At 40.9% G+C, this 72089-nt stretch overlaps 2 protein-coding genes across 2 annotated transcripts in view; one reads left to right on the top strand and one right to left on the bottom strand.

Moving 5' to 3' along the window:
• Galphao (G protein alpha o subunit) overlaps nucleotides 1-7989 on the top strand; it is a 705635-nt gene extending 697646 nt beyond the window's left edge. Inside the window, exon 8 of the mRNA XM_070085139.1 lies at nucleotides 1-7989. This exon is cut by the window's left edge and continues 4670 nt beyond it. The gene's annotated coding sequence lies outside the window, so the exon portion shown is untranslated.
• Nucleotides 7990-52369: 44380 nt separating this feature from the next.
• On the bottom strand, nucleotides 52370-56514 carry LOC128692107 (uncharacterized). The gene is made up of 2 exons (XM_070085133.1): nucleotides 56324-56514; nucleotides 52370-53462 (listed from the first exon to the last, which is right to left on the bottom strand). Exons 1-2 carry the CDS (start codon nucleotides 56366-56368, stop codon nucleotides 52512-52514), a joined length of 996 nt encoding a protein of 331 aa, XP_069941234.1. The 5' UTR covers nucleotides 56369-56514; the 3' UTR covers nucleotides 52370-52511.
• Between the last annotated feature and the right edge of the window lie 15575 nt (nucleotides 56515-72089).

The following is a 72089-nucleotide window of genomic DNA, read 5'->3' as shown; positions in this document are numbered from 1 at the left end:
TTGATCTATCTTTATTAAAACTGATAAAATACAGAAATCCTCAAATATGAAACACTTGTTTACTGCTAGATATAGCTGGTAGTGATCCCTACATGTTGAATTAACTGGGAATTTGAGATGATCAAGAAAATTTGTGAAATAGTGAACAATCTTCAGTGAATCATTGCTGTATTTAAAATTATAATGTACATTTTAATATCATAAAAGACTATATTATTATTACACTGCTATGGAAATGCAAACCCATAGGTAATATGGTGCCTAGGGAATATGTAATCAGGTTTGATTCAAGGAAAGAGTTTCAGTTCCTTGGATCAAACATCAGCATCAAGGCATTTCTGTAAGAGGTAACAGATTGTAGAACACCTACAAGGAAATAAGAATGTTTTAGTTTTGTTATATATACACCTGAATGTAAAGTTTGCCTTTATAAGTGTAAATACTGTCACAGGTTTATGAAAACATCAACAACAGCAGCAGTAGTATAATCAGTGGCAGGTGTATAGTATAATCATTGGCAGGTGTATAGTATAATCATTGGCAGGTGCTGAACCTATAGGTCCCCAAAAGTAACACTAGGAAATACTCATTGTCTTGCCCTGCAAACAATGGGGTTCCAAGGGCCATAAACAAGCCAGCAGCAACATTTCTTGAGGATATTGGAAGAAAAGAAGCATTTTATTAAGATCAGAGAAGAATCAATTGTCATACTTCCACATGAGGTACTGGCTATACACTTAACTTAGACTAAATTAGTTATCTGGCCATTACAGCACTATATTTAAAGCTTTGCTTATATGCCATGATGTTTAACATGCATAAAATAGTCCAAAATAACTTAAGCTAGACATGGTGAAAAATATGTTACAGTACATGGTGGTACAGTACAAATGTGGTCCAGTACAGGTGTCAGTTGTATATTTTGTAAGAAATCTATTAGAGGATTAATAAGTTCTTTTCCCATACCCCCTCCCCCAAGGAGGTTCCTTGATGCCAGTTACTTCTTGATCCAACTAACTGGACTATCTTTTATTTTCTTGGATCATACCTGATTGCCTTCCATTCCCGATATTAGTGCTGTCCCCTGATTTAAACAAAATATTTTGTTCATATGACCTCATGGGTGTTTTCATATATCGATGAGAAAACTACACAAGTATGCCACTTACATGAGCACATAGGAATTTTTCAAAACTGTGGATGGTCAGGAAATATTACATGATATAACTAGTCTTCATGTATCTTAACATTATTATTCTTTAATTATACTACCAATGGTTCTGTGACTACAGGTCTAGGAATACCACTTTTCTCTTGATATAATTCCCTTATCTGGTTTCCTTCTTTTTGGTCTGTGAGTCTGTGTTTGACACACCTGGGTTGACAAAACATTTGCAATTTTTAATGTTATACAATTATATGTAATCTAATATGAACATCTGTATGGAAATTTAAATTGTTTAGTCTCATTTTTGGTATATAAAGCTACTTAAACCAGAATTTTAAAATCACTTGAGTATTTAGTCATATAGATGCATACTTTATTTTAAACACTGGCCATCTCCCACCAAGGCAAGATAAACCAATAAAGAAAACACTTTCACTGTCTTGCCAGAAGGGCACAGTTCAGATGATCTTCCAAACTGCAACATCCCTTACCCCTCCTTCCCACATCCAGGACTCAGGTTGACTAACCGGTTTCCCCGACTCCCTTCATAAATGTTACATTCCTCACACCCAATAGTATGTCATCGAAAAAACCCACTTGCCTCCACTCCTGACACACTCACACAAGCCTGCAACCTTACCTAGGATGGCCCCCACTCCACCCTCCACTCCAGATCTATACTCCCTCCTGGTCATCCTTTTTTTTCCTTCATCCTCTCCAAATGCCCAGACCACCTCAACAACCCCTCCTCAGTCCTCTGACTAATACATTTGGTAACTCCACACCTCCTAAATTCAGAGTTTACACACATACACTACAAAAGGTTTAAGGGGCACATCACAAGAACACAGCTGTGCTTGTCAAAAATTTAATTTGAAATACAAAGATACCTCAGTGTAACAAATTAATGAGGAAAGGGGGGGTGTCTGTTTAAATAAAAAAAACCACTTCATTGAAGTGCCCATTGCAGCAGCCATCGTCTGCTGTATCAATAGATTACCAAGCATACAATGTATTTAGTCAGCTCCATTGATGACTATCAGACATAAGAATAAATTAATACATTACAGTCAATTACAATGCTCAAAACAAGAGTTACAAGTACAGTACAATGTTTTTTTTTTCTTATTTGGTGGATAGATGAGGTTATAGCAGGCACATTACATATCACCTAGTGGTGACAGAATATATAATTTATTCTAAGTTAGAAGCCCTGTTAAACTAAAGCAGCAACATTGTAGATGGTGTGGAAGATGCAGGCAGATTGTGTGGGAGACTTAGATGGTTCACCAGATGTAGATAGTCAAGGCCTATTTCTAGATGGTTTAAGAGACTTGAAAAGAGGAACAGGTTTAAAGAATGTATCCAGCTTCACTTGTTTGGCATGCTGATGCTTCTCCCTTATGACATTCTTTTGTCTTCTTTGAGAGGCCAGTGTATGTGAAGAGAATATCCCTTACATTTATGCATCACTTCTTCAGCTCTTGTATCTTGAGTTATTTTCATCCCCTTTTTAGGACCAACTTTAGAACATTTCTGGGGTAGTCTCTATACTCCTTTCATAGCATATGCTAAAAGTTTATCTTTGCTTTATGAATGTCTGATACTGTCTTAACATAATACTCCTCACACTCATCCCACTGAAATGCCCAACTCCACCTACCTTATTATTTTAAAGTATACTGCTTCTTAACATTATCACCATCACATGCTTTAGAGGCCATTGTTAATAACAGAGCACTTTCTATTACAGTAACAAACATTGTAAATCCAGGGGAAAATTGGAGACTGAAAAATAATATGCAAGAGCATGCTTGGAAAATGACAAACAGATGCTGGCTGAGGCAGTGGCAATAAGAGAAAAGTTGTGGATGTAGCCTGTACTGAACCAGCCTGCAATGAAATGGACTGCTGTGCGATGCAGCAGACTCACTGAGCCTTTATCCATCCAAATATTTTGTTAGTTTCATCTAAAATCTGTAGCACAGGGGGGTCTATTATACAGCAGTTTTACTGTGCTGTACTTGAACCAGCTTTTCAGAAGTGGGAAGCATACCCCTCTGAATTGTAATACGTATTCAAAATATAGGACACTAGCTGCTTTAGGATCCTTGTTACCCTGAGTACAGTATTTCGCTCAACTCCTTCAGGAATTCTAATGTTTTTTTCCTATGAGCAGAGGGTCTCTGACCCTATGAGAATGAATATATAATTATGAGCAAGTTCACTTCTTTCTAGATTTTTGGGACTCTCTGAAGCTCGCAGCTGCACCCTCATTTATTCCCGCTGTATTGGGGAAGGTGTCAGTCAGTGCAGATGTGCATGGGTAGGCCTATACCACCAACTGCTTTCCATCTGTCCAGGATTACAAAGTAATTCCACCTGGATGCTTTTTGACTGCCATCAGATCTGCATAGCTGTGCTGCTTTTTTTTTGGTTAAGCACCTGGTTGTTGCAAGGTTTCTCTCAATGTTACTCCTCTTCATGCCTTGCAATGTTTACCTTAAATCTATGGTAAACTAAACCATAGTGCCTGAATTAATTTGACAATGCACTGCCATGCATACACCTATGTTCAGTGAGGATAAAGGCAGCAAGCAGGGTGAAGAGGAAGATCAATATGAACTGGACAGCCAACAGTGCATCTCCACATAAGGAGCTCTCACTGCTAGGAAGTGAGTTTCATCCTTCCCCAGAACAACTGGAATTGTTTAGACTATGTTCTCCACTATTGGATCATCCCAGTGCAACAGTTTATAAATGTAAGGGGGCAATGGTCTAGCTGAGGAGCCTGCTAGAGCCTAGTATTTCAGTGCATAGCTCTGTTAATGAAATTTAGGTTATGAACCTCAACAGTGTCATTAAGGCAAGGAGTTCAAGAAAAATTGCTGCTATAAGTTCACTGGATGCCACTCATGACAACAGAAGCACAGGGAGCATTGTCTTGTAGACTGCCTGGCAGGGTAGTGTGATCCCACCACCCATCTTCTAGAGTAAAATAAAGTATTTTTGTGAATGTTGACTGTCAGGAGACTGTCATATATATTCATTTAGTTTTGGGATGACATTCAAGGGTACACATCCATATGGTACAGTTTTCTTTATCAGGTCCACAATAAAAAATTGTAATTACACTGTATGAAATTTATAAATTTAAAAAAAACATTAAACAGATACTAAACTTACAAAATACCCATGGGATGTCACAAAAAAATAAATGCTTGGGAAAGCAAATGACACTTAAAAGATTTTTGATAAAACTGAAGCAACCCTCATTATGTTTTAATGTATGTATTTCAGATTTATTCCAAACAAAATGAACTAGTTTGCATCAGTAGTTATTGCAACCAATGACTGTGTGGTATGGTGGTTCCAGCAGTGATCTTTATGGGGTATGAGTGGGACAACCGAGTACTGTATACAGCAGTTTTCTTGCCCAAATCTCGAGCAAAGGAACTCTGCTCATTGATGGCAAATTTTACTGATGGGAAAACAGACCATCAGAATGTTTTTCACAGCATACTAGATTCATCTGAATCCTATTTAATTGGATTTGGAGAAAATTAGATTAACACAGTAATGTAAATTATTAAATAAAGTTTTCATCTTGCATCTGGTAATGTCATAATAACTTAGAATGCAAAGTGGCAGGAGAGAGAGTACTGCACATGCAATGTTGCGTATTCAAGGGAATCGAGTCAAGTTGTAAACATTCTCATCTTTGTTTTCAAATACTAACTGGACTTACATGACACCAGGTTTAAATTCAATGAAACAAACAAAAATGACAAAGATATTTTAATTTTCAAGGGAAGAATTTTTGTAGGGTAAATAATGCTTACCTTTCTGCTTAGGAATACACTCCATATCAAAATACAAAATTACTATATACATGTAATTAAAAACACAGAAAATGAAAGTGAAGTTTATTAAAAAAAAATCTTACAATTGATACAAATAAGTGGCATGGACTACAAGCTTATTAGAAGATACGATAAGATATAAGATTTTCTTCAGATTTTTAGCCCTGGAGGGTTAGCCACCTAGGATAACCCAAGAAAGTCAGTGTGTCATCAAGGACTGTCTGTCTTGTTTCCATTGGGGTCCTCAATCTTGTCCCCCAGAATGTGACCCACACCAGTCGACTAACACCCAGGTACCTACTTGCTGCTAGGTGAACAGGACAACAGGTGTAAGGAAACACGTCGAAATGCTTCCAACACGCCGGGAATCAAACCCGGGCCTTCCGTTTGTGAAGTGAGAGCTTTAGCCACCAGACCACCGGAGCATCTAAAATGATTATGATTATGCAAACTACTTTGGGCATTCTAATACTATACCTTATCACTAGGACAAAAAAATAAAAAAAAAATGCATAGGTAAGGTTTAGATTACTTGAATGTTAAGGTTGATTTATGTTAATATGTAGAGAGAGTGATCTAAATTGGACTGTGTCAATACTTAACTTCTGAGATGCCACCTTAGCTCCATAAGTAAAAGGCAACTGGTCAGGATCTTTAATGCAGTGACACTCATTGGCCTTTCTTGTGCATGTGCATGTTCTTGAAAGGCAGAAAGTGATGGTTTATTTGGGATAATTGTACAATGGGAAAATAAATAGGAAAACCACTGTTTAACAAAGCCAAGGAACCAGTATCATTACTCCATATCACATAGCCTCTTCAGCTGGAATGAAGCTGAAGATGCCATCTGATCTGGCATAATGATAAAGGCTCCTTGTCTGTATCATTGCAGTATATGTATTTCTTATGATGAGGTTTTTACACTCAAGAGGGGTAATGCTAAGCATATAAGGGCCATACCTGGAGAAATGGGAGGTATCAGGATCAATCCAAAGACCTTGCAGATTAGGTCCACCTCTTTGGATCATGAGCCCCTCACGGGTGTCAAGGAATCTCCCTTAAGGGTCTATGGCGAAGTGTCTATATGAATTATGCATTTGACAAAACTTTTTTACGGCTATACTTCTGGGGTTGCCATATACAGTACTGTACTCTAAATAGCATCACAAATATTTCTAATGTTTTTGCCAAATTTCTCCTCTGAACAGTGTTTTATTCAGCTATTTTATCAGCGGATACGGAAGTGATTACTTTTTAATGACCCCTTTAATTTTCTAGGATTAATCTTACACAAAATTCTGTTAAGCACATCATGTAATAGAACATCAATGGCCAAATTTTATTATGCATATGAAGTAGTAAATACCAGAATTTACCAGTTAATACTGTACTTGGAGCAACCTGTGTAAAGTGGGCACCAGTAGAATAATCCACCTAGACAACTGGTCAACCTCCTCATAGGGGGTTGATGTTATTAATTCTAGTCACCTCTTAAACTGGGACCAGTAACTGTGTATTATAGATATGGAAGTCCATATTTTCATCCTTCATCTAATGTTAATGCTTTGAACATTATTACAGCAAACAAGATGTATCTTGAAGAAAAATAAGCTTATTTAAAATATCTTACAACAGCAAACGTCCATTTGTGCAATGCCTTTAGAAGCTATTAGGGCAATATGAAAGTGAGAAGCCTATAAAAATTATAGCAAATTTCTTGAATGTACACATTTTTGTAATTGCAAGTAAAGGTTATTTAATCAAAACTCAGATTCATGAAGTTGGTTATGATCAATTAGCTATTTTCCAAGTTTTATTGCTTAAGTTTAAGTTATTTGCTACAATTTTTAATGTGGCTGAATGGTTTGTTGTTTATGTTTGGTAATGGAAAACACAGCCACGCAAAGGATTTATATACTAGGTGAAAAGTTGTAGCAATAGTTTATACCAGTCAAGTTGATTAGGCTGGTTTAAAGTTGTTGCTCACATTGTTATTTGATGTCCAAACTGTGAAATGTGGACACAAAGTTACTTAATTTTTATAAACTGAAAATGCCAGCAATTTATAAATGGCTGTTAATCATACAATATTTATCTTGTAAAGACAGATGTAGATAAAAGAAAAAAAAATTATCTGTGCTGTCTGAGATATAAGAATTGATACCAATTGAATTTTGTACATTTTTGCTGCCTCTTATTACATTCCAGCTTTTAAGAACACTATATTGGCAATTCACATTGGCTTCATTTAAAATTAGTGTTTGAATGAAAACATTACGAGTTTTCAACCATCATTTAAAAAAGTACTGTAGTTTATATCACATTATTATTATTGGGGGCGAGCTTCCGATAGAAACTCGCCCAGCATCAAGTCCGACTCCTGTTCTGCAGTATCTTGGCAATGATTGTCATATTAGACTTTCACAATGCTTGTGTAAAATATATTGGTAACTGATAAAAATGGCTTGTATAGTTTTATTTAGATGTAATTTTCTTTGTCTAAACTCACTGTCTATATGCATAGCTTGTAAGGGTCTTTAATAATCCCAGGAAGTATAACCGGAGAGTGAATGAATGGTAAATAAGGTTGAAAAATCCCTTATTCATTTACATAGTCATGGTAGAGATGGTTCCATCATTTTTTGTGTAGCTTTAAGCCTAAAAGCCCTTGAGTATTTAATGTTAAATGACCCATCCTCTCATCATAATGTAAGTTAACTGCTCAGTTTTGTACAGTGTTCTGCTCGAGTAGGTTGTCTCGCACTCATGTTAATTAGGATTCAACACCATTTTCTGTTCAAAGAATTGCAGTAGAATATCTAAAAGGTACCAATAACCTCCTTAGGCCATAATATAGAAACTCCTGTGGTGAATATTGTACCTAAAAAGAATCATGTGTAGGTAAGACTCAGTTTGTATCAGACTGGACATGAGTGAATTGAATGTCAAATTCCATAAGACTTTTATTTCCCCATTATTATTATTTATTATTAGGGGGGAAAGTGGTAAACCCATTGGGGTCATGCAAAGCATGGGAAAAGGTAAACAATCACCTTTGATCAAAGGGGATATGTCCACTTAGATCAAGAGGCCCTCACTGGTATCAAAGCACCTCCCTTGAGGAGTGTGGAGCACGTGAAGACCAATAAAGGCAACATCAGAACTGTTTATTACTGTACTGTAGTATCTGAAGAAGTTTGCTACACCAGTTATCTACAAGACCCCCAAGATGAAGCCCAAAGGAAGATAAGCTGCCATAAACAATGACCCTGACACTCTTCAGATGTCATGTGTTCAGGCATTGGACTAACCCTGTGTTAGCAGATACATGTACAGTTGACCCTTTAATGTGAGGGATAGGGGCACTGACCCCCTGTGCAGTCAAAAATCTGCGTATAACTTTTGATTCCCCAAAAACTTAACTACTAATAGCCCACTCTTGATTGGAAGACTTACCAATAAAAGTCAATTAACACATATTTTCTATATTATATGTATAATACACTGCATTAGTACAATAAAGTAAGCTAGAGAAAATAATGTTATTAAGACAAACAAAGAAAAAATATATTTACAGTAGTGTACTGTTTTTATCAATACCCAAAGTTTATGTGTCTGTTTAGTCTGTGTCAGTACCTACGTCAATATCGTCTTATACGACACATAACATTGTTGATATGTACATATTACTAACACTGAACATCAAATTATTACAATGGTACAGTATGTACTACAGTTAATTTTATGCAATTATGGTTTATTATTTGCATCTTCACAATTGTTTACATTTCTCTTGACTGCCAATGGTGCCATGTACGATCTGTGTGTGCATAAATTTTAATAAATTTGAACTTTTTATAACACTTATGTGTAAATTTTATGGTAGTGAATGATAAAATAGACTTGTATCTAGTACATATATTTTATGCATTCATGACATGTCTAACTTTCTTATTTGTTTTTTTATATTTCTAGGCTACGTAATTCATCTGCGAGTTTTTTCAAATTGTTGCAAATCTTCAAAAAATTTTCCAACATATTTATTGAAAAAATTCTGCCTATAAGTGGACCCGCACACTTCAAACCCTGTTCAAGGGTTTGAAGTGTGCGGGTGGAGGAATCTAGAGGTGGAGGAATCTAGAAGTGGCAGTGAAATCTGAATCCAGAAAATTAATATGTTTGCAGAGGAGCACTAAACTTGTATGAATCATACTGCCTGGGGAATGGGAGGTAGTCAAGTTTGACTGAAGGAAGGGCAAGGTGGTTCCACTTCTTTGAATCATGAGCCCTTCACCAGTATCGAGGCAGAGAGGTACTTGGTCAATTGCAACCAAAGAGGGAGAGTCCCACAAGTCTAGTAGTGGGAATAGCAAAGTACTACATGTACTAGGCAAACCTATGAATAAAATAGGCTCTAGAATATGTTAGCTGCAGAAACTTGTGGCCTTGGAGAAAGTTCAACCCTGAGGTGAGGGTGATGCAGAGTTTATTGGAATGAATAGACAGCAGGTCTGATTCAAGTGCTTTACACCAGGTGGGTGCCATTAGCGAGCATCAGAAGGAACACAATTGACAGTATCACTTAGGAATCCAATTCCAAGGCATGGAATAAATCGCTTTGATTTTTGGGTAGTTATCCTAGGTAATTTACACATACGTATATTACTTATGATAATTTGTGTAACTGTATATATGTGTACCTGTACCAAAATAAACTTACTTATTGGAAGACAAGTTCAACAATATAGCCAACTCCATCAAAAAACAATCCCAGAATCTGGCTGATGGATCAGAGTTAGTAAGTTAGATAATTCAGTTATACACAAATACAGTTACATAGATTATCATACATAGCATATGTGTAGAAAACCTAGGATAACCCAAAAAAGTCACACAAAGTGAAGATTATCATATATAGCATGTGTAGAAAACCTAGGATAACCCAAAAAAAGTCACACAAAGTGACTTATTTCTATTGGGGAGTTTAGGAATTACCATCAGTATGGTGGTCCTGGGGCACGGGTGGTAGCATTTGCCAACTTGATCAAGAGGGCCATTGCTGACTAAGTCTAGGATATTAAACTGATAGAAGATAGAGGTATGGGTGTGTGTTGGAAACAGTCAGGCTGCAACACTAGGGTTGAAAACAGTAATGTTTAATCATCATTAAGTTACATATAACGACAATGGATCAGGTCAGCAAACAAAGGGAGACAGCAGAGGGCAGCAAGAGATTAGCTCCCTTAAGGTTTACTATACTAATAGCAGGAGTTTAAGAAATAAGATAGATGAGCTAAGATTAATTGCAAGTGCAGGAAGCACTGATATTATTGTTATAACAGAGACCTGGCTCACATACAAGGATATAAATTATTCCACATTGATAGGATCAACAGGAAGAGTGGTGGAGTAGCGATCTCAGAGACAAATTAAATTGTTGTGTTAGACAAGATATAAAATTAGAAGCGTCAGCCACTGAATCTGTTTGGTTACAGCTTCTCGAGGGCTGTGAAAAACTAATATTGGGTGTGATTTACAGGCTCCCAAAACCTTGATAGGGAGTGCAGTAAACTTCTATGGGACGAAATTCGTAAGGCATCTAAATACGAAAATGTTGGGAGATTTTAACTTTAGATAAATTGACTGGAGCAATTTGACAGGAAATTTGGAGTCAAGTGACTTTCTTGATATGATTCAGGATTGTTTTTTAAAAGTTTGTGAGAGAACCAACTAGAGGAAATAACCTGCTTGACTTGGTTCTTGCCAGCAGGGAATCCCTAATTAAAAATCTTGAGGTTAATGATGAGCTTGGGGAAAGTGATCACAAATCACTCAGTTTTAATATGTCATAGAAGTATCCTAATAATGGCAATCAAGCCTCTGTCCTCGACTTCCGCTTGGCTGATTTCATAGGACTGAGAAATTACCTGGGTGGGCTGAACTGGAATGACCTGACAATGGGTCAGGTAGGTGGGATGGTTGCCAATACAACATTTTGCAGAGCATAGTTCTAGCTGCTCAAACAACTTATGTTCCAAATAGGGAACTTAGATCAAACAAAAGTGATCCTAAATGGATGAACAATAGATTAAAACATTTCACTGGTCAAAAGAGAGGCATATACATGTATAGGTGAATCCAACAAGGAGGGGAGTGGTTAAGAAATCAATATATTAAGTTACAGAGAAATAAAAAAGGGAATAAGAAAAGCAAAAAGATATTATGATGTTAAAGTTGCAAGAGAATCAAAGACTAACCCAAAAGGATTCTTTCAGGTATACAGATGTAAGATTAGGGACAAGATAGGCCCACTCAAAAGTTACTCGGGTCAGCTCATGGACAGTGATAAGGAAATGTGTAGGTTTTAAACATTTACTTCCTTTCAGTTTTTACGCAGGAAGATACAAGCGATATTCCAGAAATAATAAATTATGTAGAGCAGGATGATAATAAACTATGCACGATTATGGTCACTAGTGACATGGTCCTTAAAAAAAATATATAAATTAAAACCAAACATATCCCAGGCCCTGATGAACTGTATCCAAGGGTTCTAAAGGAATGTAAAGAGAAGCTTAGAGAACCTTTAGATAATCTTTTCAACATATCAGTACAAACTGACATAGTGCCAGATAAGTAGAAAATGGCAAATGTGATACCTATTTTCAAAGCAGGTGACAGGTTCTTAGCTTCGAACTATAGACCAATAAGCCTAACCTCCACAATTTACCTGGAGTTTACCTGGAGAGAGTTCTGGGGGTCAACGCCCCCGCGGCCCGGTCTGTGACCAGCCCTCCTGGTGGATCAGAGCCTGATCAACCAGGCTGTTACTGCTGGCTGCACTCAAACCAACGTACGAACCACAGCCCGGCTGGTCAGGAGCCGACTTTAGGTGCTTGTCCAGTGCCAGCTTGAAGACTGCCAGGGGTCTGTTGGTAATCCCCCTTATGTATGCTGGGAGGCAGTTGAACAGTCTCGGGCCCCTGACACTTATTGTATGGTCTCTTAACGTGCTAGTGACACCCCTGCTTTTCATTGGGGGGATGTTGCATCGTCTGCCAAGACTTTTGCTTTCGTAGTGAGTGATTTTCGTGTGCAAGTTCGGTACTAGTCCCTCTAGGATTTTCCAGGTGTATACAGTGGACCCCCGGTTAACGATATTTTTTCACTCCAGAAGTATGTTCAGGTGCCAGTACTGACTGAATTTGTTCCCAATATTGTGAAGTAGATTAGTCCATTTCAGACCCCCAAACATACACGTACAAACGCACTTACATAAATACACTTACATAATTGGTCGCATTCGGAGGTGATCATTATGCCGGGGTCCACTGTATAATCATGTATCTCTCCCGCCTGCATTCCAGGGAATACAGGTTCAGGAACTTCAAGCACTCCCAGTAATTGAGGTGTTTTATCTCCGTTATGCGCGCCGTGAAGGTTCTCTGTACATTTTCTAGGTCAGCAATTTCACCTGCCTTGAAAGGTGCTGTTAGTGTGCAGCAATATTCCAGCCTAGATAGAACAAGTGACTTGAAGAGTGTCATCATGGGCTTGGCATCCCTAGTTTTGAAGGTTCTCATTATCCATCCTGTCATTTTTCTAGCAGATGCGATTGATACAATGTTATGGTCCTTGAAGGTGAGATCCTCCGACATGATCACTCCCAGGTCTTTGACATTGGTGTTTCGCTCTATTTTGTGGCCAGAATTTGTTTTGGGAAAATTTATGGAATCAATGACTGCCGAGGCAATTCTTGGGAATCTTGAAAAGCATAAACTGATCAACGAATCTCAGCACGGTTTTACAAAATGGCATTCCTGCCTTACGAATTTATTAACTTTTTTCGCTAAAGTATTTGATGAGGTAGATCATGGTAACAAATGTGATATTGTGTATATGGACTTCATTAAGGCTTTTGACAGAGTCCCAGATCAGAGATAACTGAGGAAAATTAAGGCACACGGATTAGGAGGAGAAATTTTTTCCTGGATAGAGGCATGGTTGACAAATAGGCAGCAGAGAGTTTGCATAAACGGGGAGAAATCAGAGTGGGGGAGCATCACGAGCAGTGTTCCACAGGGGTCGGTGTTGGGCCCCTTGCTGTCCACAATCTACATAAACAACATAGATGAGGGAATAGATAGCGACATCAGCAAGTTTGCCGATGACACCAAAATAGGCTGTCCAATTCATTCTGACAAGGACATTAGAGCACTCCAGGAAAATTTGAATAGACTGATGCAGTGGTCGGAGAAGTGGCAGATGCAGTTTAATACAGACAAATGCAAAGTTCTAAACATCGGACAGGAAAATAACTATACCACATATAAGCTAAATAATGTAGATCTTAATATTACTGACTGCAAAAAGGATTTGGGAGTTCTGGTTAGCAGCAATCTAAAACCAAGACAATAGTGCACAAGTGTATGCAATAAAGCGAACAAGATTCTTGGCTTCATATCAAGCATAAATAACAGGAGTCCTCAGGTTGTTCTTCAACTCTATACATCCTTGGTTAGGCCTCATCTAGATTATGCTGCACAATTTTGGTCACCGTATTACAGAATGGATATAAATGCTCTGGAAAACGTACAAAGGAGGATGACAAAGTTGATCCTATGTATCAAAATCCTTTCCTATGAGGACAGACTGAGGGCCCTGAATCTGCACTCAAGTGAAAGGCGTAGAATTAGGGGAGGATATGATTGAGGTGTATAAATGGAAAACGGGAATAAATAAAGGGGATGTAAATAGCGTACTAAAAATATCTAGCCTAGACAGGACTCGCAGCAATTGCTTTAAGTTGGAAAATTGATTCAGGAAGGATATAGGAAAGCACTGGTTTGGTAATAGAGTTGTGGATGAGTGGAACAAACTCCTTAGTACAGTTATTGAGGCTAAAACGTTGTGTAGTTTTAAAAATTGGTTAGATAAATACACGAGTGGGCGTGAGCTGGACCTGACTAGATTGTGCTACTTGGTCAGATGTCATGCTCCTTCCTTAAGTGAATGTAACCTGACCTGACTAGGTTAGGGCATTGGCTTAAGCCGGTAGGAGACTTGGACTTGCCTCGCATGGACCAGCAGGCCTGTTGCAGTGTTCCTTCTTTCTTATGTTAAGAGGGTAGCTCAAATTAAAACCCAAAGGTGACCCCCCAGGGTGCACTAATGAAAAGCACGGGCTCCACGAGTACATTGAGAGACAACACAGTAAGTGTCCGGGGCCCAAGACTGTTCAATTGCCTCCCAAGGATTCTCAACTTTTCCTCCATCATTAACCCCTCGGTTTGATGTATTTCGCCATTTACCCCTCACTTCCATGCAAAAAAAAATTTATCGCCATTATAAAGGGAAAGAAAAACAGGAATCAGAAAAAAAATAAATTATTCAGGTTTTGCACAAAAATGACAATATACATTCGTATCGCCAAAAATAAAAAAAAAATAAAACATTCTTTTCTAAAGAAATAATTATACATTATCAGGTACATCAAAAATTTACCCCTTTCCATGTAATATTTTTTACCCCCAAGGGCTAAATTTACCCCTGGTTGAGAATCACTGACCTAGACTCATTGTTTGCATACCAGCCAAATAAATATTCTATTATTTTATATGCTAGTTCCAAAATACTTTTCTTTCTCATAAAATATGCATCCACATTACATACTAGTGTATAACAGGTAGTTAAGACATTTTATCCCTGGTCTGGCAGCATTAGGTACAGAATATTGTAGGAGTCTAAGCTTGCTACCATCTGCAGCTCATAAGACTGCCATCCCCACGAGCCCATTTGAGGCGGGGTAGATGGCAGACCAGAGGCCTAGCTTCTCCCTACGAGCCCCGTGAGGGCGGGGAATGTGGCTAGGCCTGGGGACACTTGGTCCCAAAGATGAGGAGGCACTGTACCTCCTCCCATGGGAGACTTAAGTCTCGAGACACTCCCCAGATAGGGAGCCAAGGCCGGGTCACCACTACTTGGAAAAGACCCGGGCCGGGAGAATACCGGTGAATAAAAAAAAAAAAAGAATATTGTAGCATGAGTAGCAGCTAATAGAGGAAGTTGGATACTAATGACTTGTAACTTTTTCAAACTCTTGATCTTATCTTTTTGTTAGCTCATTAAGAATCACCATGACAAAAAGGCATACCTAGTGTGGTTTTCTGAAAATTTCCTTCCTCCAAGTTGTTTATGTAATAACTCGAGAATGCATCCTCTGATTTGAGGAAAAAGTTCGTTATTACTGGGCTGTGTAGGTGTCGATTCACTAATTTTTTTAATTATTTTTTTAACCCTGCTAAAGCTTTATACATTGAAACATCTAACACAAACGAAGTGCCAGTAAATTTAGATGAAAAGTAAAATATAATCAATATTTATGCTGAAGGTGATGCTTGGTTTATAGGTAACATGACCTCACGGAGGTTCTTAATCACAAAGTACTGAACCCCATCACCATGTTAAGGAGAACCAGCATCAAGTGGTGGTGATGGTTACTGGTGTTTTTAAGTGCTACCAAAGCTTATTCTTTATTGAGCTCTACTTCTTGGAGACTACGAAAAATATCTTGCCCAAATATAGGCAAGAATTATAAAGGAAAAAGTTTCCTTCTGAAAGAGAATCAAGAACTAAGTTCCCAACAGTGCATAAGTGTTCGCAATAAAGCTAACAGAATCCTTGGCTTCATATCGAGAAGCATAAATAATAGAAGTCCTCAGGTTGTTCTTCAACTCTATATATCCTTGGTTAGGCCTCATTTAGATTATGCTGCTCAGTTTTGGTCACCGTATTACAGAATGGATATAAATGCTCTGGAAAACATACAAAGGAGGATGACAAAGTTGATCCCATGTATCAGAAATCTTCCCTATGAGGATAGACTGAGGGCCCTGAATCTGCACTCTCTAGAAAGGCGTAGAATTAGGGGGGATATGATTGAGGTGTATAAATGGAAGACAGGAATAAATAAAGGGGATGTAAATAACGTGCTGAAAATATCTAGCCTACACAGGACTCACAGCAATGGTTTTAGGTTGGAAAAATTCAGATTCAGGAAGGGTATAGGAAAGCATTGGTTTGGTAATAGAGTTGTGGATGAGTGGAACAAACTCCCGAGTACAGTTAAAGAGGCTAAAACGTGTAGTTTTCAAAATAGGTTAGATAAATACATGATTGGGTGTGGGTGGGTGTGAGTTGGACCTGATTAGCTTGTGCTACTAGGTCAGTTGCCGTGTTCCTTCCTTAAGTGAATGTGACCTGGCCTGACTAGGTTGGGGCATTGGCTTAAGCCGGTAGGAGACTTGGACCTCCCTCGCATGGGCCAGTAGGCCTGTTGCAGTGTTCCTTCTTTCTTATGTTCTTAATTAAGTCTGGTGGAACTCCTTGACTGAACGTCAGCAGAGTTAGACGGCCACCCAGGAAGTAATAAAAAAAAAGCCCTTGGGTCAACCCAAGATACAGAGACGAAAAAGAAAGGAATATAAAAGTGTGGAAGAACTACAAAAAGTAAAGGATAGATTAGAACAGAGTTAAGCAAATATGTAAGGGTGAAGAGAGGCTGAGCAGTAATCTGAGGAAGATAACATTACCAAAGTAACTTGTATAGCTATCAAAACTTTGGAGCTCAGTCCCTAGACCCATTATGTGCCTCTGATCTAATGACTAGTGCATAATAAGTATGTGGGTGCAGAATAAAATTAAGCTATCATAACAGCTAATGATGGCAAATAACTGCTTTCCGGTCAGGTAGACAGAGCCAAATGATTTACTCAGTCAGTATGTTTGCATTCCAACCCTGGATTTTTTTTTTTATTTAATAAATCGATAATAAATCACTGAGACCCACATAAAGGATCACTTGGACAACGAAATATGGATCCCAGGTTACAACCTATACAGATGTGACAGAGTGAACAGGCAAAAAGGGGGGGGGGGGGTTGGCCTGTACATTGCAGAGTCACTTGTTTGCACAGAACTGCTTAATGCCTCAAATGATGTAGTGGAAGTTTTAGCAGTAAAGGTCGAGAACCAAAACCTAGTCATTGTGGTAGTCTACAAGCCTCCGGATGCAACATCCCAGCAATTCCAGGAACAGCTGTTAAAAATTGACCACTGTCTGGAAAATCTTCCAGCTCCTGCACCCAACATCTTGCTCCTGGGGGATTTCAACTTAAGGCACCTAAAATGGAGGAATATAGCAAATAATGTTGTTGCAGTAATAACACCAGGAGGCAGCTCTGATGAAAACTCACACTCACACGAGCTTTTAAATCTCTGCACAAAATTCAATTTAAACCAGCAAATAATAGAGCCTACTAGACTGGAGAATACACTAGACCTCATCTTCACTAACAATGATGATCTGATAAGAAATGTCACCATATCAAAAACAATATACTCAGATCACAACATAATTGAGGTTCAGACATGTATGCGTGGAGCCCCAGACCGACATAATGAGACTAGTCACGAGGGAGCATTCACCAAATTCAACTTCAATAACAAAAACAAAGTGGAACCAAGTCCTAACCGATATAAGCTGGGAAGATATACTAAGCAGCACAGACCCCAACTTATGCCTAGAACAGATTAACTTGGTGGCACTCGATGTATGCACAAGGCTTATTCCTCTAAGAAAAAGGAGGAGTAGATGTAAAATAGAAAGAGACAGGCGCTCCCTTTACAGGCGACGGAAAAGAATAACAGAGCGGCTAAAAGAGGTCAATATATCTGAAATGCGTAGGGAGACACTGGTCAGAGAAATAGCAAGCATCGAACTTAAGCTAAAAGAATCCTTTAGGAGTCAGGAATCGCGGGAAGAACTAAAAGCCATAAATGAAATCGAAAGAAACCCAAAGTATTTCTTCTCCTATGCCAAATCAAAATCGAGAACAACGTCCAGTATTGGGCCCCTACTTAAACAAGATGGGTCCTACACAGATGACAGCAAGGAAATGAGTGAGCTACTCAAGTCCCAATATGACTCAGTTTTTAGCAAGCCGCTAACCAGACTGAGAGTCGAAGATCAAAATGAATTTTTTATGAGAGAGCCACAAAATTTGATTAACACAAGCCTATCCGATGTTATCCTGACGCCAAATGACTTCGAACAGGCGATAAATGACATGCCCATGCACTCTGCCCCAGGGCCAGACTCATGGAACTCTGTGTTCATCAAGAACTGCAAGAAGCCCCTATCACGAGCCTTTTCCATCCTATGGAGAGGTTACGGTGGGGGATGACATAAGTCGTTTCGTCAGCGAAGAGAATAGGTTTAACTTGTGATGCGTTAGGAAGATCACTGATATTTAAGATAAAGAGCAGGGGGCCAAGGACACTTCTATGTGGTACTCCAGTATCCAGTGGTCTTGTTGACGAGGTTGTGTCCTTAATAGAGACGTACTGACGTCTGTTAGTAAGCTAGGATTTGAAATATGTAAGTGCGTGGCCTCTTATACCATAATGATCAAGTTTGTGGAGTAGCATGCTGTGGTCTACTGTATCAAAAGCTTTCCTTAGGTCGATAGAATCCTAATGGCTATTCATTTTTTCCAAGTGCTGTGTAAAGCAGGTCTAGCATTTTCACAATTGCGTCGTTGACACCAGTCAGTCCATCTATCATCATTTATCATGCAAGAGGAGCCACATGACTATGGTGCATCCAACAAAATAAGCAGACTCTTGGATGTCACTACTGCCCGGCTCCGGCTGGGTTATAAGTATCTGGGTTATAAGTATAAGATGTAGACCAAACGAAATGTAAACTTTGCCAGATGGACTATTGTCACACCCTGCGTAATTATGTACTGGAGTGCGATAAAAATTAATGAATTCAGAGACAACTCACTCAGAAATGTTTAAGAAATGGCAAAGTATTTTATCCACAGTGGTATATTACAAACCATTCTGGAAAAATACCCTGGCTTTGCTCACTGTAAATAAAGCATTACTACGTGTGTGTGTGTACTCACATATTTGTGGTTGCAGGGGTCGATTCATAGCTCCTGGCCCCGCCTCTTCACTGATTGCTTGTGTGTATGTTTGTGTGCTCATGTGTGTGTGGACTCCCCTCACCTAATTGTGGTTGCAGGGGTCGAAACTCATCTCCTGGCCCCGGCTCTTCACTGAGTGCTACTAGGTCCTCTCTCCCTGCTTCATGAGCTTTATCATACCTCATCTTAAAGCTATGTATGGTTCCTGCCTCCTCTGCCTCACTTGCTAGGCTATTCCACTTCCTGACTGCTCTATGACTGAAGAAATACTTCCTAACATCCCTTTGACTCATCTGGGTCTTCAACTTCCAACTGTGACCCCTTATTGCTGTGTCCCATCTCTGGAACATCCTGTCTCTGTCCACCTTGTCGATTCCTCTCAGTATTTTATGTTATCATATCCCCCCCCCCTATCTCCTGTCTTCCAGTGCCGTCAAGTCGATTTCCCTTAACCTCTCCTCGTAGAATATACCCCTTAGCTCCGGGACTAGTCTTGTTGCAAACCTTTGCATTTTCTCTAGTTTCCTTACATGCTTGGCTAAGTGAGGGTTCCAAACTGGCGCTGCATACTCCAATATGAGCCTAACATACAGTGTACAGGGTCCTGAATGACTCCTTATTTAGATGTCGGAATGCTGTTCTTAGGTTTGCTAGGCGCCCATATGCTGCAGCAGTTATTTGGTTGATGTGCGCCTCAGATGTGCCTGGTGTTATACTGTGTGTGTGTGTGTGTGTGTGTGTGTGTGTGTGTGTGTGTGTGTGTGTGTGTGTGTGTGTGTGTGTGTGTGTGTGTGTGTGTGTGTCCCAATTAATATTCGCACTAACAACTCATTACAGTTGTGACTGGGTGTGGACGTGTGAATGGTTCATTACTTACAAATACAAATGTTTATTTCTCTGTAAAGATTACAATGTGTGGTTTACATATAAAATACTAATTACAAATAGTCATTCTCTGCTCAGACGTTGTGCTGAGCGGTTGTCAGCTGTTGCTCCTCAGTCCCGACACCTGGTGGAGTGTTTACAACATCAACAACAATGGCGACTGCATTTCGCCGCCGTGTTAATACTGTTTGTATTCAACTAACGCAGGGCTCTATCACCGGCAAATCAGTAAATGTGTTACTGCCAGCAATCATTCGTGATACTTATGGCATTCAACGTGAATCCTTGTGTGGCGTCGCCTTGAATTGAACTACATGGATCTTCGTCAAGTTTTGTGACACTCAGATGTACGAGAAGATTGTGACCCAGTACCAGGATATAAGTAAGCAAGTCACCCCAGCAGTTTCTGTCCAGTTGCATGACGTTTCACGATACTATATGTGGGTACGTGTGAGAAACGTACCTTTTGAGGCCAATGAAGTTGATATACGTGATGTTTTTGAACGTTATGGGAAGATCCACCTGGTCACCATGGGTAGGTGGTCTGACGGCCACTATAATGGCCTTCAGGAGGGGTCATTTACGTTGAAAATGTCCCTGCGTCAGCCGATTCCTTCGTACGTACAACTGGAGGAGTTTCGTTCCCAGGTGTACGTTACGTACCCTGGACAGAGAAGAACTTGCCGCCTCTGCGGTGCTCTGGATCACATAGCGGCTCAGTGTGTCCAGCACCAGCCGCCATTGGGGCGTGGTCGTCGACCTGACGGTGAGGTACCCCGTCAGGCTCTGGAAGAGGAGGTTGTCGAGACCTCGCCGCGTATGACATGGAGTGCCGAGGTTGATAGGGCCATGCTACTAGAGTCATCTTGTGTGACTCTACCTGGGACTGCCTCCCTTGACGAGGTGGAACATGTGAACAGTGAAATCCCTCTAGCAAGAGAGGCAGGCGAGATGGAAGCCGACATTGTATCTGCGTTAAGTGACCTATTAGCATCGCATGAGTCTGATTCTGTGCTGTGTTCTGATGGGGGGAAATTACGTGCAGATGATGCTGATCAGATAGCTAAAGTGAGAGATTTGGAGAGTTCGAGGTTTCATACTGTTGAGGCAGAAATTCACAAGGAGAACACTCCAAGTACTGACATGTCTGAAGATGCTGTTTCTAGGAAGCGTGCAGCTACCCCATCCGACTCCGATGATGTCTTGACCCCTGGACAACTTTCAGGGAAGAAGACGTGGTCGGAAATCACGGGTGGGGGGAGGTTGCGCGAGTCCAGGACAGCAGGTAATATCACGGGGATTGCCAAAGGTGCGGGAAGTGCCTTGGGTGCTTGCCGGCGCAAAGAGAAAAAGGGAGTGGTAGCCCCTAGAGGAAAGCCACCTTTAACACAGTTAGGTGTGTAACTATTAATGTTAATGGTTTGAAATCTGTCCAGAAAGTGTGTGCAGGTGCGTGAGTGGTTGAATCGTTTTGCAGTGGATGTGTTTTTTTTGCAAGAACATAACCATAAAGTAGGAAGTTTGTTTGAGATGGATGGTTATGACATTTACGTGACTCACTCCAGACGTCTGAAAGGTGGAGTGGCTGTGTTGATAAAAGCGACCAGCCCGTTTGTGCTGAGACATTGGGAGGAAGGGGGGGAGGGTCGCGTGGTGCGAGTCGTGGGGGATTGGGGTAGTAGAAGGGTTGGTTTTGTAGGGGTATGTGGGCTGGCTGAACATGATGTTAATATTAAAAATACTTTTGTTAGAGATGTCTTGGTATATTATTTGAGGTCCCTGCCAGAAATTACAGTGGTAGGTGGTGACTGGAACTGTGTAGTGCGCCGTAAAGATGTTGAACCGAGGGGGACGGGGTTCTGTTCGCGTGTTTTGGGTGACTTGTTGTCTGGTTTGGGGTTGGTTGATGTACGCGGAGGACGTGACTTTGGGATTGAGCATACTTTTGTGCGTAGGGGCTATGCAGCATGTTTAGATAGGGTGTATGTGTCTCGGCGGGTGGTCGTAATCAATGTGCGTGTATTGAACGTCTTTTTCTCCGACCACCGGGGAGTTTTTGTGGAGCTCGACTGGGGAGGTCTCCCGCATCGTTTTAAGGGATACTGGAAATTGAATACGCGGATGCTACAAAGTGCGGATGATAGGGAACTATTCGAGGACTTCTGGGCGTCTATGGGAGTAGACTCCTGGGAGGGATGGGATTTAGTACGACGGTGGGATGAGGTTGTGAAGCCTCGAATTAAGGATTTTTATGTGAATCGGTGTAAGGAGGCCACTCGCTTGGAGTATGGTTTTCAGAGGTACCTGGGTCATCTACGACAATGTTATGCACAGGGAGAGGCATCTGGGGTTTACCCAGTGGATGAGATCGATGCTATTAAAGAACAAATCCAAGTATTGAAAAATAAGGTTTTCGATGGGGCGTGCATTTCGAGTGGGATGGAGGAGGCTTTGTGGGGTGACAAGCCGTCTGCTTGTGTCTTACAAAGTCAGACACAAAGGCGAAAAGCGACTGAAATTGTGAGTTTAGTGGTGCAGGATGAAGTTGACAGGTATAGTGAGGGACAGGTCTTAACAACAACTGAGGGGATAAGTTTTTATGTCGATACTTGGAGTAAGATCCAGATGCAAAGTAAAGACGTGAGTGAGCATGCGATACAGGATTTGGGGAGAGGCGTACGATGCGAGTTAAATGATTATGATCGCCTTCTCATGGGTGGGCCTATATCTGAGGCAGAGGTGTGGGAGGCACTACAAGGAAGGAGTAAGGGGAAGGCTCCAGGCATTGATGGCATCCCTTGTGAATTTTATATCAAACATTGGGAGGTAATACGGACTTTTATGGTTCGTTTACTCAATGCGATAAAGGAGGGGGGGGGGTGTTAGGTCTGTCTCAGTGTACGGCAGTGTTGGTCTTAGTTAGGAAATGTGATGTGCCATTAGCGATTAAGGACTACTGTCCCATATCGTTGATGTGTAGTGACTATAAACTATATGCGAAAATATTGATGAATAGAATTAAGAAAGTGTTTGATAAGGTAATCCATAAGAGTCAGTTTGGTGTGCCAGGTAGGTCAATGTATGATGGTCATGGGAATATCAGGGAGTTTGTTGAGGAATGCAGGGTGAGGGGTGGGGGTGGTGTTTTGGCTTTAGACTGGCGAGCTGCTTTAGATAGTGTGGAAAGAGAGGTTCTGTGGAAATTTATGAGATGGCAGGGTTTTGGAAATGAGGTCATCATGTGGGCCCGTTCGTTGTACAATGGAGCGGGTTTTAAAGTACAAATTAATGGCAAGTTAGGTGTTTTTGTACATATGAGCAGGGGCATTCGTCAGGGATGCCCCATGTCTCAAATGTTTTTTGCATGTATGCAGGACCCATTTTACTGGGCTGTTTGTGGGCGGGGAATAGAGACATCGTGGGGTCCGAGTAGTGGTCGACCGACTCTTGTGGGTTATGTTGATGATACTACTGTGTTACGTTCACGGGAGCAATTGGGTTTTGTTGGGAGACTTGTTGACATATTTGGCAAGGCTACGGGGATGTGTGTTAATAGAGAAAAATCGAAAATTATGGAGTTGGGGGAGTGGGTGGGGGATGGGGTGGATGCAGAGGGGTGGACTGTGGTTGATCGTATCACTATATGTGGTATTCATTATATGCAGGAGGTCGATCAGATGAGGGCGTGCAATTCGGGGAAGGTTGTACATAGTGTCTTGGGGCTCTTAAATAGTCTACTGCCGCGACATTTAACCCTGCATCAGAGGGCGGTGGTCATTAATGTCCTGCTTTATAGCAAAGTATGGCACGTTGCTGCACTGTATCCTCTGTTGCAGGGGGACGTCAAACGTCTTTTGCATAGAGTTTATCGATTTTTGTGGGGTTCAGGATGCGATTGGCTCACAAGAGCGGTGGTGGAGACACCACTGCATCAGGGAGGGTTGGGTCTCATTCCTCTAGAGGCTCGTGTCATGGCATGTTACGTGAAGCATCGTTTTCTCCGACTGGGTGGGATGCATGGCGGGTTAAGCGAATTGTATCATGACCTGCGCAGGTGGTGGAGAGGGAGGAATTTAATTTGGTGCAACGCGATGCTTCGCGTATTATTGAACATGAGGGACGTGGGCTGTGTAAAATTATGTACCTTAGAAAGGGCGGGTAGGGAGGTAGTCGTGGAGCGAGTTGAAGGAATGTATCCCATGTATGCGTGGGGTGATATATGGAGGCCAGTTCAACAGTTGCGTCTGCCTGCTCAAGTACGGGAAGTGGTTTTTAAATTTTTACATGGAATCTTGCCGTCTGGGGTGGTGTTGTATAATAGGCATTTGGAGGAAGACCGGGGTTGTCCGGTGTGAGGGATGGAGGAATCTGCTTTTCATGTTGTGTATTTCTGTGAGACTTTAGGTATGGTACGAGAGTGGTTCAGTAGGGTTTTGCGTTTGGTAGGGGGGGGGAGGTTTGTCGGTACTCCGGGCGTTGAGTTTTGATGTAGGTGGGGTTGACTTGCGTGTACAACGTGCGGTGTCGTATGTTGTGGCCGATTATATTTTCGTGTCATGGGCTATGAGGCACGTTGATGGTAACAGTAGAATTAGGGTGTTAGCAGGGACGATTTATAGGACAAAATGTCGAAATAGGTTGGTATATGAGGGGAGATGGGAGAGAGACTTCCCGCCTGAATATAAAGCCTTGGAGTTACGAGATTTGAGATAGTTGTGAGTGTTCAGTGGGTAATCTAACGGGCTGGTCAGCTGTGTCTAATTGTGTTTGTCAAGTGCATGAATGTTTTGTGTTCTCAGTTTATGTGTGTCTCCTATGTAACGGTGATGACGAAATATCTTACGTGCTTTGTATATACAACTTTTAGGAATGTTTCTCGTCATTTATGCCTCAATTACAAGTCATTGGTGTACTTTTTGTATATGGTGTGCTTCCTAGCACAGTTGAAACGTTTTTCTTATTTCCGTTTATATTTTATGCCGTGTCCGTGTGCTTTTCAATAATATATGTATATATGCAAGTTTTCGTTGTCCTGTAAGCTGTGATGGAGCTTGAACTATATGTGGAGGCAGTATTTTTCAATGTGTGCATCTCGCCAGTGTATAAGTTCACTTATAGCTGCTGTCATTTGAGTTTTATTGAGATGTCAAATATCACAGTGTATTTTCGTTTTTGTTATATTAGATATTTTCATTTTAGTGAATAGTAGCGTCATCCTGATCCACCTTTGAACTGTAATGCCTATTCTTAGTCCATGATAATAACCCCGTGGTAGTCGCCCAAATTAACGTATTGTTGTGCTCTTTAAGGCACCTGAGTTCTTAGATTAAGTCTTGGATACGTTGTGTGTTGGCAGGCGGAAGCCACGCCTAGTAATATGCCAGATGAAATATCCCGTTGTATAATACGTGATTGCTTGTGTATGTGTAATTCTGTGTGCTTGTTTTTGTCACATTGTTTATTTGTATAGTGTTTATATTTTCCTGTGTTTTGACTTTATTATTTATTTATATAAGAATCTAGTTATTGCCTGGTATCTCGTTGACATATTATTTTATGCACCCATAACTATTTTGTACCTGAGTTTTCAATAAATAAAAAAAAAAAAAAATTCCTATTGTATAGGTGTTAATTTTGGGAAGAGCATTACTTGTTTTTAACTGAGATTGTGATGTAGGTCATTACTCTGATTATATACTGTGAAGGTTGTGAACCTTTGTCATATGTCAGTCACAGTATGTTAACTATACAAATCTGAAAGGTTTATATATTTTATATTTTATACAGTTTATATAGTTATAGTTTATATTGTTTATATTATAGTAGTATGTTATATGGAAAATTTTGTGAGTGTATATGGGTAACCTCTTTTATGTCAATTACAATGTGTTGTTAAAACTTGTTAGTGTATGTTGTGTAGGATTGAGGATCCTACTGTACCCATTTTATATCTATTTAATATAGCATTGTCTGCATCACTATTGGGCCGTGCAGACCCCCTTGCCTGACGCTCCTCAGTAACCTGACAGCAGTGGTACGAGGAGGTGTTGTGCATTCGCTGCCTGGATGAGGTAGAGTGCGGACGTGCTTTGCACCCCTCTACTGTTTCCCAGACGAGCTAATCAGTCAACGACATGGCGCCAGGTATTCGCAGGAGAGTGAATACTGTGGGCATTGAACTTATTAGTGGGGCTTTAACACCTACGTCAGTCGATGTGTTATTGCCCAAAATTATACGAGAGACATATGGCATCAGAGACGAGGATTTATATGGAGTGGCACTGAACGGTGTATATAGAATTTTCGTGAAAGTGCTAACTGCTCAAGTATACGAGGCTTTGGTTGATCGTTACCAGGATGTCAGCATTACTGTAACACCGGCAGTGAGGGTCAAGTTGATTGATGTATCAAGACATTATTCGTGGGTTAAGCTCCGCAACGTGCCTTTTGAGGCTGATGAGGTAGATATTCGAAATGTTTTCGAACGTTATGGAACTGTACATCTGGCCCAACCTGGCAAATGGGTAAAAGGTGCTTACACAGGATTTCCTGAGGGTTCTTTTAATCTCAAGATGACGCTTAGGCATCCTATACCCTCGTATGTATATCTCGAAGAGTTTAGAACCCAGGTAATGGTAGCGTATGCGGGGCAGAGGCGTACGTGCCGACTGTGTGGCGAATTTGACCATATGGCGGCAGACTGTGGCAAGCGGAGTATGGCTCCTGGGCCGGCAAGGGGCGGAGCCCCTGCGCATGAGCACCCGATGCCTAAGGAAGAACGGGGGCAAGGAGGAGGGCGTGGTCGCATGTGGAGTGAAGAGGTAGTGGCTCCTCCAGTGGAAACGGAAGAAGTGGTGATCCATGAATCACCTGGCCCATCAACAGTGGCTCCTGGGCCGGCAAGGGGCGGAGCACCTGCGCATGAGCACCCAATGCCTAAAGAAGAACGGGTGCAAGGAGGAGGGCGTGGTCGCATGTGGAGTGAAGTGGTGGTGGCTCCTCCTGGGGAATCGGAAGAAGTGGTGATCCATGAATCACCTGGCCCATCAACAGTACAGTTGTCAAGTGAGGAGGTACAGGAGGGCGCAGCAGTGAAGGCTATTGAGGAGGAGTTGGAGACGGTGATACAGGCTATGTTACAGTCTACGGAGGTGGAGAGTTACAGCGAACAAGACCCTGGGATCAGGGTAGAAGGTGTGTGTGGGGAAGGGGAGGATCAGGTGGCACCTGTGGTGGACAGTGCGAGTGCCATGGAGGGGCATGGAGGCGGATTAAGGGTGGTAGAGGTGGAAGTCCATTGTGCTGGCTCCCAGGACTCCGATATGGAAACTGAGGGAGCTACAAGGAAAAGGGCAGCAGCGTCAGATTCGGACGATGTTCTGACACCGGCGCAAAGGCCGGGGAAAAAGACATGGGGTTCTGGTACCCAGAGTGACTCTGCGAGAGGGCCACAACAGAAGGGGGGGGGGATGGTTGGGAAGGAGGGGGGAAACTGTGGCAAAGGCACAGTCCAGGGGAACAGTCTGAAAGGGAAAAATCTTGACATGAGGCGGGGAAGGAAACCTTAAGCTGGCCTCAGGTGTGTAACAATAAATATTAATGGTCTGTGTGATGGTGTTAAACGGGAGTGCTTCAGGATGTTTTTGAACAGGTATAAGGTTGACGTAGCATTTGTGCAGGAGCACAATTTTAAGCTTGGTCGTGAATTAGTGGTCCCTGGGTATCAGGCTTATGTGTTGCCGTCTGAGCGTTTAAAAGGAGGAGTGGGTGTGTTGATCAGGGAGGCGGGCCCGTTTGTATTGCATAGGAAAGAGGGGGGGGGAGGGGGGAGGGTATTACGTGTGGAAGGATGGTGGATGGGAGAGAGAGTGGCGTTTGTGTGTGTGTATGCCCCAGCAGAAAGTGACGTGAAAGTGAAGATGGATTTTGTGCGGGAGGAGCTCGTGTATTACCTACGCACGTTACCATCTGTCGCGATTGTGGGGGGGGATTGGAATTGTGTAATTAAGAAGACAGACGTGGAACCCAGAGGAGCGGGATATTTTTCCTCAGTCTTGGGGGGCCTGCTTAGAGATCTTCAGTTACGTGATGCTTTCGGGGGAGGTCTGTGGGAGGTGGAACATACGTTTATAAGAAGGGGATATGCGGCTCGTTTGGACAGGTTATATTTATCTCGGAGGGTTTTGGTAGAGTCTTTTAAAACTATAGAGATGGTGTCTTCCGATCATAGGGCGGTATTAGTGGAGGTGGGTTGGGATGCTTTGGCTCGTAGGCAGGGAAGTTATTGGAAACTGAACACGATGGTTTTGGGGGATAGGGAGGGAGTGGAAGCGTTTGCAATATTTTGGGAACAGCTCTGTGCCGAAAGAAGAACTGAGGAAGACGTGGTAGGATGGTGGGATAGTGTGGCTAAGTTACGAATACGTCATTTTTATGTGAGGGAGGGCAAACGCATTAATCAATTGAGGTATGGTTTGTCAAATTACTTAGAATCTAGATTACGGAATTGTTACGAGGGGGGGGCGGTGGCCGGGGTGTACCCGGTGGAGGATATACACATGTTGAAGGACAGAATACGGGATTTGCAAGAAGAACGTTTTGCAGCTGTACGGGTACAGGCGGGGTTAGACGAAGTACTCTGGGGCGACAAGCCATCAGCTTGTGTACTGCGAGGACAGAAGGTACGACAGCGAACGACTACAATACCAGGTTTGCAAGTCATATCTTCTGTGGGGGGTTTTAGAGAGGGTCAGGTATTAAGGGACACCAAGGGGATGAGTGCATATGCAGATAGATGGTTTGAGGAATACGGGAAAAGTAGTGGGGTGGATGGTGAGGTTCTTGGGAAGGTATGTGAGTATGTGCCGTGCAAACTGGGGAGGAGTGATCGGGAGGCACTGGGTGGGGTCATTGAGGAGGGGGAAATATGGAGAGCCCTTATGGACATGAGGAAGGGTAAGGCACCCGGGATCGATGGTTTACCTAGCGAATTTTATGTACAGCACTGGGGTCTGCTTAGGGGTTTCCTAGTAAGGTTAATGAATGCCATGAAAGACGGAGGTAAGATGGGAGAATCTCAGGCAACGGCGGTGGTGGTGTTGGTCCCAAAGGGTAAACAGCAGAGTACCCTTCGGGATTATCGAGCCATTTCATTGCTTTGTGCTGATTATAAATTATTTGCGAAAATTCTTGGGAATCGGCTTAAATGTGTTGTGGGGAGGGTCGTGTTTGAGTCTCAGTTTGGTTTACCTGGTAGGTCAATGAGCGTGGGCCACGGGATTATCAAGGGGTTCCTGGAGGACATGGAAAGGGAAAGAGGAGCGTTGGTGGCGTTGGATTGGCAAGGGGCTTATGATAGGGTGGAAAGAAAGGCTTTGAGGGATATTCTCCTACGACAGGGGTTTGGCGAAGAAATAGTGGGGTGGGTGGATACGCTGTACTCAAATGCGAAGGTAAGGGTGCAAATCAATGGGTGTGTGGGGGGGGGTGTCAACATGGAGCGGGGTCTTCGGCAGGGATGTCCTTTATCACAAATATTGTTTGCATGTGTTCAGGATCCCTTTTATAGGATGGTGGAGGATCGTCTAAGGCCGGGGGGGAGGGATGGTGAGCTGAAGCCGTGGCCTGGTTTGGTGGGCTATGTTGATGATACCACTATTTTGGCAAGTGAGGAGACACGGTTAGGACTTTTGGGGGAAGTTGTACACACTTTTGGGAGAGCTACTGGGATGAAGGTAAATCTGGAAAAGTCAATGATCATGGGGCTGGGAGAGTGGACAGAGAGATTAGAGTGGGGATGTGATGTTGTGCAGCGGAGGACCGGGAGTCTGAAAATCTGCGGTGTCATGTATGAGGCTGACCTGAGTGCTGCAAGGGTTAGCAATTCGGATAGGATGGTGGAACAGGTGCAGCGACGGTTGGGAATGCTGCGACCTCACCATTTAACCCTTAGGCAGCGTGTAATTGTCATCAATGTATTACTATATAGTAAAGTCTGGTTTGTTTCGGCTGTGATGCCGTTAACAGGAACGGCGATCACGAGTATTCTTAGAATGGTGTTCAAATTTTTGTGGGGTTCAGGGTGCAACTGGTTGCGAAGGGAGGTAGTGACATTGCCGGTATGTAGGGGAGGGTTGGGTTTGTTGGACTTGAGAAAGCGCGTGAAATGTGTGTTTATTAAGAGGGAAGTGACGAGTGCAGGTGGATGGAGGGAGGGTCAGCTAGATAAGGTACATGCTCACCCGAGGAAATGGTATGGAGGGGCGGAAATGAAGGAATGCGAGACAGTGTTACGCGCCTTAATGTTAGCCAGAGAACCAGGAAAAGTAAAGGTGGGAACGTTGTGTAAATTGTTAGAGAGACATGTAGTGGCGCCGGTTGAAGGGATCTACCCCATGTATGCATGGGATGTAATATGGCGAAGGTTTAGTAAATTAAGGATACGACCTAGGGCGCGTGAGGTTATGTACCGTTTCCTGCATGGGATTTTGCCAACGGGAGCGATGCTCCGAGACAGGAGGGTTATTGAGGGTGGGGGGTGTGGCAGATGCAGTGGGGAAGAGACTGCGTATCATGTCGTCTATTTTTGTGAAGGTTTGGAGTGCATCAGGGTATGGATGCGTAAGGTAGTGGTGAGGGTGGGGGGCCAAGGGGTGGCGGTATTGCGAGCGTTGAGTCTTGATATGAGTGGTGTGGAGGAGAGTGTGGTAAGAGGTTTAGCATATGTCATCGTGGACTACATATATGTTTTATGGGGTATGAGGGGGAAGGTGGGTGGGGATGTGCTGAGAAGGACTTTGGCGGCGACGTTTTATCGAACTTTGTGTCGCAACAGAGACATTTTTGGGAAAAGGTGGGAAGAGTATTTTTCTGAAGGTTATAGAGGACTAACATTAGGGATTTTATTGGCGTTATAAGGGGCTTTAACTGCCGGGGTGAGTGGGTTGGTAAAAGGGGGGGGGGGTTCAGGGGATTTCAACGGGCTCACCTCCTTGGGAATGCAGTGATGTGGTTGGGTGTGATTGGAGGTACTAGTGTGTGACCAGATGAGAGGTTGTGCAAGATAAGTTTTGCTTAGTTCCCTTGATGGGGAAGGTGTAAGGAGCAGATTAAATATATAACATGTATTAATGTATAACCTATAAATTATATAACATATATATTTCTTTGGTAGCGTATTATGTTCCACTTACACTGGTATTGCAATTGAATTTGAATTTTCTTGAGAGGGTTTTCCTTTCACTATTTCCTTGAAGCACTGAGTTATTTTTGTTTTATTGTAACGTGGGCCAGCATCAGTTTTGGTAGTAATTACCTATTATTATTGTTCTTATTTAAGGTATTGTAATTTTGGTAGTCCTGTACCATTCATGGTTGTAAATAATGCTTCCTCAAGTGACATGTGTCATAATAATCCTAAATTGAGGATAATTAATGTCATGATTATTCAGGTTGGTGATAGGGTTAGTTTTTAATGTGTGTGTGTGAGTGGGGGGGGGGGGATGATGGGTCACCTGTGTTGCAGCACAGGTTTCTTAATAAGGCATATTGTAGGTCTGGTGTATTTGTTGAGGGTGGTATTATGGGTGATTGTCATTAAGCTTGGAGCATTATTGTGTTGAGGTTGTAATTTTAGGAGTTTTATTAATAGCCATTTTGTGGCCTTTGTTATTATAACTTTATTCCTTCTTAAATTGTGATATGTTATAAAAACTTGTATATAGTAGACTGGCAGATGTTGCCTGGATTGTTTTGTGTTTATATATTGATTTACTGATGTTGTCCTTGATCATTTTTTTTGTATATGTACCTATTAATATCTGTACATGAAGTTTTTAAATAAAAAAAAAAAAAAAAAAATTACAATGTGTTGTTAAAACTTGTTAGTGTATGTTGTGTAGGATTGAGGATCCTACTGTACCCATTTTATATCTATTTAATATTAAGCTGTAAAGTTTTTTTAAATAAAATATAAAAAAAAAATTACAAATAGGGCCACTACCATGCCTAGCATGGCTAGGCATTTCGGGCAGACTAATAATAATTCTAACTCTATGCTGATACAGGTTATGGAGCATATTGATATTAAAGCTAGGTAACTGCATTACAGTTTGCAAATTTAGCAATGAGAATGGTTTTGTCTTGGCATGATACGCAGTTTATATTAAAGCTATATTGAGTATTTCAGGCAAACTTACGACTAGTTTAAGATTTGTTAGGCAACAGCTTTGTTCGAAATTTTGTTTACAGTCATTTGGGTGAGTGTAAGTGTAAATTGGGGGAATCACAGATATCGAGAGTAGGTTTAGTTTGTTTTTTATGTGTGCATGATACTTTGTAATTTGTTCATGATTGTAACCATGTATAGATGTGCAGATGGTTCATTACCTTAGTAACTTGTCATGATTGTGACCAGATCCACCTGGAGTTCATTACCTTTGTAACTTGTTCAGATGAATGGTTCAGAGAACCGACACGTTGATAAATTAGACACATGTTCAACATTTGGGTATCTTTAATGAGGAAACGTTTCACCACACAGTGGCTTCATCAGTCCATATAAAGGAGAATGGTGAGGAACCGGAGGAGTTCTGTTCCTCACCATTCTCCTTTGTATGGACTGATGAAGCCACTGTGTGGCGAAACGTTTCCTCATTTAAGATACCCAAATGTTGAACATGTGTCTGATTTATCAACTTGTCGGTTCTCTGAACCATTCATCTGCATTCCTGTCAGACACAGTAACATTTTGGGATCTTAATACAATGAATTCTTCACTTGCCTAAACCTTGGCATAGCCTACTTCCACAATGGACAAATGTGATACCACCTACGACTGCTGCACCTCTCCTGCCTACAGTATATAAACCACTTCTTCGCACATACGCTGTATTCTTTTCAAGATTGATGGACTGATCACATCGCCTCAAGGTTGAGGGACTGATTACCTCAAACTCGTCCTGTTCTTCACCATTCTCCTTTGTACGGACTGATGAAGCCACTGTGTGGTGAAACGTTTCCTCATTAAAGATACCCAAATCTTACTCATGTGTCTAATTTATCAACTTGTTCAGCTATCAAAACTTTTGCGGCCCAGTCCCTGGACCCATTGTACCCCATTGACTACCGCCTACAGGATTGGTATGGGGTACATAATAGAGATATTAAACTAACTGTGCTTTTGCTTTTCCTGAAGCCAAATTAGCAGGGGTTGAAGATGCTCTGAGCTGTTATAAAGAGGTATAATCACTTGTGCACGAGTTTCTCGAAGATCTTGGATAGCAACGGTAAGTTCGATATTAGCAAGCACATTTGTGTACTGGTGTAACCCTTGCTATCTTGAGAAGTGTCGGGAAAGCGCTGGTTTCTAGTGATTTGTTAGAGTAATGAGCTGAGGTACTGAGCTTAGGTACTGAATTTCTATCCGTACAACCTCATAAATTTCACGTATGCTTGCATAATTATTCCTGAAGGTAACTATCGCCATCGTAGCCTCCAAAAACTAATAATATATTCATTGAGAAATGGTAAATTCATACATGTCATACAGCGCCTGTCAAATTTAAGGTAACTTTGTTTAATCCAAAGAAAAGGAAGATAGTTCCAATTCTTTTAATCTCAAGCCTTTCACTAGTGTCAAGGAAGCGCTAAATCCAGAAGGGTCATACAGATAGCCGCTTCTGGGTTATACCTGAAGGGAGTTTTGGGGTTCAACGCCCCCGCGGCCCGGGACGAGGCCTCATGGTGGATCAGGGCCTGATCAACCAGGCTATTACTGCTGGCCACACATAAAATGACGTATGAGCCACAGCCCGGCTGGTCAGCTACTGACTTTAGGTGCCTGTCCAGCGCCTTCTTGAAGACAGCCAGGGGTCTATTGGTAATTTCCCTTATGTAGGCTTGGAGGTGGATGAATAATCTTGGGCCCCTGACACTTATTGTTGTCTGTTATCATAGCTGTGGCGCCCCTGCTTTTCACTGGGGGTATGCTGCATCTCCTTTCACATCATTTGCTTTCGTAGTGATTTTCGTGTGCAGATTTGGGACTAGTCCCTCTAGGATTTTCCAAGTGTATATTATCACATATCTTTCACGCCTGTGGTCCAGGGAGTACAAATTAAGGAACTTCAACCATTCCTAGTAATTTACGTGCTTTATTGTACTTATATGTGCCGTGAAAGTTCTCTGTATATATTCCCAAGGTCTGAAATTTTGCGTGCCCTGAACGGGCTGTTTATGTACAGCAATATTCCAGCCTAGAGAGAAGCAATTTGAAGCGAATCATCATGGGCTTAGCATCTCTAAGTTTTGAAGGTTCTCATTATGCATCCTATCGGTTTCCTAGCAGACGTGGTAGATAATGTTGTGATCTTCGAAAGTGAGATTCTCTGACATTATCACTCAGGTCTTTCACATTAGTTTTTCGCTCTATTGTGTGGCTGGAATTTGTTTTATGCTCTGATCCAGTTTTAATTTCCTCGAGTTTTCCATAGCTGAGTAATTGAAATTTGTCTTCATTGAACTTCATATTTTCTGCAAACCCATTCAAGATTTGGTTGATAACGAGAACCTTCAAAACTAGGGACGCCAAGCCCATGATGATTCTCTTCAAATCGCTTGTGCTCTCTAGGCTGGAATACTGCTGTACACTAACGGCCCCCTTCAAGGCTGGCGACATTGCAGACCTGGAGAGTGCACAAAGAACTTTCACGGCACACACAAGTGCGATAAGGCTCCTAAACTACTGGGAACGGTTGAATGTCCTTGATCAGTATTCCCTCGAACGCAGGCGAGAGAGATACATGATAATATACACTTGGAAGGTCCTGGAGGTATTGGTACCAAACCTGCACACGAAAATCAATCCATATGAAAGCAAAAGACTTGGCAGGAGATGCAACATTCCCCAGATGAAAAGCAAGGGCGCCACGAGTACACTGAGACAACACAATAAGTGTCCGGGGCCCAAGACTGTTCAATTCTCTCCCAGCATACATAAGGGGGGTTACCAATAGACCCCTGGCTGTCTTCAAGAAGGCACTGGACAGGCACCTAAAGTCAGTACCTGACCAACCGGGCAGTGGGTTGTACGTCAGCTTGCGTGCGGCCATCAATAACAGCCTGGTTGATCAGACCCTGATCCACCATGAGGCCTGGTCTCAGACCGGGCCGCGGGGGCGTTGATCCCCGAAACCCTCTCCAGGTAAACTCCAGGTAATGACCGCTTGGAGATTTGCAGTGTCTACATGTTTTCATCCGGTCGCAATCTTAACGAGTTATTTATGCAGATATTAATTTGATCTCACACACCACCCACCCATGCGCGCGCGCACACACACACACACACACACACACACACACACACACACACACACACACACACACACACACACACACACACACACACACAGGTCTGGGTGGATTGCATTTTCTTGGACTGCAAGAAGGCGTTTGACACAGTTCCACACAAGAGATTAGTGCAAAAACTGGAGGACCAAGCAGGGATAACAGGGAAGGCACTACAATGTATCAGGGAATACTTGTCAGGAAGACAGCAGCGAGTCATGGTACGTGGCGAGGTGTCAGAGTGGGCACCTGTGACCAGCGGGATCCCACAGGGGTCAGTCATAGGACCAGTGCTGTTTCTGGTATTTGTGAACGACATGACGGAAGGAATAGACTCCGAAGTGTCCCTGTTTGCAGATGACGTGAAGTTGATGAGAAGAATTCATTCGATCGAAGACCAGGCAGAACTACAAAGGGATCTGGACAGATTGCAGACCTGGTCCAGCAATTGGCTCCTGGAGTTCAACCCCACCAAGTGCAAAGTCATGAAGATTGGGGAAGGGCAAAGAAGACTGCAGACGGAGTACAGTCTAGGGGGCCAGAGACTACAAACCTCACTCAAGGAAAAAGATCTTGGGGTGAGTATAACACCAGGCCCATCTCCTGAAGCGCACATCAACCAAATAACTGCTGCAGCATATGGGCGCCTAGCAAACCTCAGAACAACATTCCGACATCTTAATAAGGAATCGTTCAGGACCCTGTACACCGTATACGTTAGGCCCATATTGGAGTATGCGGCACCAGTTTGGAACCCACACCTAGCCAAGCACGTAAAGAAACTAGAGAAAGTGCAGAGGTTTGCAACAAGACTAGTCCCAGAGCTAAGAGGTATGTCCTACGAGGAGAGGTTAAGGGAAATCAACCTGACGACACTGGAGGACAGGAGAGATAGGGGGGACATGATAATGACATACAAAATACTGAGAGGAATTGACATGGTGGACAAAGACAGGATGTCCCAGAGATGGAACACAGTAACAAGGGGACACAGTTGGAAGTTGAAGACACAGATGAATCACAGGGATGTCAGGGATGTCAGTATTTCTTCAGCCACAGAGTAGTCAGGAAGTGGAATAGTTTGGGAAGCGATGTACTGGAGGCAGGATCCATACATAGCTTTAAGCAGAGGTATGATAAAGCTCACGGTTCAGGGAGTGACCTAGTAGCGACCAGTGAAGAGGTGGGGCCAGGAGCTTGGACTCGACCCCTGCAACCTCAACTAGGTGAGTACACACACACACACACACACACACACACACACACACACACACACACACACACACACACACACACACACACACACACACGAGAAGTAGTAATGCTTTATTTACAGTGAGCGAAGTCAGGGTATATTTCCAGAATGATTTGTAATATTCCACTGTGGATGAAATACTTTGACATTTCTTGAAACTTTTCTGAATGAACTGTCTCTGAATGCATTTATTTATCGCACTGTAGCACATAATGTCGCAAGGTATAACAATTATCCATCAAGTAAAGTTTAGATTTCGTTTGGTTTACATCTGGTGGCTCTGGTGGCCTGGTGGTTAACGCTCTCGCTTCACACGGTGAGGGCCTGGGTTCGATTCCCAGCCAGAGTAGAAACATTGGACGTGTTTCTTTCCACCTGTTGTCTATGTTCCCCATCAGTAAAATGGGTACCTGGGTGTTAGTCGACTGGTGTGGGTCGCATCCTGGGACACTGACCTAAGGAGGCCTGGTCACAGACCGGGCCGCGGGGGCGTTGACCCCCGGAACTCTCTCCAGATAAACTCCAGATTCCCAAACATACTTAAGGTATCCCAGGCGGAGCCGGACGGTAGTGACATACAGGAGTTTGCTTATTTTGTTGGATGTACCATAGACATGTGGCTCCTGCATGATAGAATGATGATATATGGACTAACTGGTTCAGATAAAGTTCTTTTCGTATTATTGTTCTCAAACAGCTAACTGACAACACACGATTGTAATTTACTCTCTCTTTAAAGGCATATAATTTAGCAAATTCATCAGTTCTAGCATGCAAACTGTCCTGCAAATTCGGGTATCATCTGGGTGATCAGAAGGAAAAGGAAAACGTTCCTTTGTTTTGTTAGGTACTACTACTCGAAGAAACTTAGGTATGCCTTTACATCTTAAAATACATACAACCTAAATCTACACTCTCTAGAAATGCGTAGAATTAAGGGGGATATGATTAAGGTGTATAAATATATAACAGGAATAAAAAAAATGGGGATATAAATAATGTGCTAAAAATATCAAGCAAGACAGGACTCACAGCAATGGGTTCAAATTGGAAAAATTTTGATCTATAAAGGATATAGGAAAGCACCGGTTTGATAATGGATTAGTGGATGGGTGAAACAAACTCCCGAATAACGCCACTGAAGCCAAAATGTTGCCTAGTTTTAAAAGTAGGTTAGATAAATATACGAGTGGGTGTGAGTTAGACCTAACTAGCTTGGGCCAGTATGCCTGCAGCAGTGCTCCTTCCTTTTTGCGCGGGTGTGGTTTGGACGTCCCTAGCATGGGCCAGTAGGTCTGTAGGAAAAACACAGCAGTATAATGTGATCCTTCATTGACCTGACAAAACCCACTGTGTGGGCGAAACATTGTCAATAAAGGATCATATTATACTGCTTCTGTTTATTTTTTCCACTGTGTCGGTATTTTATACCATTTATTTCCAGGCTTGCTATAGTGCTCTTCTTATGCATATGTATAACCTATACAAGTGTTTCTTATGCATATGTATAACCTATACAAGTGTTTCTTATGCAAACTCTGTTTATCTGAGAAGTATTTACGAAAATGGTACATTTATTTTGGTTGTGCAACAAGTCTGAGCCAACCAATGATTTGTACAATCAAAACTAAGCGCTAAATCCACAAGGGTCACGAAGCAACACTTTCTACAGAGCACACACGCCTCACAGAATGCAAAACAACAAGCATATCTACCGGTGGCGGAGTAAAGTTGTTACACAGTAATTAAGTTTATTCAGGTACAGGTACGCATAAATAAAGTCACATAAATTGTTATAGGAAGCAACTATGTGTAGGTTACCTAGGATAACCAAAAATGTCAAAAGTGACTTCCACTGGGGTCCTTGAGTAGTTAGTTTAGCTTGGGTTGGGTGGGTTCCTTTAGGATAGGTTACTTTTTCACCAATTACACAAGAAAATAATAACAATAATAATAATGCAAATAATAATAATGATAATGCAAGTAATAATAATGATAATGCAAATAATAATAATGATAATGCATATAATAATAATGCAAATAATAAAAATGCTAATGCAGATAATAATAATAATACAAATAATAATAATAATATAAATAATAATATAAATAATAATAATATAAATAATAATAATGCAAATAATAATAATGCAAATAATAATAATGCAAATAATATAAAATTAAGCACTAAACCCGAAAGGGCTATCTAGCAATATAACTGTAAAACCAACATAACACTGTAAGTCACATTGTAATTAATGGCCGAAACTCAGTGGTATACTTTTATTAGGAACAATGTGGTACAGGAAATTACATTACTAGTTTTTCCAGCTTCACAAAACAAAAGGTCCCCAGGATGGGTTGAGGTGCATAAAAAAAGATAGTAAATAACAATAAAGGCACAATACCGTGACTGGAACGATACACAAATAACCCGCACATAAAAGAGAGAAGCTTACGACGACGTTTCGGGTTATTTGTGTAGAGATAGTAAATTAAACTAACACCAATTGCCCTAAAATTACGTCGTCTCTAATCAGTAAGGAGCCTGTAAGAGCTAACAAAAACAAGAACGTAATCAAGTACTTGCTCCAGTTGTACAGCTACTCCAGTAGTTGAAGTCTGGAAAGAGAGCAGCAACACCTTACCCACTCCCTGGCGCCTCTTGAACTGAGTGGTAATGGCCTCAGGTGGCTCGGGCAGGATGGGGGAGGACCTTATCCACAGGTGATCTCTCTCCTTAAGATGCCTTGATGTTTGTGAGGGGGACCTTGATCCAAGGAATTTGATCTGTCCTATCTCTCCTTGGATCGAACCCGAATAATAATGCATCTATGGAAAATTTTCTAGGGTGCTTACCTGTATGTACCTCAACATTATATACATACCAGTAATCTCATTGGGAGACAATCATATTGTTTACCGTAGTCACCCCGTGTAGACATGTGAGAAAACTTAACCACCCCTGGTCGCACCAAGTGGTCCCCTCGACCTCACAATCTTATCCATATCTATCCGAGACCAGTATGGATTGGGTAGCACCCACAAGTACGGTGCTACTAATTAATTGTGGACTGTATAGATTATATTAGTTTAACTGAATGAAGGGGGGGGGGGGTAGGACACACATGGATACATCCGTCAAGGAAAACATTTGTACATAATCCCACTACTTACCAGATGTTCTCTGGTGGTCACTTGATGTAGCTGGATCACTCGTAACCTATCTAATTATAACATACCACTACTGGCCAGTCTAAGGTTGCTATAACTAGAAGGGTTACTTAACTGTGGGTGATTGATATTCCTCATTTCTTGATTCACCATCTCATTTTCGATGTCCTGCTACACCGACACGATTCTCATTCCAGCAGGACGAGGTATCCGCTGGTTTGTCCTGCTTTAGACGTCGTGACTCAAGGAGTTTCCCTTTCCTCGTCTCGTTAACAACGAGGTCTAGCGTGTTCACTCGGAGCAAACGACTTATTTCACTTCACATATTCTCTTAACTTAGCGTTATTATCATTAATTACATTACAATTCACAAGCCGATTTAACGTCTCATAACTATTATACAAACTAGAGGTCACTCCATTAAGATCTGAGACCGATGAGTGATGATTAATCCAAGGGTAATTTTCCCCAGGACACAGTCCATTGTGGCGCGTCAGTCACCCGCTCCTTCTCTTATCACACTTTTACCACTCTATTACTGTGGTCCCGTAAATCCCGTTCCCTCACTCTCCACCAGGAACAATTACGACACTTCTTATTATGAAATGAGGCCTATATTAATCCTTAGGCCACCGTGAACGTCAATTTCGTGGTTCCATGTTTTCTCAGCTTCCTCACCACCATTCAAAACAATACGCGCCCTCCTCCCCGCACATCCGCGCATGCGCAAAGGGAACTCTTGGTTCTACTCTTATTTTCAAATACATTTTTGACCCATATAGACACATTAAACACCTATTAGGCACTATAGTTTCGGAAAATCAAAAAATTTTCCACACTGCGGCCGGGCGGAGGTCGTTGCTAGACGACTTACATAATGTGGAGTACAATTTTCCCATCTTCACTGGCCACCCATATTTATTGAACCCTCAAAATGGACTAATTAGTGTTCCATTCTCTCAGGGGCATAAGCCTATGCTCCCTGGATTAATTTATTGGGCATACTGGAATTTTGAGACTTTAACAATAACAAGTCTCTCAGTATCCCAAGTCAGCCCCAGCACATTACTGCATATAGGCACCAACTCCATGGCCATCTGTATTTATTGATCCCTCAAAATGGACTAATTAGTGTTCCATTCTCTCAGGGGCATAAGCCTATGCTCCCTGGATTAATTTATTGGGCATACTGGAATTTTGAGACTTTAACAATAACAAGTCTCTCAGTATCCCAAGTCAGTCCCAGCACATTTCTTCATTATTTCATTAACCCCTTCACATATCCTCATTAGTTCCTCTTCAGTTGACGTCACACCCGGAAATTGTCCACATAAGATTATTTACCCAATTACTTCGCTCAGTGGACCGCCTGTGCATTTAAGGTGTGCATTTATCGTCGCCTGAAGTAAGAACAATTTATTATTTAACTGCTTATTAATTATATCATTATAAGCAGTCAACAATTTTGGTGTCTTGCTCAGTTCGCAGAGCTGGGCCCTTTAACTGTCCATACGCCATCCTATAATTAGTAGGTAATTCTGGACGGTCAAGCTTCCACGGAAGTCGCACCCAGTAATGTCCAGATTCACATTTAACATCCTTCAGGTATTGTTCCTGAGTAAAGGAATCATTTGGACTTTCCTCATTTACATTAATCCCTATGCTGTCCAGCTCCCACAAATTAGACTGGTTCAACATCATTCTCGATAGAAGAATACTTGTACTGGGTTGACCTTTCATGAGTAAGACACCGTGACCGTATTCACTACTTCCTCTAGTCATTATTACTAGGCGGTAGTCTGCCATATATTACATGGCCCGTACCAGTGTTGAGGAGAGTGACACCGTATGGTTTTGGGTTTATGCCCTTTATCCTGAATTTTTACATCCAACACCGGCAAGGCTACCTCAGCTAGGCCATCATTATTGCCATTAGCTGCAACCTTTACATCAGTCACTGTAGTGTCAGGGTTATTAACATTATCATTATTGTCACCATTATTATAAGAATCACATACAACCCTGCACATAACTGTATGGTGCTTTCCCTTGTTGCATTGATAGCAACTGTTCAATTTGGTATGATAATCCTTTACATTATGATTGTCTAGACATCTGATAAATCTGTCAAGTTCTTTCATTCTTTCCACTTTAATGTCCCATGAATTACAGGCATTACAATTTTTAGTGAAATGAGTACCCTGGCAAAAGAGGCAGTCTCTCTTTTCCTTGCCTGACCTCTTATTAACCGGGTTACACTTACCGAGGTACTTATTCCTCTTACCTTGATGTGAGGAACCACTATTACTGATTCCTGACTTGATATGTGCCTATTTAACTCTTAACTATGATTATTACCACTGGGATTAATTTTCCCTTTTGAGACTTGACAGATACTTCAGCGTCATTATGTGTTATATCCTTAGAACTGTTTGGCTGGCTGGTCTGCAATTGAACAATTAATTCCTGCCGACCTAGTCTGATTTCCTCCAGACCGTACTATGGAGGTTTTGGCAAACCCACCCTTTGCATTAATAGGTTGATCAACTGCCTGGCTTACACCCTTTAATTTATTCAAAGCCTTACTTTTACAAGACAGTTTTTCTTCCAATTCGTAATGTTGATTAATTAAAACATTCATTTCCATTCTATCTGCACAATTCTCCAGCAGATCTCTTTCACAGTCTTTAAACCACAATTTGTACCAATCAAATCTACTCTCTAAAGCATCTAAATATAACTTTAATTCATTAGGGTTCACGGTTCTTTGATTCACTAAATCAAATGCCTTCGTCACATGGCTTTTAATAGCCTGTAATGATGCTTTCATTACTCTAAAATTCACGGACTTGTCAGCCACATTAACTCCATTAGATCCAGTCATGGTTAGAGAATTATTAATCACTGATTATACAACTTAAGTAGGCGCCTTATAAGAGTAATTCTTGCACTTTACTCTTGTATAAATCCTAGCCACACATGTGCTAGCAATTAATTGGGCTAATTGTCATCCATCACACGATCGATTAAACTTGTGCACCCTACACCCACTTCCTTCAATCAGTCACTTAATTATTAAGTAATTAATTCAATTAATTTTTTCACTGATTGCACCCGGTTCTCGAAGGACCAACGGGCAGATATGGAAAATTTTCTAGGGTGCTTACCTGTATGTACCTCAACATTATATACATACCAGTAATCTCATTGGGAGACAATCATATTGTTTACCGTAGTCACCCCGTGTAGACATGTGAGAAAACTTAACCACCCCTGGTCGCACCAAGTGGTCCCCTCGACCTCACAATCTTATCCATATCTATCCGAGACCAGTATGGATTGGGTAGCACCCACAAGTACGGTGCTACTAATTAATTGTGGACTGTATAGATTATATTAGTTTAACTGAATGAAGGGGGGGGGGGTAGGACACACATGGATACATCCGTCAAGGAAAACATTTGTACATAATCCCACTACTTACCAGATGTTCTCTGGTGGTCACTTGATGTAGCTGGATCACTCGTAACCTATCTAATTATAACATACCACTACTGGCCAGTCTAAGGTTGCTATAACTAGAAGGGTTACTTAACTGTGGGTGATTGATATTCCTCATTTCTTGATTCACCATCTCATTTTCGATGTCCTGCTACACCGACACGATTCTCATTCCAGCAGGACGAGGTATCCGCTGGTTTGTCCTGCTTTAGACGTCGTGACTCAAGGAGTTTCCCTTTCCTCGTCTCGTTAACAACGAGGTCTAGCGTGTTCACTCGGAGCAAACGACTTATTTCACTTCACATATTCTCTTAACTTAGCGTTATTATCATTAATTACATTACAATTCACAAGCCGATTTAACGTCTCATAACTATTATACAAACTAGAGGTCACTCCATTAAGATCTGAGACCGATGAGTGATGATTAATCCAAGGGTAATTTTCCCCAGGACACAGTCCATTGTGGCGCGTCAGTCACCCGCTCCTTCTCTTATCACACTTTTACCACTCTATTACTGTGGTCCCGTAAATCCCGTTCCCTCACTCTCCACCAGGAACAATTACGACACTTCTTATTATGAAATGAGGCCTATATTAATCCTTAGGCCACCGTGAACGTCAATTTCGTGGTTCCATGTTTTCTCAGCTTCCTCACCACCATTCAAAACAATACGCGCCCTCCTCCCCGCACATCCGCGCATGCGCAAAGGGAACTCTTGGTTCTACTCTTATTTTCAAATACATTTTTGACCCATATAGACACATTAAACACCTATTAGGCACTATAGTTTCGGAAAATCAAAAAATTTTCCACAGCATCTATGTGCAGATAAGCTGAGATTGCTTAGATACATGTCTTACTCATTGAAGTATTCTTGACTGGTGGTGGACAGCCTTAATGACACTTGTGTAGTCTAAAGGCTTCATACCAATTAACCTGCCAACAAGCACCAGCTGCACCTCACAGTGCGTCTCTACCACTTCACTTTATTCTCCTTCAAGGGGAAGTGGGTGCCTTGATGCTGGTGAAAGAACCTTGATCCAAGGAGATGGAGTTGCCCTCCGCTTCTCTGGATCGAATCTTTTTTTTTTACTAATCATGGGAAGCACTAAACCCGTAGGGATTATACAGTGCCTATGGGGGGATGGAAGGTATTCGGATTCAATTTGGGGAACTGGAACACAAATCAAGTTCCCCAGATCAAGAGCCCCTCACCAGCGTCAAGGAACCTTCCCTGAGGGGTCTGGATCGAATCTGATTACCTCCTATTCCTCGGAATCTGCGTGGTCCTGATGGGTTTAGCGTTTACCCAATGATAATTTATTCGGTTTAATAATTTCCATTTAACTGAATCCTTTTGTTATTTGTCACTTTGGGTGGGGTTACTGTAAATACTAATGTGGGGAATTTATGAAAGGCCTAATATTTAACAGTACTGATCTTCAATGAGTGTATTAACAACTACTGTATCACCGTCAACGTCCTCACAGGTTCGCCGCCACGTCGACATAGCTTATCTTCATATATGTGGCTCCACATTATTATATTCACGGGTCAACGCTAATCCCACAGGGGTCAAACAGCGCCTGGAGGAATAGTAGACAGGATCAAGCCAAAGAAAGGGAAAACAGGTCCAATTCCTTGGATTAAAGAGCCCTTCACCGGCATCAAGGCACCTCTCCTGAGTGGACATGACTACAGTACAGGGACTTGCGCTTGGCAGAGTTCCACTGTTATCTTCACACAATTAAGTCCCACATTCATTCTGTTAAATGTACTGGGGCTCCACTTGTTCAGCTCCGAAAGCACATTCTGTATATAAAAAGACGTAATATGAACATTACTGTTGATGGATGAGAAGTGTGTGGTAACCTTGAGTGTTTCTCCTCCACAGCTTTCAAGGAGAGTGCCTCGATACCTAAAATTAGGTTAAATAACCAGGGTTTTAATACTTTCCTTGATATTGGTGTTGCCATACGTGTGCCTTGGGTCACATCCCTGGAGTATGTTTCGGGGGTCAACGCCCCCGCGGCCCGGTTCATGATTAGGCCTCGAGGAGGATCAGGGCCTGATCAACCGGACTGTTACTGCCGGCCGTACGTAATCCAACGTACGATCCACAGCCCGGCTGGTCAGGTACTAGCTTTAGGTATCTCTCCCCATAAATTTCGCAAAATATCCACAGAAGGGTAGTAAAATATAAGCTTGAAGTTTAAGATTTTATTACAAAAAAGTAATCTTACTGCAGCATATATCACATAGTTTTTATTATTTTTTTTTGCCGTCAAAATATAAAAAACTAAATCAGTCCATGATCTTTCAAAATGTTCTATGTACAAATAAATTGTGGATAAACCACTCGTGTTTCGTTAACATTACCTTCTCTTCCTTATTGCTTCCTAGTGATAATACATACAAGAGTCATATTATAGTTTACTCCACTACATAAGCCAGCTCATGGTGATTGTAAGAATTTAGCCATAATGTCGTACATTGCTTGTGATATGTGATAGTGAAGCTTCGTCCCACTCACATTGGTTTAATAACTGCATATCTTCAAATACTCTGTAGTTTGAATACTATTCTCATTTCTTGAGTCATTGCAACCCCTATTTTTATCAGTGTCATTTTATAATAATAATAATAATAATAATAATAATAATAATAATAATAATAATAATATAGATTTGATAACCAAAATGACATTTCTTAAACCTACAATATCAATACAGCGATCAGATCAGGTATCGAACTTACACTCTAAGAGCAATGGGTAATATAATATACACGCATTGCAATAGCTTCTTTATAAGGTTCCTAATGTATGCATACATCGACTTCCTATCAAAATACTTTAACATTAGAGATCCCTGAAAAAAATCACTCATACTGTATGTACTGAGGTAACTTAATTTATATCACAAGAAATTCTTATTTTCAAAATAGAAAATATGTCCATACTGTAACAAATCGTATTTATCCGAAAATGTGCATAACACTTGTTGCAAGAGTATTTGATAATTCAATGAGTTGAGATTATAATAGTTAAGGGAAATACACAGGACACTCAGACCTCAAAAAATGCGTACATTATGCAGAAGTGATTGTGATAATCTGTCTAATATTACTGTGTAAGCAGCGTCCTCACTTGAGATCTTCCCCGTCGCTTCATACACAGTGACTTAAAATATGAAGGATCATTTTAAGTACCTTCCTCCAAGGAAAACAGTCAAATATAGGTATGTATAATATTTATTTGCCTTTGTTTTTATATTTTGAACTTTGACAAAACAATCTGACTGAACCCTGTAAAATTTACCTAAGATTAAACAGCTTAATTTACCTATCTAAGAATTTGCATAACTATATTTCATTATTTTCCTTGGGGTAATTCATCAGGTAATCCAACGTCAGAAACAATATCAGTTTTTTTTTTTTTTAATTTGGATCATTTAAACTTTATAAGCGAAATAAATGAGAGAAGAATCCACATCTGCAGTGCAGTAGTATTTACTTTTCCATGTTTGTGTGTATGTTTTAAATTGATTAATTTTAAGATGGGTCGGGTATAGTGTGTTAAGTTAGTTTCTTTTTTTAATTAGACCTAAGTCATAACATGAGATTTAAGGAACTATATCCTATCTTAACACACTGATTAAACTAATAGGGTTAATGCGTTTCGCATACAGTAGCATTTTCCTAATTAATTAATTTCAGGAATGAATCACTTTTTGGGACTAATAACAAAAACCACTCAAAACAAGGTAACATCAAACTGCTTCACAATAACTAACTACTGCAGAGCTCTTAGAAGCTAAACATACTTTCAACTGAACTTCCTCAACTTTCAATTTGTGAAGGATGGGCAGTGTGGGGTTTGACTATGCATGTGGCTAGGAGACGAACCAGCAACGCGTTGGCATAAATCACATTTCTTATAATTTTATACATAATTGCAAAATCTGAAAAACAAAATTCTCACGAATGACTTATAGTGCAGAGTTTGTATTTATACACTGTAAAGAGAGAGATTTTTGGATTTTACACATTGCAATGAGTTTTAATAAAGAATAATTGATTTTGATTTTGCCGCGGAAGCGGCTAGTTAATTGTGCACCCCAGGAATATATGGATACACGAAAGGCCTAGGAAGTAGGCCCCAAAAGGGTTGACAGGAATATATCAGGATTTATATCTGCAGTTGATTTTTATGTTGAAAGCAAATTTAGGAAATTTGCTTAATATATCTGGTATCATATTTTCATTAATAAGATACCCTGACATATCACATAGGTTATTATACCGTCCATCTCTACATTCCTCAATAAGTGGACAATAAAGCACATGGTGTTCAAGATAGTGAACATAGGGTTGACCACATACTTGGCATTTGGTTTGATCATATGTGTATCTGCCAAACTGCCAGAAGTACTTGTAACCAAACCTAAGCCTGGCTACTACAACATCAGTCAGTTTGTTCACATTGCAAGTTGCTCATGTTATCATAGTGGGTTATAGATCTACTCAGGCTTCTAACTGCATTCAGTTACATTATTTACTTCTTTCCTAATATTATTCCTAATGCTGATACACAGATACACTTAAGTTATATTCTACATTGGCTAACATAACTTCATCATGATGGACTGTGTGATGGAATCTATAACAATTGCACATTAATTCCCTTTTTCTCGAATTTTTGAGTATCTGTATCTGGCTTCTCCAATGAGCATCTTGTAAGTCATTATATGAGTGAAGAGCCTTCATTGATGACAGAATCAGTAATAATCAAGAGTCAGGCTCAGTGACATAATGTAGCGTCAGCGAGCGCCATTAGGATGGCAGACAATTCAGTTTACAGTGTAGACGCCCAATGTTAATTCTTATGCCTGACTCGACAAAGTTCCTATCGTTCTAAACTAGGGAGGTGGCAACAAGAGCAGATACAGCCCTACCAAAAGACTCCTGCTCTGATCCATCAGTGTATATAACTTACGAAATTTCTTATTGAGCAGTTGTTTTACAAGCGATTTAACGAAGGGATTACTTGTGAACACATCGTCCATGGAAGAGTGAAATGCTCTTGTTTACAGTGATACAGTTCGTACGTTACAAAACTTAATATAATAGCATGTTTTCACAACCTATTTAGATATATGTGTATTTCTAGACATTTATTAAGATTCATAATGACAGTGTCGGGTGTTCATTTTTTAACATTCTAATACCAAATAGTGTTAATCTCAATAATCCTATCACTGATATTAGAAACACCAAGCTCCCTCCTCATATTAAGTCCAAGGGCCAGAGAAAATTTTCCTTAGCTAATATTACAGGGTGCAGCAATTAAGGATCTAATATAGGCTGTATACATCATTCTCAAATTAGCGCCATAGTTGGGGTTGTAGCCAACAACAGTTTAGAGAACATCTGCAAACAGATGGGTGTGGCATGTAGTTTGCTGATCAATATCTTCGTTTTAGATGAAGATGTGATGAAGCCTAATCGATTACAAATTGCTTGAACTTCGTTATAAGTGGTACTCGTCTATTTATACCCTGTTATATGGTTCATGATGGCGTCAACATAGCTTGTAACTATATGTTTAGGTAAGTTAGAGAATTTAGATAATTTCTTTAGACTCGCTTCTAAAGACTTGGTAGAGAACAGAGGATACTCTATTGACAGGTGTCGTATTATCCAACTAAGTAGGCTACCACCAATATTTATTTCGGCTAATTCATGTAATATAACGGTATCAAATGCAGGTTTTAGATCGAAATATGTGGTAAAACTAGTAGTGAAGCGAGAAAGGTGGAAATATAATTGTACACTTTTTCATATCATGGAAACAGTAATGAGGGGAAAGTTGGTGCCTGATTCTATAGTATAGTCTGTTAAGTATCACTCTTTCAAAAGTTTTACAAAGAAAACTAGTTAAGGAGATTGGTCTAAATGTATGAGACTGTTGCGGTTTAAGGATAGGCACAATGAGACTATTAGTCCAGGAAGTAGGAAGAACACCCTCGATGGAATTGAGATTATAGTGCTTACAAAAGGTTATTAAGGACCTGCCGTACAGCTGAGGATATAAGTTATACCATCCTCTCCAGGAACGGTTGATCGACGTTATTTAACGCACTATAATTCATACTCAGTGAAGAGGCAATCACTCACTGTTTTGGATCATAAAATTAATCAGTTTCAGCCTTCTAACATGAGATGGGAGTTTTTCATGCCTGGATACTTTGGACCAGTTATTTATAGGTCATTTTTTTTTTTCAAGAGGAAAGGTATGTGCAACATTATTACTCTTTTTCCTGGTTATTTTATTTATGCCTTTTCAAGCCAGACTTATTTAACTAACAAAATGTTCCCACTCCTGTCGCCTAGGTTCTTGCTTTCTATTCCTTGCATTTGATAGTGCAACTTAGAAAGTTCTGAACAAGTCTGGGGGTTCAGCATTTACGATACGATATACGATGTTTTGTTAGCTTCATGTATTAAATTGCATAGTTATGGATTGTATTAATGATGGTACGTATTGTCATTTATGGTGGAATATTTGTCCTTAATGTCTCAATGGTGACAATTAAATCATTAAATTTTTGTGCGAGTGGGCAAATAACATTGATCCAAGTAGTTGATGAAGTTATTTTTGTGTTCCCGGTTAATTAAGAGTGATTGGGAAGTGATGGGGCAGATCATCATATATGACAGTCATGCATCGTATATAATACATCGTATATAATAATTAACAGGTACCATTGATGTTCTCTGGCATGTAGGAAGTAGATTCACCGGTATAATTGGCTAGTCCGGGCCTTTTCCAAGAGGTGGCCCGGCCTTGGCTCCCTTTCATGGGTGTCTCAGACCAATGTCTGCCATGGAAGCAAGTACAAGTACATCCTCGTCTTTTCTCTGGCATGGATAACTTGTCTTTTATAGTAGGTAATTCCCGTACGATTACCTCATCTCCAGCTTCGGATGGGGTTATATGTGTGTTCGGAAGAGTGACAGGCTCCTTATCATATTCAGGTATAGTTACAGGCGTGATTGGTGGGAGATCAATGGTTCCATGTGTGCTAGCTGGAATGGCTAGCTCCTCCACAACTGAAACATTTGCTAGCCACCCTACTAGCACACATCACACATGTAACTGACAGTGAAAAGGGTGCGAAAAATTGTATCCTAGCAAATGATCAATTTTATTCAACAGTACAAAAATTGTGTGCTATTTACAGATGATCATTAATAGACACGGTACTATTTCAGCTGCCAGAAAAAGTAAAGTCTTCGATGCCCAATAAATACAGTAATTGAAGATTTTAGATTGATGAGACTCAAGATGAAAATATAAAAAACCCTAAATTCACCGATATTATATAAACCATGGTGATACTAGGAGGCAGAGTCTGTATAAAAATATATACTTGTACATCTTTAAACAAAATGATGGGAAAAAATCATGAAATTACCATTTGGTTTCACAATAAATGATTGGTTAGTTCGTTAGTTGGGGTTAAGACCTATTGATTACACGATTTAGGAAAACTTAATTACACAATCACAGCATTTATAGTCTAATAATGACTAATTTGGTAAAATGTCACAATAATACTTAATCACTAATATAATTTTAATTTAGTGAAATGGAAACCACACTTGTTCTACAAGTTTTTTTCGTAACATCGAATGAGGGTTTTCAATAAATTCCAGTTCCAATGTGGCCCGTTCTCTGTATAATAATTCTTAGGTCTACAAAAGTCTTTGATGCGAAATAATGCCAAACTTCGCCTAGACCTCTGATAATACTCCTCTGAATCAGCAAGATGAAGTATATAAAAGTTTATTAAAGTTTTATTTAAGTATAAAGGGGAACTAAATTATTAATTTGTACCAGTTGCACAAAGCAAAATGTGCACTTTTCATTACAGTACATGAATTCAGTAAAGCATAAATGAACCCACAAGACAACACTTCAACCTCTTCAGGTTACAAATAGTCTGATTTATAGTCTCCATTTGTCCCATTAATAACAAAATGAATATTACACATTTCACCATCAGCACCATGTTTTTTGTAGTCACAGTTAATTATGTTCCAAACAGAATGAACAAATCTCAAAAGTTATTTACAGAGAACTTTATCCAGCTCAAAGAGCATGAGTTCCAAAATATTCCGTTTAATGAAACCATAAATTATCTTTTAATTCATTCTAATTATTTTAATGAATATTACAATTTCACATACCACTAAATTATATTTAACATTGTCAAAAGTGGTCCTGAATTTTGTTTGTTAGCTTATCAACTGCACGTTGATATACTGTGTATACACCCGTGGACATGCTTAAAAAATATGAAAAATATATTCATAAATTGGCACCATGCATACATTAAAACTATGTAAATTAGAGTACATGAACCTAAAAGCGGACATATCAAAACTAGATATTAAAGCTGCAACAAATAACTAGCAAAAACCACATTTATAACCCACCCCTAACATTTTTTGCTGCTTTATCCTACCCTAATTCCTTCCCGTCTTCGTTAATATTATGGCCTAAGAAAAAAAGGAACTAAAGGAGCTAAAATGGATATATAAAAAGTAACTAATGATTAAAGCTAAAATGGATATGTCAAAAGTAACTAAAGATTAAAGCTAAAATCATTCACATTGTGAGGAGCGTCAATGAACTTCCAAATTAAAGCAGTTTCTGCCTCTGTCTCAAAGCAGCGTTGACTAGCAGTCATTAGTTCAGCATATCTGTGTTAGAATGATTCGAGGAACACGTACACACCGGAGAAGTCTGCCAACCAAAAAGAAAACAAAATAAAGAGTAATTAAAAAAGGTTACTAAACTTATTTGAGCTCTGTATAGTGGTCTGTGTAAAGTTTAAATTAACTTATAACAAAACAAAAGGCTCAAAATTAAGTTTCATAATCCAGATTTAAATTATAAGTTAAAATAAAGCGACTAAATAATTATGACCACACAAAAATAATTCCGATAGAAAATAAAAAATGAATGTAGAGTTTTCAGGTGCATGCACTTTTATGGATCCTTTTATCATGCAATGCCTGCATTTAACTTTTTCAGAACGGTTATAGGATGTATAAAAATAAGCATTGTATTGCTCTCCATGCTAGATGTAAGAAAGCTAAATATCGATAATCTTACATTTTGTAAGATAATAGTGTGCTCATGCCATGAAAGTTTAAGTTCATATATAAAAAAGTGTCAAATCCACAACCTATACTGGAGGAAATCCGATATATTTATACGCATGCTTATGTTTAATAAAAGCACTGTCACCACTTAGACCGAATCGGAAGAGCCTTTACCATCACGCAGTTCAGATGTGGTCGAACTCAGTTCGTCTCTATTGTTACACGTATACTCTTCACCTACGCTGTCTACAATAGCGACTATATTTGTTCTAATGCAATCATCTTCACGGGAGAGTAAACATTCATCTACTTTGTCAACTAGATCTACAGCTTCATCGGGATGATCCTGGTCGTAAGCGGGGTTGCTACCGTCCACCATAGTGGCTAGGGACATCTTACTGCTCCTCAGCGGAGAAGCGATGTTAACTCTCATACTAAGAGAGGGAGAGTCTGGGGTCACACAGTTCCGCTCATTTTTAGGAGAATTACAAGCACAGGCTCTAAGATCACTCCTATAGTGGCCTATATCACCAATATATGTCTTCTTAACACTGCATACTTTGGATTCATCACCTAAACATTTAATAACCTTGTGACATTCGTCACAAGCTTCCCTCAGATCACTATCCACCTGGTACTGACAGTTTTCATTAGCATCACCAAAAAGCACGGGACAGGCTTCATCAGGCTCAAATTCAGAGTCATAAACCTTTGACTGACATACCGGTTCAAAGGTTCGAGTCAATTCTTTATCATACTGAGAGCCAATCAAGTCTTCACTGGAGTCCCTGAACTCACCCCCAATACTGTTGTCATAAGTTTTGCTAGATTCATCTTCCACTGATTCCTTATGATCCATTTTGGCCCTAGACGAAGGCTGAGTACTTACCAAAAGCCTTGACTCCTGCAGTTTCTCCTTAGACACAAGTTTATATTTAGCTGCCTGCTGTGCCACTGCGTGTGCTGTCTCTGGTTCCATGCGATTGAAGATAGGCATCACCCAGTCGTCATAAAACTTCTCGTTCTTGAAGTACATGTTAATGCCACAAAAGCAGAGGCCCCCTCCAGCACCCACTCTGAACACATCCGCTATTTTTTTCTGAAAGAGATTATATTAATACCATCGTGTATCATAGGTCAAGCAAATCAAAATGCAGCAGATTAGCTGGTACAGACAATGGAACAGAAAATAGTAAGCTGAAATGATTTATTACGGAGGCAAAGAGGGGAATGTATGAGAGTATAGTTTTACCAACGCTCTTATATGGGTGTGAAGCATGGGTGATGAATGTTGCAGCGAGGAGAAGGCTGGAGGCAGTGGAGATGTCATGTCTGAGAGCAATGTGTGGTGTGAATATAATGCAGAGAATTCGTAGTTTGGAAGTTAGGAGGTGCGGGATTACCAAAACTGTTGTCCAGAGGGCTGAGGAAGGGTTGTTGAGGTGGTTCGGACATGTGGAGAGAATGGAGCGAAACAGAATAACTTCAAGAGTGTATCAGTCTGTAGTGGAAGGAAGGCGGGGTAGGGGTCGGCCTAGGAAAGGTTGGAGGGAGGGGGTAAAGGAGGTTTTGTGTGCGAGGGGCTTGGACTTCCAGCAGGCATGCGTGAGCATGTTTGATAGGAGTGAATAGAGACAAATGGTTTTTAATACTTGACGTGCTGTTGGAGTGTGAGCAAAGAAACATTTATGAAGGGGTTCAGGGAAACCGGCAGGCCGGACTTGAGTCCTGGAGATGGGAAGTACAGTGCCTGCACTCTGAAGGAGGGGTGTTAATGTTGCAGTTTAAAAACTGTAGTGTAAAGCACCCTTCTGGCAAGACAGTGATGGAGTGAATGATGGTGGGAATCGGCCAGTGTGATAATAAAATAAATAAAATTATTTTTGCAGTCATGGTCATTTCAGTGTGAATTTACTCTCGGATGCATATCTGTATATGGCATCAGTGACCTAGTTGTTGATAACAGGCAAGTGTCAAAACATTTGGAAGGAAACCTATCCAATTAGCCAGGACAACTGCCAGGGTAGGTGAACCAAGCAACTCAGCCAAGTTATTTCGAAACGCGGTTTGGGAGATTACAGCTAATACGCGTTAACTTAAGATATTCCCAATACTAGTATTGACCACATAAAAAATTACTTTGTAGGTGGTGGGATGGGTGAACGTCCTCTACTTAAAGCATGTCAGCAAGTGACTGCCTGCACCATGTATTGATTGTCACAGCTGTTGGTGCAGCGGCAGAGTCCACACGACTCTGCTGCTTCTCTTCCTGCTTTCGTTTCTCTTCCTGTTGTTAGTATTAGCAAATATATATCTTTATGCCGTTAGTTACACTGATGCAAATAATAATTTCGGAACTCCTGATAACTCGTATCTTTTGTGTATAGAGAAGAGATATTTTTAATGTTTATAGGAAAGTACTCCTTGGGGTGTGGATATTATGCAGAGCCTGGAGTATAGAACTTAGAAAACGGTGTAGGGTTACCAAAGGTACAATTCAGAGCTGGCTGTCAGGATTCAAAGGCTGTTTAGTGATGGAGCAGAATAAGATGACCTAGAATATGAATTAATCTTGGGAAGATGGAGGGAAAGGGACGTGCTTCATCAGATAATTATTCACGAAGGATGAGTACTGATAGTAACCGATATTACCGACTCAGCAAATTATCTGGAGTACAAAAAAGAAATACAAGCAGCAGCATCACTGAGCAATTAACAGAGGGAAATAAAAATCGAATCCTCGGAATCACACTGGGTAAACAGAAAAATTATAGGGGGAATGATATGGTGATACCGACAAGATGTGGAAAAAAGACACTTATGTACAGTTCAGGACATGGATGAAACACAGGATTCGCAGTGGAAGACATGATGAACAAAGTGATTGAATATAATGCAATAAAGTTTTGTCCAAGATTGTGGAAGTCTTACATGGATGAAGAGAGACGAAACACCCAGTTATGACAAGTTGATACTGAAGCATTAAAATACGAGGCACCTCCAGGATCGAAGATATTTGTGCGTTCTGGTGTATATTTAAAATGAAAACATGCTTAGAAAGCTGGAAACACATTAAGATAAATATGGAAATGAAAGTTTGTCAAAATACAATGTGACAATGAACTAAAGTACAAAAACAAATATATAAAAGCTAAGTAAAAAAAATATAGAACGAGGGGGAAAGGAAAGGGGGTTGGAGAGTCGGGGAGATCTACTACACTGGGGTTAATAAAGCTGCATATAACCTAAAATAGGGATTAGTACTCTCAGCATATGAACAGCGAGACAACTTTCGTTGTATATAAAATAACATAAGAATGGAGGAACACTGCAGAAGGTCTACTGGCCCATACAAGGCAGGTCCTTATCAAAACAACCACTACCCAAAGCTACCCAAGAATTTACTCCCGTACCCACATCAATCAAACCCAGTCCCTCCCACTCATATTAACCAGGCTGCCAGGTCAATGATATGGACCGTATTTTTTGTACCGACTTTGTTGCCACGTCAGAGAAATTCCGTCAAACAATTTTTAAGTCACTCAAGCCCAATCAACATTCACATGCAGTAACGCTATGATATATCGATAAAAAGTATACATGGAAACCCAAATTCCTGAGACACTAGCCTGGAGCTAGGCACCTTCACGTGCGCTCTTCCACTTATACCTACTGTCAATCAATGGTGTATATTTGAGTGTGTGTATCTGCGTGAATTTAAAAAAAATCAAAGGTACTGAGTCACTGAGAAAAATCCCAGTGATGCAATTGTGAAAATCAATTATGTTGCTTAGTCAAATATTTCGTTAGTACCTGAGTGATAACGGTTAAATTTGAATTTATAATACATTAAAACATCTTTCTAGATATATATAAAACAAAGAATAGAACATTGTGCAACATTATCAGCAAACTGTCTATTAAACCTGATGTATATCACTAGCCGCCGCCGCCACTCACCTTAAACACCTGGCTGTAGACGGCGTTGGTTGCTGCAGCAGCCATGGTAAAGTCTCACGCAACACACAAACGCACAGAGACACTGAGAGGTGTAACGGGGAGGTGAGAGGTCTTATAATATAGCGTACGCGGAGCTCCTCACGTCGTCTGCTGCCTTACACTGGATCAGCTGGAAACTCACGTAGACAGCACTGAGCAGGCGCGGCCGTTTTCTCTCACCGTCTCTTTCACTCTTCCAATGAATTTAACTTGTGCCCTGAGTTGAAAAAATGAAAGAATTTGTATTATTTGAGTGTGTGAATTCCTCTATGACAGATTCATTAGCCAAAATTCTTGAATATATGTGAGGGAGATCCCAGGAAAATCCTTTGTGACGTAATGGTTTTTCAGGCAGACGTACCCTGAGTAAGAAAGGAAGTGCTACATTCAAGGTGTTGTCACATCTCAACGCACATCTGCCTTTCCTGAGTCTTTTTACTTGGAAGTTTGTTTTAAGTTCTAGTAATTCGACTTCCGTTCTAACGTCATAATTCTAGCTCAGAGAATTCCTACAAGATGAAAATTTAATCATGATAAAATGCACTTTTCCATTTACTGTATAAAATCAATGTTTAACTGAGATAAACAGAAATGGTTGTCAAGATATTGCTCAGGTTATGAACTATGCCAGCAAATTATTTTGTACAGAGCCTGGGGAACGGGAGGCATTTTGGATCAATAATTCCAGGGACAGGATGTATAAGAATCCATAGGCGGACTCGCCGCATTTTACTCACAAATATCTAAATTAACCATGTGGACCTTCTAGTTATGTCAATTGTAATAAGTTTAATTGAATAGTACATGTATTGGTGACTTCTCGTGAGACAACCCTTCCTTTATTTATTTTTACTTTGCATTTCTTCATACAAGGTCATCTTTCACACTACGCAGTCACATTCCAAGGTGTTACTATACTCTCCTCATGCATCAATGCTACGGATAATGTTGGAGTAACCTCAACCTTACGAGGTAAAATAAATACTTAAGCAGTATAATGTGATCCTTTATTGACTTTATCAAATCACGAACAGATCTACCTAGTTGTATGTCCTGGCGATGACCCGTCTCTGGCTCCCGGAGAAAGAGTTCTACAATGATGAAACGTATGCTGCTCAAGCACTGTTCTACCTTATTGTATGTATGTATAATGTTCGCCAAGACCAAAGTCCTGGCACGGGTCTCAATCTTGCGATGACCCGTCTCTACCTTGTTGAAAGGTACGTGAGTATTTATAGGATGGAGTCAGGTGGAGAATGCTGGGTGGGTTGAACCTACATGTGACAATCAGGTCGCCATCTGGAGAAGACCCAGGCCGGAAGTACCGGCAAACCTACAACAAGCACCCAGGTTTGACTTGATAAAGCCCACTATGTGTGCGAAACGTTGTCAATAAAGGATCACATTATACTGCTTATGTGTTTATTTATCCATTGTGTCGGTATTTTATACTATTTAATTCCACCTTAAGAGGTAATCACAGATATAATACTTACAGTTTCCTACAGTCCGTGTCTCCTCGCCGTATCTTCTGCCCATTCTAATGTCTGTCATCGCACACGGCCCTTATATACCCTCCAATTCTACCGAAGCCCCGCCCTTATCTCATCTCATATTAATACAACAACAACTACTACTACTACTACTACTCTACTACTATTACTACTACTGCTACTACTACTACTACTACTAATTCGCGTAATCTAGGCGAGGCCTTACTAATGATGTATAAAGTTGTAATATAACCCCTGAACTTCTGTTGCTTACACTTCTTGATGTGAATCCCAGTAATCCGTTTGCCTTATTACGTACACTTAGGCATTGCTGTCTTGGTTTAAATTTACTGCTTATCATAACCCCCAAGTCCTTTTCGCAATCTGTATGGCTAAGTGACTATGCCCTCCATCTTCCGCCAATATAAAAGCAGCAGCCTTCTTGCCAGAAATAATGGATTTCTAATGTGACATTTTACTGTGGCAACGTTTCGCTCTCCAGGATCTTTGTCAAGCCGTAACGGCTTGACAAAGATAGTTCCTGACTATGAAACTGAACTTTTCCAGGCTGAGGGACTGACAACCTCAAATTCTACGACTTCAAGGGTGATGGACTGATTACATCGTCTTCACATCTCTACTGTTCTTGCCTACTTTCTATATTCGACTGATGAAGCCTACTGTGTAGGCGAAACGTTTCGGAATAAAGTTGCCTAACTGTTGCCTATGTGTCTTACCATTTTTAATACATCTGAACATCAAAATGGTATACAATACCGACAGGTTGTTAGGTAAGACACATATGCAACAGTTAGACAACTTTATTCCGAAACGTTTCGCCTACACAGTAGGCTTTTTCAGTCGAATACAGAAAGTAGGCAGGAACAGTAGAGATGTGAAGACGATGTAATCAGTCCATCACCCTTGTAGTCGTAGAACAGAAATGACCCAAAAATGGATGAATAATAGGTTCAAATATCTCTTAGGACAGAAAAAAGGAATTTATAGGCGCATCAAAAGAGGTGAGGGTCATCTTATAAGAACATAAGAACATAAGAACGAAGGAACACTGCAGAAGGCCTACTGGCCCATGCGAGGCAGGTCCAAGTCCCTACCGGCTTAAGCCAATGCACCCAACCTAGTCAGGTCAGGTCACATTGACTTAAGGGAGGAACACGGCAACCGACCTGTTAGCACAAGCTATCAGGTCCAACTCACACCCACCCACATCTACTCATGTATTTATCCAACCTATTTTTAAAGCTACACAACGTTCTGGCCTCTATAACGGTACTTGGGAGTTTGTTCCACTCATCCACAACTCTATTACCAAACCAGTACTTTCCTATATCCCTCCTGAATCTGAATTTTTCCAACTTAAAACCATTGCTGCGAGTCCTGTCTAGGCTAGATATTTTCAGCACACTATTTACATCCCCTTTATTTATTCCTGTCTTCCACTTATAAACCTCAATCATATCCCCCCTAATTCTACGTCTTTCTAGAGAGTGCAGTTTCAGGGCCCTTAGTCTATCCTCATAGGGAAGGTTTCTGATACATGGGATCATCTTTGTCATCCTCCTTTGTACATTTTCCAGAGAATTTATATCCATTCTGTAATACGGTGACCAAAACTGTGCAGCATAATCTAAATGAGGCCTAACCAAGGATGTATAGAGTTGAAGAACAACCTGAGGACTCCTATTATTTATGCTTCTTGATATGAAGCCAAGGATTCTATTAGCTTTATTGCGAACACTTATGCACTGTTGTCTTGGTTTCAGATTACTGCTAACCAGAACTCCTAAATCTTTTTCGCAATCCGTAATATTAAGATCTACATTATTTAGTTTATATGTGGCATGGTTATTGTCCTGTCCAACATTTAGAACTTTGCATTTGTCTATATTAAACTGCATCTGCCACTTCTCCGACCACTGCATCAGTCTATTCAAATCTTCCTGGAGTGCTCGAATGTCCTCGTCAGAATGAATTCGACGGCCTATTTTGGTGTCATCGGCAAACTTGCCGATGTCGCTCTTTATGCCCTCATCTATGTCGTTTATGTAGATTGTGAACAGCAGGGGGCCCAACACTGACCCCTGTGGAACACCGCTCGTGACGCTTCCCCACTCTGATTTCTCCCCATTTATGCAAACTCTCTGCTGCCTATTTGTCAACCATGCCTCTATCCAGGAAAAAATTTCTCCTCCTATTCCATGTGCTTTAATTTTCCTCAATAGTCTCTGATGTGGGACCCTGTCAAAAGCCTTACTGAAGTCCATATACACAATATCATATTCATTACCATGATCTACCTCCTCAAATACCTTAGTGAAAAAAGTTAATAAATTCGTAAGGCAGGAACGCCCCTTTGTAAAACCATGCTGAGATTCGTTGATTAATTTATGCTTTTCAAGGTGGCTACGAACTGCCTCGGCAATTATTGATTCCATAAATTTTCCCACTATGGAGGTTAGGCTTATTGGTCTATAGTTCGAAGCTATGAATCAGTATATTGGCATTAAGAGGGACATTAAAAAGGGGATAAGAAAAGCTAAACGGAACTATGAAATTAAAGTTGCTAGGAATTCGAAAACCCAAAAAGTTTTTTCCAGTTGTGGAAAAAGACACTTATGTACAGTTCAGGACATTTATTAACGGAAACGTTTCGCCACGAGTGGCTTCTGTATTAGGACTGAAGAAGCCACTCGTGGCGAAACGTTTCCTTTAATAAATGTCCTGAACTGTACATAAGTGTCTTTTTCCACATCTTGTCGGTATCACCATACCATTTCCTCAGTTTTTTCCAGGTTTATAGAACAAAAGTTGTAAAGTAAAAGGACACAAGTGCAACTAATGTGACATTTATTGTGGCAACGTTTCGCTCTCCAGGAGAGCGAAACGTTGCCACAATAAATGTCAAGTCAAAATGGTATACAATACCGACAGGTTGTTAGGTAAGACACATATGCAACAGTTAGACAACTTTATTCCGAAACGTTTCGCCTACACAGTAGGCTTCTTCAGTCGAATACAGAAAGTAGGCAGGAACAGTAGAGATGTGAAGACGATGTAATCAGTCCATCACCCTTAAGAAGAACATAAGAACATAAGAACGAAGGAACACTGCAGAAGGCCTACTGGCCCATGCGAGGCAGGTCCAAGTCCCTACCGGCTTAAGCCAATGCACCCAACCTAGTCAGGTCAGGTCACATTGACTTAAGGGAGGAACACGGCAACCGACCTGTTAGCACAAGCTATCAGGTCTAACTCACACCCACCCACATCTACTCATGTATTTATCCAACCTATTTTTAAAGCTACACAACGTTCTGGCCTCTATAACGGTACTTGGGAGTTTGTTCCACTCATCCACAACTCTATTACCAAACCAGTACTTTCCTATATCCCTCCTGAATCTGAATTTTTCCAACTTAAAACCATTGCTGCGAGTCCTGTCTAGGCTAGATATTTTCAGCACACTATTTACATCCCCTTTATTTATTCCTGTCTTCCACTTATAAACCTCAATCATATCCCCCCTAATTCTACGTCTTTCTAGAGAGTGCAGTTTCAGGGCCCTTAGTCTATCCTCATAGGGAAGGTTTCTGATACATGGGATCATCTTTGTCATCCTCCTTTGTACATTTTCCAGAGAATTTATATCCATTCTGTAATACGGTGACCAAAACTGTGCAGCATAATCTAAATGAGGCCTAACCAAGGATGTATAGAGTTGAAGAACAACCTGAGGACTCCTATTATTTATGCTTCTTGATATGAAGCCAAGGATTCTATTAGCTTTATTGCGAACACTTATGCACTGTTGTCTTGGTTTCAGATTACTGCTAACCAGAACTCCTAAATCTTTTTCGCAATCCGTAATATTAAGATCTACATTATTTAGTTTATATGTGGCATGGTTATTGTCCTGTCCAACATTTAGAACTTTGCATTTGTCTATATTAAACTGCATCTGCCACTTCTCCGACCACTGCATCAGTCTATTCAAATCTTCCTGGAGTGCTCGAATGTCCTCGTCAGAATGAATTCGACGGCCTATTTTGGTGTCATCGGCAAACTTGCCGATGTCGCTCTTTATGCCCTCATCTATGTCGTTTATGTAGATTGTGAACAGCAGGGGGCCCAACACTGACCCCTGTGGAACACCGCTCGTGACGCTTCCCCACTCTGATTTCTCCCCATTTATGCAAACTCTCTGCTGCCTATTTGTCAACCATGCCTCTATCCAGGAAAAAATTTCTCCTCCTATTCCATGTGCTTTAAAGTCGTAGAATTTGAGGTTGTCAGTCCCTCGGCCTGGAGAAGTTCAGTTCCATAGTCAGGAACTGAACTTCTCCAGGCCGAGGGACTGACAACCTCAAATTCTACGACTTTAAGGGTGATGGACTGATTACATCGTCTTCACATCTCTACTGTTCCTGCCTACTTTCTGTATTCGACTGAAGAAGCCTACTGTGTAGGCGAAACGTTTCGGAATAAAGTTGTCTAACTGTTGCATATGTGTCTTACCTAACAACAATAAATGTCACATTAGTTGCACTTGTGTCCTTTTACTTTACATATTGTCGGTAATTCTACCAACTTTATTACAGAACAAAAGTCGTTGGGTAAGACACATAGGCAAGTTGAAGATTGAGACAGTTATGCAACATATGGGAATCTTTATTCAGGAAACGTTTCGCCACACAGTGGCTTCATCAGTCCAATACAAAGCAGAAGGTGTAAGGAGAGGAGGAGTTTGAGTTAGTCAGTCCCTCAGCCTGGAGTCGATGTGTTCAGTCCATCAATCTTGTAGAATGTACAGCATAGGGCCATAGACGTGGCTTATATACTGTAGTCAGGTGAGGCGTAGCTGGAGGAGGCGGGGTCATAGTGGTACCATCCACTAGTCGAAGTAGGTCTTCGTCCAAAGGTGTTGAAGAATTCTTTGTAACAAGATCCCATAATGCTGCAGTGTCTGACAGTTGTGGATGGTACCACTATGACCCCGCCTCCTCCAGCTACGCCTCACCTGACTACAGTATATAAGCCACATCTACGGCCCTATGCTGTATTCAGCGCAGTGTACCGCCATCCATCGGCCTGGAGAAGTTCAGATAGTTGCTGACTATGGAACTGAACTTCTCCAGGCTGAGGGACTGACAACCTCAAATTCTAAGACTTCAAGGGTGATGGACTGATTATACAGTCTTCACATCTCTACTGTTCCTGCCTACTTTCTGTATTCGACTGAAGAAGCCTACTGTGTAGGCGAAACGTTTCGGAATAAAGTTGCCTAACTGTTGCCTATGTGTCTTACATAAGAACATAAGAAAGGAGGAACACTGCAGCAGGCCTGTTGGCCCATACTAGGCAGGTCCTTATCAAAACGACATCTACCTAAAGCTACCCAAGAAATAACTCCCGTACCCCGTGACACCAATCAAACCCAGCCCCTCCCGCTCATATATTTGTCCAGTTTCTTCTTAAAGCTACCCAAGGTCCTAGCCTCTATCACCCCACTGGGAAGACTGTTCCACGCATCTACAACTCTGTTAGAAAACCAGTTACAAAGCATGGCTTGCTTCTGCAGTGTTTTAAAAACTGAGGTTGGAGAGTTGAAGGAGGAGGTCTTGCTTCTCCAGGAGGAGATTAGGAGGCTGAAGGTCCACCTCAATGGGTCTGGGAGAGAGTGTGAGGTGGCTGGAGTTGTGGGGAATGAGACTTCTAGCAGTGAGGTGCAGTCTGTCTCTCGCTGTGAGGAGGCTGTAGTTGGGGAGGTAGCAACGGCTACCAGCAGTGAGGTGCAGCCCAGCACCTGCTACAAGTGGCGAGTTGTTCACAGTAATGGGAGGCGCATCAGAGTAAGGAAAGTTAAGAGTGAAGATCTGAAGGTAGGAAATCGCTTCTCTGTTCTCCAGGATGAATGTACTTCAGTGGCCAGTGAAGGTAAGGGTACTACTGCCCCTGCTAATGAAGGTAAGCGCATTCTTGTGGTTGGTGACTCTCAGGTAAGATATATTGACCGTGCTTTTTGTAATAGGAATAAGAAGATGAGAGATAGAGTGTGCTTCCCTGGAGCTGGTGTTGGGGACATTGTCAACAGGCTGGATAATATCATGTCAGGTAATGGGAACAAGCCCATTATCTGTCTCAGTGCTGGTGGAAATGATATTGGGAAGGGTAGGAGAGAAGAGCTGCTAGATAAGTACAGGTCAGCTATAGATTTCATTAAGTCTAAGGGAGGGATCCCAATCATATGTAGCATCTTGCCTAGAAGGGGAGTAGGAAATGAATGGTTGTCTAGGGCAATTGGTGTAAATTGCTGGCTAGACAGATACTGCAAGGAACTTGCAATCCCATTCATTGACAACTGGAACAACTTTTATGGCAAACATGATATGTATGCAAGGGATGGGGTACATCTCTCTGGGGCAGGGGTGGTAGCACTTGCAGACTCGATTGAGAAGGCCATTGGTGAAATGCCTATGATTTTAAACTGATGGAAGATAGAGGTATGGGTGTGTGTGGGAAACAAGCAGGTTGCAACACTAGGGTTGGAAACAGTAAATGTATAAAAGGCATTCAGCATGAAGTTATAAATAAAGACAATAGAACAGGCCAGCAAACAAAGGGGGACAGCAGAGGGCAGCAAGGGACTAGCTCCCTTAAGGTTTACTATACTAATAGCAGGAGTGTTAGAAATAAGATAGATGAGCTAAGATTAATTGCAAGTGCAGGAAACATAGATATTATTGCTATAACAGAGACCTGGCTCAATCTGAAAGATAGAGAGATGCCCTCTGAATGTCACATACAAGGCTATAAATTATTCCACACTGACAGGGTCAACAGGAAAGGTGGTGGAGTAGCGATGTATGCCAGAGACAATTTAAATTGTTGTGTTAGACAAGATATTAAATTAGAAGCGTCAGCCACTGAATCTGTTTGGTTACAGCTTCTCGAGGGCCGAGAAAAACTAATTTTGGGTGTGATTTACAGGGCCCCAAATCTTGATAGGGAGTGCAGTAAACTTCTATGGGACGAAATTCGTAAGGCATCTACATACGAAAATGTTGTGCTAATGGGAGATTTCAACTATAGACAGATTGACTGGAGCAATTTGACAGGAAATTTAGAGTCGGGTGACTTTCTTGATACGATCCAGGATTGTTTTTTAAAACAGTTTGTGACAGAGCCAACTAGGGGAAATAACCTCCTTGACTTGGTTCTTGCCAGTAGGGAAACACTAATTAATAATCTTGAGGTTAATGATGAGCTTGGGGAGAGTGATCACAAATCACTCAGTTTTAATATATCATGGAATTCCCCTAATAATGGCAATCAAGTCTCCGTCCCTGACTTTCGCTTGGCTGATTTCATAGGACTGAAAAATTACTTAGGTGGGCTGAACTGGAATGACCTGACTAAGGGTCAGGTAGGTGGTGATGGTTGCCGATATGATGCTTTCCAGGGCATAGTTCTAGCTGCTCAGTCAAATTATGTTCCAAATAGGGAAATCAGATCAAACAAAAATGATCCTAAATGGATGAACAATAGATTAAAATATCTGATTGGTCAAAAGAGAGGCATATATAGGCAAATCAAAAGAGGAGAGGCGCAATTAAGAAATCGATATATTCAGTTAAAGAGAGAAATAAAAAAGGGAATTAGAAAAGCAAAAAGAGATTATGAGGTTAAAGTTGCAAAAGAATCGAAGACTAACCCAAAAGGATTCTTTCAGGTATACAGAAGTAAGATCAGGGACAAGATAGGCCCACTCAAAAGTTCCTCGGGTCAGCTCACTGACAGTGATAAGGAAATGTGTAGAATTTTTAACACATACTTCCTCTCAGTTTTTACACAGGAGGATACCAGCGATATTCCAGTAATGATAAATTATGTAGAACAGGACGATAATAAACTGTGCACTATTAGGGTCACAAGTGACATGGTCCTTAGGCAAATAGATAAATTAAAACCTAACAAATCCCCAGGCCCTGATGAACTGTATGCAAGGGTTCTAAAGGAATGTAAAGATGAGCTTAGCACACCTTTGGCTAATCTTTTCAACATATCACTACAAACTGGCATGGTGCCAGATAAGTGGAAAATGGCAAATGTGATACCTATTTTCAAAACAGGTGACAGGTCCTTAGCTTCGAACTATAGACCAATAAGCCTAACCTCCATAGTGGGAAAATTTATGGAATCAATAATTGCCGAGGCAGTTCGTAGCCATCTTGAAAAGCATAAATTAATCAAAGAATCTCAGCATGGTTTTACAAAGGGGCGTTCCTGCCTTACGAATTTATTAACTTTTTTCACTAAGGTATTTGAGGAGGTAGATCATGGTAATGAATATGATATTGTGTATATGGACTTCAGTAAGGCTTTTGACAGGGTCCCACATCAGAGACTATTGAGGAAAATTAAAGCACACGGAATAGGAGGAGAAATTTTTTCCTGGATAGAGGCATGGTTGACAAATAGGCAGCAGAGAGTTTGCATAAATGGGGAGAAATCAGAGTGGGGAAGCGTCACGAGCGGTGTTCCACAGGGGTCAGTGTTGGGCCCCCTGCTGTTCACAATCTACATAAACGACATAGATGAGGGCATAAAGAGCGACATCGGCAAGTTTGCCGATGACACCAAAATAGGCCGTCGAATTCATTCTGACGAGGACATTCGAGCACTCCAGGAAGATTTGAATAGACTGATGCAGTGGTCGGAGAAGTGGCAGATGCAGTTTAATATAGACAAATGCAAAGTTCTAAATGTTGGACAGGACAATAACCATGCCACATATAAACTAAATAATGTAGATCTTAATATTACGGATTGCGAAAAAGATTTAGGAGTTCTGGTTAGCAGTAATCTGAAACCAAGACAACAGTGCATAAGTGTTCGCAATAAAGCTAATAGAATCCTTGGCTTCATATCAAGAAGCATAAATAATAGGAGTCCTCAGGTTGTTCTTCAACTCTATACATCCTTGGTTAGGCCTCATTTAGATTATGCTGCACAGTTTTGGTCACCGTATTACAGAATGGATATAAATTCTCTGGAAAATGTACAAAGGAGGATGACAAAGATGATCCCATGTATCAGAAACCTTCCCTATGAGGATAGACTAAGGGCCCTGAAACTGCACTCTCTAGAAAGACGTAGAATTAGGGGGGATATGATTGAGGTGTATAAATGGAAGACAGGAATAAATAAAGGGGATGTAAATAGTGTGCTGAAAATATCTAGCCTAGACAGGACTCGCAGCAATGGTTTTAAGTTGGAAAAATTCAGATTCAGGAAGGATATAGGAAAGTACTGGTTTGGTAATAGAGTTGTGGATGAGTGGAACAAACTCCCAAGTACCGTTATAGAGGCCAGAACGTTGTGTAGCTTTAAAAATAGGTTGGATAAATACATGAGTAGATGTGGGTGGGTGTGAGTTAGACCTGATAGCTTGTGCTAACAGGTCGGTTGCCGTGTTCCTCCCTTAAGTCAATGTGACCTGACCTGACTAGGTTGGGTGCTTTGGCTTAAGCCGGTAGGAGACTTGGACCTGCCTCGCATGGGCCAGTAGGCCTTCTGCAGTGTTCCTTCGTTCTTATGTTCTTATGTTCTTATTCCTGGTTCTTACCTGGTTCGACACCCTCAGTACTTTATTAATGTCTCCCTTGTTTATGCCCGTCATCCACTTATACACTTCAATGATATCTCCCCTCATTCTACGCCTCTCCAGAGAGTGGAGGTTTAAGGCTTTAAGTCTGTCTTCATACAGTAAATCATTTTAGTCATTCTTCTCTGTATGTTCTCTAATGAGTCTATGTCCATCCTGTAGTAAGGGGACCAAAACTGAGCAGCATAATCTAAATGAGGCCTCACTAGTGATGTATAGAGCTGTAAAATAACTTTTGGACTTCTGTTACTTATACTTCTTGAGATGGTATAAACCTTGGTAATAAATACCGACAAGTTGGTTTAGAAAGACACGTAAGCAAACACTATAACATATTTATTAGAAAACGTTTCGGTCCTGGGACCTTGATCACTTCTAACATACAGAGGTAGAAAGACATTATATATATAGGCGGAGAGTGAGATGTGACGCACGTGACCTGAGGAATGTCATAAGAACATAAGAATGGAGGAACACTGTAGAAGGCCTACTGGCCCATGCGAGGCAGGTCCTTATCAAAACAACTTCTGCCTATGATGAGGACGGGTAGACGATGAAATCATGTGACTCCTGTGTTGTTGGGTTGGTGCTGCTTAAGTATCATGTATGCCAATGTTTTTGAAATTTTGTAGTTTCCAGTGTTGCGTTCTATAGTGTCGGTGACGGCGATTAGTGAGGCTTCTAGGCACCGTCGGCGTCTGAGGTCTGGTTCGGTGAGAACGAGTACTCCCATGTGGTGATGTTGCCACGAATACTCGCCGGGCACTTGCTATGAGTAACATCAACGTTTCCACCATAAACACATCCTCTATCAAAGACCTCACTACGAAACGCAGCCCCACACCTCTAACTTCTACAGCAGGCGTCTACACTATCCCCTGTGGGTTCTGTCCCAAGAAATGTGTAGGCGAGACAGGCAGAGATCTTGCAGTCCGCCTGAATGAGCATCGAAATGCCTCTAACAGAGACGATGTAAGGTACGCCTGTGTCCTCCACAGAGACTCCACGGGGCATTTGATGAACTGGAACGAGGCACAACTCGTTCTCACCGAACCAGACCTCAGACGCCGACGGTGCCTAGAAGCCTCACTAATCGCCGTCACCGACACTATAGAACGCAACACTGGAAACTACAAAATTTCAAAAACATTGGCATACATGATACTTAAGCAGCACCAACCCAACAACACAGGAGTCACATGATTTCATCGTCTACCCGTCCTCATCATAGGCAGAGGTTGTTTTGATAAGGACCTGCCTCGCATGGGCCAGTAGGCCTTCTACAGTGTTCCTCCATTCTTATGTTCTTATGACATTCCTCAGGTCACGTGCGTCACATCTCACTCTCCGCCTATATATATAATGTCTTTCTACCTCTGTATGTTAGAAGTGATCAAGGTCCCAGGACCGAAACGTTTTCTAATAAATATGTTATAGTGTTTGCTTACGTGTCTTTCTAAACCAACTTCTTGAGATAAATCCAAGTAATCTGTTGGCCTTGTTGCGCACACTAAGGCACTGCTGTCTTGGCTTTAGATTTCTGCTTACCATGACTCCCAAGTCTTTTTCACATTCTGTATGACCAAGCTCTACTTCACCTAGATTATAGCTTCGAGGGTTATTTTCATTACCAAGGGCAAGTACCTTACACTTATCCACATTAAACTTCATCTGCCATTTTTCAGACCAAGACATTAATTTGTTCAAATCGTTTTGGAGTTCATTGATATCCTCCTCAGAGTGAATTATACGGCCTATCTTTGTATCATCAGCAAACTTACTCATGTCACTAGTAATCCCCTCATCAAGGTCATTAATGTAAATTATGAACAGGAGAGGGCCTAAAACTGATCCTTGTGGAACGCCACTAGTGACTAATCCCCACTCAGATTTCACTCCATTAATGTTAACTCTCTGCTTTCTATTGGTAAGCCATGCCTCAATCCATGCTAGAACTTTACCTCCTATACCATGAGCTGCCACTTTTCTTAAGAGTCTCTTGTGAGGTACTCTGTCGAAGGCTTTACTAAAATCCAAATAAACAATATCATATTCCTTATCACTGTCAACTGCCTCAAATGTTCTATTGAAGAATGTCAGTAAGTTTGTCAGGCAGGAACGACCTCTCGTGAATCCATGCTGAGATTCATTTATCAAGTTATGCTCTTCAAGGTGACTTCTGATAATGTCAGCTATAATTGATTCTAATAACTTGCCCATTATAGATGTCAGGCTTATTGGACGGTAATTTGAAGGAGTGGACTTATCCCCTGATTTGAATATAGGAACCACATTAGCCATCTTCCACAACTCTGGCACAACACTGGTAAGGATGGACGCATTGAATTCACTCGTTAATGGCTGACTAAGCTCCATCTTGCATTCCTTAAGTACCCTTGAAAACAACTCATCGGGTCCCGGGGACTTATTTTGTTTCAGTTTGTCTATCTGTTTAATAACCATGTCCCTCGTGACAGTAATATTAGTTAACTTAAATTCATCAGGAACTAAATAATTGTTAATTACTGGAATCTCATTTACATCTTCCTGTGTAAAAACTGACACAAAATAGTCATTAAATAAGGAACACATTTCCAGTTCATTATCCGTCAGCTGTCCATTCCCAGATTTCAGAGGTCCTACTTTTTCCTTCACCTTCGTCCTATACACTTGAAAGAACCCCTTTGGATTAGTCTTTGATTCATTAGCAACTCTAATTTCATAGTCACGTTTAGCCTTTCTAATCGCCCTTTTTACTTCTCTTTTAAGCTGAACATATTGGTCAGTAAGGTTAACCTCTTCTCTTCTGATGCGCCTATAAATTCCCCCTTTCTCCCCTAGTAGATGCTTTAGCCTCCTGTTAACCCATTTGGGATCGTTATTATTAGACCTAATTTCTCTCTGGGGAATGTATATACTCTGGGCACTGTGTACATTATTAAGAAAACAATCATAAAAGCAGATCCCTTCATATTCATAAGTATGATTATCGTCAATAAAATCATTAGCTAGATAACCCCAATCAATATTAGACAGATGTTCCCTAAGTCCATTATAAACGGCAGAACGAAAATCAGGGATTTTTACTGTATTATCATTATTCTTGCATTCCCAATTAATGCTAAAAGTGATGGATTTGTTATCACTTGCGCCAAGCTCTTCAGTGATCTCCAGATTATTCACGAGTGTTTCCTTATTTGACAAGACTAGGTCTAGCAAATTATTACCCCTGGTAGGCTCAGTTACACTCTGTTTCAGAAAACAGTCCTGAACTGTTTCCATAAAGTCACTGGACTCTAGATTACCTGTCAAAGAATTCCAGTCAATTTGACTAAAGTTAAAGTCCCCTACTATGACTATGTTACTGTGTCCAGAAGCCCTAACAATTTCGTCCCAAAGAAGTCTCCCTCTATCGTGATCCAAGCCTGGAGGTCGGTATATTACACCTAGAATTAGTTTTTCTTGACCCTCCACGAACTCTACCCAAACAGACTCTGTTACTACTCCATCTATTTTTATATCTGTTTTTATGCAACAATTAATATTTTCTCGAACATACAATGCAACTCCTCCCCCCTTCCCATTACATCTATCCACATTGAACAAGTTAAATCCCTGAATATTACACTCAGCAGTCATATCCCGACTCTTTAAATCATACCACGTTTCAGTTAATGCAATGATATCAAAGTTGCCAGCACATGCTACCAAACGTAGTTCATTAATTTTATTTCTTGCACTTCGACTGTTAGCATAAAATACCATCATATGTTTTTTCTTCTGCACATTTTTCCTATTCATCTTTGTTTTTACACAATTTCTGAAATTATCATTACCCAGAGTTACTCCACGACAGTTACTATTAAGATTCTTAGTATCAGAGCATAAGTCAATATATCCATACTCATTATTAATAATTTCTAAACCCATACCTCTAACTAATCCTAGTTTAAAGTCCTAACAACCCCCTCAACTGAGTTAGCAAGAAAACCCACACCTGCCCTGGATAAGTGAACCCCATCCCTGGCATACATGTCATTTCGGCCATAGAAGTTGTCCCAGTTGTCAATGAATGGTACTGCATTATCCTTACAGTGTTTATCCAGCCAACAATTAATACCAATTGCTCTGGACAACCATTCATTACCAACACCTCTTCTTGGCAAAATGCCACATATAACAGGGCGCCCCCCCTTCTTCCTAATTATGTCTATAGCTGTCCTGAACTTTCTAACTAAATCCTCACTTCTACGCTTGCCTACATCATTGCCTCCAGCACTGAGGCAAATAATAGGATTGATCCCATTACCGTTCATGATGTTGTCAAGCCGGCTAACAATGTCCTCCATCCCAGTCCCAGGAAAGCATACCCTTTGTCTCCTACTCCTGTCCTTCAAGCAGAATGCCCTATCCATGTATCTAACCTGGCTATCCCCAACAACAACAATATTCTTACCTTCCTTGTTGTCGTTCGTCGTGACGATCCCAGTAGTAGACTCACATTCGTCGGGTAGCACCGAGAATGCGTTGGAGGTTTCCACAGGAGTTT

This window comes from Cherax quadricarinatus, chromosome 15, assembly GCF_038502225.1.
Source record: "Cherax quadricarinatus isolate ZL_2023a chromosome 15, ASM3850222v1, whole genome shotgun sequence".
NCBI classification, from domain to species: domain Eukaryota; kingdom Metazoa; phylum Arthropoda; class Malacostraca; order Decapoda; family Parastacidae; genus Cherax; species Cherax quadricarinatus.
This window is presented reverse-complemented; position numbering and strand designations above follow the sequence as displayed.

Excerpts from the sequence above, each read along its gene's own strand:
- LOC128692107 (XM_070085133.1), bottom strand. The coding sequence starts at position 56,368 with ATGGCTGCTGCAGCAACCAACGCCGTCTACAGCCAGGTGTTTAAG. Across the intron at positions 53,463-56,323 it reads TCTACAGCCAGGTGTTTAAG|AAAAAAATAGCGGATGTGTT; the intron begins GTGAGTGGCGGC and ends AATCTCTTTCAG.